This window comes from Haliotis cracherodii, unplaced genomic scaffold (genome assembly GCF_022045235.1).
Source record: "Haliotis cracherodii isolate W230 unplaced genomic scaffold, xgHalCrac1.p SCAF_3, whole genome shotgun sequence".
Taxonomy (NCBI): domain Eukaryota; kingdom Metazoa; phylum Mollusca; class Gastropoda; order Lepetellida; family Haliotidae; genus Haliotis; species Haliotis cracherodii.
Genome location: NW_027266286.1, coordinates 73,689,952 through 73,762,040, shown reverse-complemented (window position 1 = coordinate 73,762,040; position 72,089 = coordinate 73,689,952). Strand labels below are relative to the sequence as shown.

General features: G+C 40.8%; 4 protein-coding genes across 4 annotated transcripts in view; all 4 read left to right on the top strand.

The window, feature by feature from the left end:
- LOC139475774 (calcium-binding protein P-like) overlaps positions 1–5,881 on the top strand; it is a 7,271-nt gene extending 1,390 nt beyond the window's left edge. The window contains exon 2 of the mRNA XM_071258981.1: positions 5,147–5,881. Within this exon, the coding sequence (XP_071115082.1) occupies positions 5,147–5,701 (555 nt within the window). The 3' untranslated portion in view covers positions 5,702–5,881. The remainder of the gene's footprint in view (positions 1–5,146) is intronic.
- A 13,963-nt stretch (positions 5,882–19,844) lies between these two features.
- LOC139474944 (uncharacterized) lies at positions 19,845–36,776 on the top strand. The gene is made up of 6 exons (XM_071258137.1): positions 19,845–20,069; positions 31,395–31,531; positions 32,126–32,182; positions 33,468–33,610; positions 34,829–34,976; positions 35,982–36,776. Exons 1-6 carry the CDS (start codon positions 20,006–20,008, stop codon positions 36,060–36,062), a joined length of 630 nt encoding a protein of 209 aa, XP_071114238.1. The 5' UTR covers positions 19,845–20,005; the 3' UTR covers positions 36,063–36,776.
- A 3,680-nt stretch (positions 36,777–40,456) lies between these two features.
- LOC139474820 (uncharacterized) lies at positions 40,457–53,411 on the top strand. Its single transcript, XM_071257951.1, has 6 exons — positions 40,457–40,591; positions 45,867–45,973; positions 47,202–47,258; positions 50,103–50,212; positions 50,885–51,026; positions 51,665–53,411. The coding sequence occupies exons 1-6, from the start codon at positions 40,522–40,524 to the stop codon at positions 51,797–51,799; spliced, it is 621 nt and encodes a 206-aa protein (XP_071114052.1). The 5' UTR covers positions 40,457–40,521; the 3' UTR covers positions 51,800–53,411.
- A 12,453-nt stretch (positions 53,412–65,864) lies between these two features.
- The window catches only part of LOC139474273 (uncharacterized), a 13,607-nt gene continuing 7,382 nt past the window's right edge, over positions 65,865–72,089 (top strand). Inside the window, exons 1-2 of the mRNA XM_071257213.1 lie at positions 65,865–66,090; positions 70,627–70,733. Of these exons, the coding sequence (XP_071113314.1) occupies positions 66,021–66,090; positions 70,627–70,733 (177 nt within the window). The 5' untranslated portion in view covers positions 65,865–66,020. The remainder of the gene's footprint in view (positions 66,091–70,626; positions 70,734–72,089) is intronic.

Genomic DNA, 72,089 nt, shown 5'->3' with positions numbered 1-72,089 from the left:
ATATGTAACATTAGCATACCTGTCATTAACATATCTGAGATTACCATGCCTGTCATCATATATAATATTATCATAAGTCTTTGTCACAAAGTCATCTCCATAAACCACCTTGGTTGGTATGCTAATCGTAGATATGATGACCGGTATGCTAATCGTATATATGATGACCGATATGCTATTTGTAGATATGATGATAGGTATGCTATTGTTAGATGTGATAATGACATGTATGTTAATCGTAGATATGATGACCGGTATGCTAATCGTAGATATGATGACATGTATGCTATTCGTAGATATGATGACATGTATGCTAATGTTAGATATGATAATGACCAGTATGCTAATCGTAGATATGATGACCGATATGCTAATCGTAGATATGACCAATATGCTAATTGTAGATATGATGACATGTATGCTATTCGTAGATATGATGACGATATGCTAATCGTAGATATGATGACCGATATGCTAATCGTAGATATGATTACATGTATGCTATTCGTAGATATGATGACATGTATGGTATTCGTAGATATGATGACCGATATGCTAATCGTAGATATGATGACCGATATGCTAATCGTAGATATGATGACCGATATGCTAATCGTAGATATGATGACATGTATGCTATTCGTAGATATGATGACCGATATGCTAATCGTAGATATGATGACAGGTATGCTAATGTTAGATATGATGATGACAGGTTGGCTAATCGTAGATATGATGACCGGTATGCTAATTGTAGATTTTATGACATGTATGCTATTCGTAGAAATGATGACAGGTATGCTATTGTTAGATGTGATAATGACTGGTATGCTAATCGTAAATATGATGACATGTATGCTTATCGTAGATATGATGACCGGTATGCTATTCGTAGATATGATGACAGGTATGCTATTGTTAGATGTGATTATGACCGGTATGCTAATGGTAGATATGATGACCGGTATGCTAATGGTAGATATGATGACAGGTATGCTAATGGTAGATATGATGACAGGTATGCTAATGTTAGATATGATGATGACAGGTTGGCTAATGTTAGATATGATGATGACAGGTTGGCTAATGTTAGATATGATGATGACAGGTTGGCTAATGTTAGATATGATGATGACAGGTTGGCTAATGTTAGATATGATGATGACAGGCTGGCTAATGTTAGATATGATAACGACGGGTTGTGCAAAAGCACGTACAATGTAGCACGTGCAATAGCATGTACAATGTTGTAGATTGCTATATGACCAAGGTATGTTAATTGTGATGGATATATTTTATCAAAATCTAGCACATACAACATGTAACGGTAAACAAATACCCTCCTGCAAACATGCTGATGTCTTGTAGGTGTGCAAGCTACTATTTAAATGAGATATCGTTTACAATTTAATTAGATAATGTTTGGAAATTTATCGTAGAATATGTCGCAATTTCCTGTAGACCCGGTTCCTCCAGTTACAATATCTGTTACACTTACGGGACGTCAACCCTGTGACTAAACAATACAGTCCACTATGCAGATTGTCGTCTTGTAGGCTTACAAGAAACCTATCGTCGCTGGTTCGAATCCCGGTTCGCCCTTATTATGTTTCTAAGTCTGGTAGCGCCATATCCAGGTATATGGGTTTCACCGAAGAGATAATCGTCGAAGATTTCAGGATTTCAGCTCCAAGATGTATCACATCTATGATGTAACTGAAATATTTGTCAAAGGGGCGATGAAATGCTTTAAACCAAGTCAGTGAGCCTGACCACCAGAGGCGACTAACGGGATCGGGTGGGCAGGCTCGCTGACTTCGTTTGAAGCATGTCATCGATCCAAATTACGCGGATCGATTCTCATGAAATCAATCACTGGATTGTCTGGTCCAGATTCGATTATTTACAGAGCACCGTCATATAGCTGGACTATTGCTGAGTGCGGCGTAAAACAGCCAAGCAACCAACCAATCAAAGGGGCGTTAAACCTAACCCACTCACTCACTCATTGTCATCGAGGTTCCCAGTACGTTATAAGCTTAAAACAACAAAGAAAAGAGAATTTCATCAGATCATGCATCTCAGACGATACATCCAAGGGAGACAACTCTTTCGTGCTTATTCCATTCAAAATCGGGTGCAGTGTAATGATGATTAATGATTAGCCGTATGGCAACGTTCCAAATATGACCTAACCCTGATTTCGTTCTGATAACACTTAAACGGCCAGTTTGTTTGTTTGTTGTTTAACGCCGCACTCAGTAATATTCCAGCTATATGACATCGGTAAATAATCGAGTCAGGACCAGACAATCCAGTGATTAAAATCATGAGCATCGATCTACGCCATTGGGATACAATTACATACATGAGCCAAGTCAGCGAGCCTGACCACCCGATCCCCTTAGTCGCCTCTTACGACAAGCATGGGTTGCTGAAGACCACTTCTAACCCGGGATCTTCACGGGACTTCAACGGCCAGGAACGTCATGAGTCGAAACATACACTTGAATAAAATACAACACCTCTCTTTCTTCATTTCCATATTTATATTCAATCTCCATTTTATGGAAATATCTACATATGAGCAGAACAGAGTTGCGTCCCTTGGGCACGCCAGAAACCCATGATTGTGTCTTCGAATCCCGGTTCGCCCCAATTGTTTCTGGCTGTGCCAACCCGCCTTCGTGGGTTTCACCAAAGTGGTAAACGTCTGAGACCTGCATCAGTTCGGGCTTTCCTCCCACAGTAAGCTGACATGCCGTGATATAACTGGAATACTGTTCACAGCGGCGTTAAACCCAACTCACTCACTCACTCACTCTACACATGACGTGGATCTCGTTTTGACAAATATGCAAGATACCACCGACACTTCATTGGCAGATCTGCCAGATGGTCGCATGTGCTTGGCTTAGTTTAAGTATATTTTATTCACATGGAAAGGCGAAGTTACGCCTTCTACCATACATTAGTATGGTATGTCTGGTATTAGTATGTCTATTTACAACTAACACTGTAAATCACAGTGAGGAGAGAAGAGAAATAGAGAAACGTAACACTGAAACATGTTTGATTGTTTATGTGTGCATGTACATCCCTAAAGATGTTTCAGTTTACATGATTAGGTAAAGCTGCATTTTTTGTCAACTTGCATCAGGGCGAAATTAACATCACAGGTATTGAACTGGTTTATAGACAATTATTAAAAGTTTAGGGATGACGAAGTAGACACAATATAAGGACAACTTATTTGACTGTAACAGTAATATTTCGGTACAGATACTTTCACTGTTGTTAACAACACCCCCCCCCCCCCCCCCCCCACCCCCCCCACCCCCAACACACACACACCAAAAAAAAAGAAAAAAAAAGAAAAAAGAAAAGCGGAAAAAAAGGAAAAAGAATAAAAACAGAAAAAAAAGAAAAAAAGTAACAACAACAAAAATAAAGAAGTTGTTTCTACTCTATCACATGTATCTTACATAACTAACAATAGTGTTCCCTGGTTCCCATAATATGTTATATAGAGGCAGGGAAGCATAGCGGTTACAAAACACGTAATTGGATAATTGATCTCCGTTTCTGCATTTCAATATGGTTATGTCATTTTGTAAACAAATACAAAAATGGAAATATACTGCCGGGCAAAAGAAAGTATACACCCATGACTGAAAGTGGCTAAAATGAACAAAACAAGAAATGGGTATTCGATTGTGACGTATTTCATACGGGTGTCATTCTTGTGTTTTAGACCTGTTTTCAGTCTGATCACGTTTCGATAAATTTTGTAACTTGTTAGGTAAATCAAATGTGCAAGTGTATACTTTCTTTTGCACGGCATTTTATATGGAAAGCAGTCCTTGTCGTTTTGTTGCAGCTGCGGATTATAAGCGTTGATGCGACATAATGCCATAGCCTTCCTACTGACGCATATTTATGAAAAAGATCACATATTGCTTTCAACTGTGTGTATATATATATGCAGGAGGCAAGGGAGTTAACTCATTCTAAAAGTTCAGTTTCCACTTTTAGGATCAGTTAACTCCCTTGCCTGGGGAAGGTGGCCAACTTACAATATACGTCGTGAAGCCATTCGGTCACTCGCTCACAATGCAAAGTAAGCACAGACGGATCACCGTATACAGGGAAATCGTTCCCAATGAAATAATTCGATTTAACAGATTTCCGGATTATCGAATCACGGACCCACTGCTATTATGTGCACATTATTGTTGCGAGACTTTCCAAACAATAGTCATCAGGAGAACAGGTTTTTCGCATTGACATTGGCACAACTAATTGACATAATGGCGAAGCTTTTGTCAATAAAAACGTAGTTTTGTGTACTACCTCACAATCATCCTGAATTCTTACAGCAAAAGTCGTAACACCAGGGGCTTGAAATAAGCATATTTAACACAACTTTTAAAAGCTGGGGAGCTAAAGAAACTATAACACTCACTTGATTTTATCATATGTTTGATTTTCAATTGAAAATAGCTTACGTTAGCGATATTATAACAAAACACGAGCCTCACTGGCGCCTTGTCAGCACTTAGAATACTTTTATTTGGTTCTACTTTTAAGAATATAAATTGATATAAATTCGCATAGTACACAATTGCTGATGGGTATCTTAGACATATTATCTTTTAAAGTCAACAAATTTGCTCTTTTTCGGGGTCATATGGTTGAGAATTGGTCTTCATTATTTGCACACAACATTACCAAGCCACAGATGACTTTTGGCCAACTGCTGCGGGGATGTGTGATGGAGAGATATAACTAACAACTGATCTGTCACTTTTCAAAAACAAACTCGGTATACTTTCTTTTGCCCTTCAATTTATGCCGGAAGAAGAACGAAAGGGAATAAAGGAATAAAAGGAAAAGGAACAAAGAACAAATTTCGTTGTGCTATTGAATCAGAGGAATGAAACCTGTACTCACCTTGCAGTGTATGGACGGACGAGGAACAGTTGTTTGTGAATATATGATGGGATAACGTCAACTTTATTTAGAAAAATTTTGATACTCTTGGTGAGGGCAGGAACGTTTGCCAAAAAAACCCCTTTTTTCAAGTTTATTGTAATACCGAAAAAATAGAGTTTATTAAGTTCTTGTCCCAACATTTACCTTTCAGGAAAGCCCACCTGTGTTCATGCAACAAGTGCCCCAGACCACTGTCGTGCAACGGAACTCCACCGGACACGCCCCACCCCAGTACATGCCACCCCAGGACACCTACATGCCACCCAAAGGCACCTTCATGACACCCCAGGGCGCCTACATGACATCCCAGGGCGCGTACATGACACCCCAGGGCGACTACATGACACCCCAGGGCGCCTACACGACACCCCAGGGCGCCCACACGACACCCCAGGGCGACTACACGACTGCCCAGGGCGCCTACACGACACCCCAGGGCGACTACATGACACCCCAGGGCGCCTACATGACACCTGAGCTCGCCTACATGACACCCCAGGGCGCCTACATGACACCCCAGGGCGCCTCCATGACACCCCAGTGCGGCTACATGACACCCCAGGGCGGCTACATGACACCCCAGGGCACCTACATGACACCCCAGGGCGACTACATGACACCCCAGGGCGCCTACATGACACCCCAGGGCCCACCTCCGCCCAAGCACCACGACACTGCAGAGCTCGTCAACAACGTGGAGTACTAGACAGGAGTTAAGGGGACGGCCATCATTTGGTTTTAAACTGCGGATATCCTCGCCTGGAGAATAATAATGATACTAACTTTGGCGACGTTTAAACTACTAACAAAATCGTGCGTTGTATTCTATTTAATTCATATTATGTTAACAGTAGTAGATTATTAACATCGTTTTCAATCAGATTTTGTTAGTAGATATCTGCTGCACATTCTAGTTTCACAATAACCTAGTGAAAACATGTAACGTTACTTCATTTGATATTACAAACTAATAATGTCCATGGTGATGCAGGCCGGTCCTGATTTTAATGTTTTAAGATTCTACATGTGCCACATCGAAAACAGAAAACGTCTCGTTCCAGTAAACACCTTCTCTTCTTAGACACATTATCTTGGCATACATACTTTTGTTGTATTTAATGAAAACAGAAACATTTAGCTTTAATTTTGGCTACAACAAAAACAAACAAACATCACAATGACATACAAGCATGACTATTCTTGATAGAATGCGCCTTAAACATTATCTGTTTACTTTGTAAGCATTAAGTCAGGAGCAAAATAACCTATACTTCTCAATCGATTTTATCATATATTTGATCTTCAGTTGAAAATATATTAAGTGAGCTGTATTATGTTTAAAAATGAACTGTACTGGTAAGTCAACACTGAATGAATATTCGACATGAAATGGTGTTTAATATAAGATGATAAAAACCTTTTAAAAATTAACAAATGTATTCGCATAATAAACACCTGCTGAAGGGTATCTTAGACATCTTATTTTCGAAAATCAATTCGTTTGCTTTTTTTTGCACAAATTGACAACTTTTCAAACATGTTAGACGTTATGTAGATTCACATTTATGTTTTATCTCTGTCTTCGTAGTCGGTATACCTTTACCTTCAGCTTCTGTTTCCAGTAGGTTTAGTTTGCTACACGGAATGATTCGCTTTATTGTTTATAAATACTGGTTGTACCATACTTCTGTGGTTTTCTCAAAGACAATAAACTAAACTGACGTCCCATGATTGCCTGTCTCATTACCCTTTCCGCGAACACCTAATTTTCGATGATCTATTTATATAATTTTCACCGCTTATTTGTCATTTACGCCTATGGAACATGTTTCATAATGGAAACTGGTTCTTCTCCGCTGTTGGCGTTCTCTATTCCAGTTCTGTTAACGTTCAAGTTCTCAATGTTAGTTTTGTTTGAAAATAAACATCTTTGCCAATGTCTGTGTTTCCCCGCTTTGTTGTTTAACGCCGCACTCAGCAATATTCCAGCTCTTTGGTGGCGGCCTGGACCAGAAAATCCAGTGATTGATAACATGAGCATCGATCTACGAAATTAGGATACGACGACATGCACCATCAAAGTCAGCGACCCCGACCACCCGATCCCGTTAGTCGCCTCTTGCGACAAGCATAATCGCCTGTTACGACAAGCATGGGTTGCTGAATACCTTTTCTACCCCGGATCGTAAATTTGAGAAACGTATCTACTGTCGCAAATCGTTATCTATGTGTTACAAGCATCCACCGGTCCCGTGCAGTGTTTATTATGACCCCCAACTCCAGCTGTAACAAACGCGATGAGCGTTGTCCCTTGGCCAGCTGCTTGAAGTAGGACGCCACCATTGATGGTACCCAACAGGGTGTTAGTAATATATTTACAGTCCATCGTCATATAGCTGGATTGGCTAACAGCGGTGTTACACAACATTCACTCACTTGTTGGTTAACGCCGCCCTCAGCAATATTCCAACTACATGACGGAGGTCTCTAAATAATCGGGTCTTGACTAGACAATCCAGTGATTGAAATGGGATACGATAAGACTGGACATGCACATTGACCTTTTACGCAGGTAATAATCTCACGCGGTTAAAGTATATCCCTACATTTCGCCATCAACGTCATCGTGAGTAATGTATCACTGATAACCTAACTGGGTCATAGGCTATTCAGTCCTGTGCAATGTGAAAATACCCGAAATCCAACCCCACCCCACCCACCTACTTAGTCAGTCAGTAGATGTACACATCAGGTACACTTCAGGTACAAGGATGCCCCACCCACCCACCTACTCACTCACTCACTCAGTAGATGTACACATCAGGTACACTTCAGTCACAAGGATGCCCCACCCATCCACCTACTCACTCACTCACTCAGTAGATGTACACATCATGTAAATTTCAGTCACAAGGATGCCCCACCCACCCACCTACTCACTCACTCACTCAGTAGATGTACACATCATGTAAATTTCAGTCACAAGGATGCCCCACCCACACACCTACTCACTCACTCACTCAGTAGATGTATACATCAGGTAGATTTCAGTCACAAGGATGCCCCACCCACCCACCTACTCACTCACTCACTCAGTAGATGTACACATCAGGTACACTTCAGTCACAAGGATGCCCCACCCACCCACCTACTCACTCACTCACTCAGTAGATGTACACATCAGGTACACTTCAGGTACAAGGATGCCCCACCCACCCACCTCCATACTCACTCACTCAGTCAGTAGATGTACACATCAGGTACACTTCAGGTACAAGGATGCCCCACCCACCCACCTACCCACTCACTCAGTCAGTAGATGTACACATCAGGTACACTTCAGTCACAAGGATGCCCCACCCACCCATCCACCTACTCATTCACTCAGTCAGTAGATTTACACATCAGGTACACTTCAGTCACAAGGATGCCCCACCCACCCACCTACCTACTCACTCACTCAGTAGATGTACACATCAGGTACACTTCAGTCACAAGGATGCCCCACCCACCCACCTACTCACTCACTCAGTAGATGTACACATCAGGTACACTTCAGTCACAAGGATGCCCCACCCATCCACCTACTCACTCACTCACTCAGTAGATGTACACATCAGGTACACTTCAGTCACAAGGATGCCCCACCTACCTACTCACTCACTCACTCAGTAGATGTACACATCAGGTACACTTCAGTCACAAGGATGCCCCACCCACCCACCTACTCACTCACTCAGTAGATGTACACATCAGGTACACTTCAGTCACAAGGAAGCCCCACCCATCCACCTACTCACTCACTCACTCAGTAGATGTACACATCAGGTACACTTCAGTCACAAGGATGCCCCACCCACCTACCTACTCACTCACTCACTCAGTAGATGTACACATCAGGTACACTTCAGTCACAAGGATGCCCCACCCACCTACCTACTCACTCACTCACTCAGTAGATGTACACATCAGGTACACTTCAGTCACAAGGATGCCCCACCCACCTACCTACTCACTCACTCACTCAGTAGATGTACACATCAGGTACACTTCAGTCACAAGGATGCCCCACCCACCCACCTACTCACTCACTCAGTAGATGTACACATCAGGTACACTTCAGTCACAAGGATGCCCCACCCACCTACCTACTCACTCACTCACTCAGTAGATGTACACATCAGGTACACTTCAGTCACAAGGATGCCCCACCCACCTACCTACTCACTCACTCACTCAGTAGATGTACACATCAGGTACACTTCAGTCACAAGGATGCCCCACCCACCTACCTACTCACTCACTCACTCAGTAGATGTACACATCAGGTACACTTCAGTCACAAGGATGCCCCACCCACCCACCTACTCACTCACTCAGTAGATGTACACATCAGGTACACTTCAGTCACAAGGAAGCCCCACCCATCCACCCACCCACCTACTCACTCACTCACTCAGTAGATGTACACATCAGGTACACTTCAGTCACAAGGATGCCCCACCCACCTACCTACTCACTCACTCACTCAGTAGATGTACACATCAGGTACACTTCAGTCACAAGGATGCCCCACCCACCTACCTACTCACTCACTCACTCAGTAGATGTACACATCAGGTACACTTCAGTCACAAGGAAGCCCCACCCATCCACCCACCCACCTACTCACTCACTCAGTAGATGTACACATCAGGTACACTTCAGTCACAAGGAAGCCCCACCCATCCACCCACCCACCTACTCACTCACTCACTCAGTAGATGTACACATCAGGTACACTTCAGTCACAAGGATGCCCCACCCACCTACCTACTCACTCACTCACTCAGTAGATGTACACATCAGGTACACTTCAGTCACAAGGATGCCCCACCCACCTACCTACTCACTCACTCACTCAGTAGATGTACACATCAGGTACACTTCAGTCACAAGGATGCCCCACCCACCCACCTACTCACTCACTCAGTAGATGTACACATCAGGTACACTTCAGTCACAAGGAAGCCCCACCCATCCACCCACCCACCTACTCACTCACTCACTCAGTAGATGTACACATCAGGTACACTTCAGTCACAAGGATGCCCCACCCACCTACCTACTCACTCACTCACTCAGTAGATGTACACATCAGGTACACTTCAGTCACAAGGATGCCCCACCCACCTACCTACTCACTCACTCACTCAGTAGATGTACACATCAGGTACACTTCAGTCACAAGGATGCCCCACCCACCCACCTACTCACTCACTCAGTAGATGTACACATCAGGTACACTTCAGTCACAAGGAAGCCCCACCCATCCACCCACCCACCTACTCACTCACTCACTCAGTAGATGTACACATCAGGTACACTTCAGTCACAAGGATGCCCCACCCACCTACCTACTCACTCACTCACTCAGTAGATGTACACATCAGGTACACTTCAGTCACAAGGATGCCCCACCCACCTACCTACTCACTCACTCACTCAGTAGATGTACACATCAGGTACACTTCAGTCACAAGGAAGCCCCACCCATCCACCTACTCACTCACTCACTCAGTAGATGTACACATCAGGTACACTTCAGTCACAAGGATGCCCCACCCACCCACCTACTCACTCACTCAGTAGATGTACACATCAGGTACACTTCAGTCACAAGGAAGCCCCACCCATCCACCTACTCACTCACTCACTCAGTAGATGTACACATCAGGTACACTTCAGTCACAAGGATGCCCCACCCACCTACCTACTCACTCACTCACTCAGTAGATGTACACATCAGGTACACTTCAGTCACAAGGATGCCCCACCCACCCACCTACTCACTCAGTCAGTAGATGTACACATCAGGTACACTTCAGTCACAAGGATGCCCCACCCATCCACCCACCCACCTACTCACTCAGTCAGTAGATGTACACATCAGGTACACTTCAGTCACAAGGAAGCCCCACCCATCCACCCACCCACCTACTCACTCAGTCAGTAGATGTACACATCAGGTACACTTCAGTCACAAGGATGCCCCACCCACCTACCTACTCACTCACTCAGTAGATGTACACATCAGGTACACTTCAGTCACAAGGATGCCCCACCCATCCACCCACCCACCTACTCACTCAGTAGATGTATACATCAGGTACACTTCAGTCACAAGGATGCCCCACCCATCCACCTACTCACTCACTCACTCAGTAGATGTACACATCAGGTACACTTCAGTCACAAGGAAGCCCCACCCACCTGAAATATTGACACTGTTGTCACTACAGTCTTCTGACACACATTGCAGCGTCGTGATGTCTCAAAACACGACTTCATGTCACTTTGGTAATATAGCATCAGTAAATAAAAGGTTTGAAGCCAAAGTACGCTTTGGATCCCAATGATAGCTCAATCACACTTGGCCTTTTGCTGCCATAATTCTTAAAGACAAGAGGTACCTTCAACCCTGAAATGAGTCGCCAGCTATTCCAGGAAGCGTTTCCCTGTATTTAAAACCATAAGTTCGCGCATTAGCCTCCTTTCTAAAGGGACATAGTGGGAGCTTGGTGGTTAAAGCGTTCGCTCGTCACGCTGAAGGCCTGGGTTCGATTCCCCACATTCCCATTTCTGGTGTCCCCCGACGTGATATTGCTGGAATTTTGCTAAAATCGGCGTGAATCCACATTCATTCAAACACTCACTTGGTTTCTTTCAATATGACCAGTCGACGTCTTTATGTGAATAATATTATTTCTCCGACAGTACCGACACATCTACTCCGCTCTCGTTTCCTGACAAGCAACGTCTTGACATACGTAACAAATGTTATATTTGGGATAACACTTTCTCAGTAAAGTAGAGATTCTAGTACTTGTTTTTGGTTGACTCCCATCCGAGATTCGAACCCACATTGCCAGAGTGAGGCACCTATCGCCAGCACACAAAGTCAGCGATCTAACCCAGCCGACGAGGCTTCCACAAATATGAGAATCCGACATCTGGTAGGCTTAAGTCTGGAACACGTACTTTGTGTACCCCTCTGACAAGTGTCTTGACATACGTTTGTACGATTCCGACTGTATCATCAGCATGTGCTTATGAATCACCATCAAACAATGATGATACCACGTGTTCGCAAAACACAAAACGTATCCTGCCCACCAGTGGCAACCGTCACACAAGCAAAAACATAAGTAATGCTACTTCACCCACACATCGCTACAGATTACCAAATATTCTGCTGAAAGTATTTTGACGTCAGATGCCCCAGTTTCTAACAGTCCTGTCAGACAAGCCCTGGTATGGGTCGACATGATAACGCCAGATAACGTGGATAGCAACGGTAGCTCGCACGAAGGGTTTATCTGGCGCTGGGTTATTGTGAAATATTCCAAGTATAACCAAATATATACGGGCGACAGAAGCTGAGCAAGTAAATCATTCCCCCCAACTGTAAGGAGCCCACGGGACACATAACGGAGACCCCACAGTCCCACAATGTTTGTTCGAAGTCGACACAGTGTTGCCAATGGGATAATCTCGGCTCTTGTTCTTGGATGCGGTGAGTGGAATATCGATCTCTGGTCAAGTGAAAACCTCAAAGAAATACTTAATAACTGCTAACAATTTACAAAAATTCAACCCTTATAAGAGCAGTATAAATATCTTTGAAATTCTGAATGTAATAGAAATGGCGGTGAAATATTCATTTTCCTTCACTATAGTAACGTATGAACACGTGATACCTTTGGAAACTCCACAACAATAATTGATATGTATGAAGTCACAACACTTATTTGTTTCCTCCGAATTCTATATATCTATAACATCACCTCCGAGGGATGAACTCCGCCAGCCACATTTCTAGGCATTAAACGACACCATATCAACATGTTTTATCTTCGTAAGTTTACAAACAAACAAACAAACAGTCGACATGTGCAATTCTGGTCAACCGAAGTATGACGTATCTGTTAATACGTCTGTTTGATTGTTTGTTGTTTAACGCCGCACTCAGCAATATTCCACCTATATTACAACGATCTGCATATAATCGAGTCTGGACCAAACAACCCAGTGATTGACATCATGAGCATCGATCCACTCAATTGGAATACGATGACATGCACCAACCAAGTCAGCAAGCCTGACCACCCGATCCCGTTAGTCGTCTCTTACGAGTTAACATGTGCTAACATTGGTCTACTAAGGTTATGACAATGGTATTAATTATATGAACAATTTCGGGTTACAAAAGGCTGATCCTGTATCCGACTATGACGTCATATCTCACACTCCGGCGCAGTTTCTGCCACAGGCTAATTTGCATATCACGTGACCCGACTTATCAGAACAGACTGACTTGATGTAAGCCTTTCGGTGCGCTTTACAGTGCGATTTCCATAGTTATATCGATATATTACTACAACTGCGATAGGGGGGGACATGGCAATTCACGTATATCTTTATCCATCGCTGCCTCTACGTTGGGCTTCGATGACAGCACGTGGGGCTAAACAACAAATGTAAACCACCTAAAAGTTGTTTTCACGTTTTAGGATATTTTCTCAATGAAAGTTAATCATTCTATGACATATATTTATTTAAATGTGCAGTCTCGTCAAACATAAATTAGATGAAAAACATGCAACGTCTTGAATGTACTGTGTAAGATGTGACCAATCGTCATGTAGTATATGTCAGGGGTGCTATTCTGGTCGCGGGGAACTCTGGGTAGGAGGGTGCTAATCATATCTTTTGCGTCACGATGAGTGGTGTGACGTCACAGTGGTGACGCCCGGTTTGGAACCGAACCTCGCACTGCTTACTTAATTATATGGAGGGGAAACTAAGATTACTACCTCTGCTACACTCGTTCAACGCGACTAAAGTATAATTAGGATCTAGAACGTCATGTTTTGTTAACATGTATCATCGGTGTTTCCTTATTCGATATCGACAACCCAATCAAAATATGGACCCAATCATGATCAATGCCGCTTTATTCAATATCTGCGATGACACTAAAGAGTTTAATTTTATCACTTTAGAATGGAGATAAAAAATGTTTTCAATGTTTGTGTCCTAATTAATTTTTAGAATGTTTATTTTCATGGCCTTATTGATAACAGTGTTCATGACAGGTATTCTCTAGACTTGCTAGGTTTATCGCTGATTGTATACGTGTATTATACATAACCTTTCTGTAAACGATAAGAAATTTATCTCATCGAACCTTTGCCGTTCTCGTGACGCTGACGCGGCTCAATATAACTTGATTACTGTTCACACTGTGTTACAACAATTCCACTACACTCGCTTCTGATAACTAGGCAGCTTGCCATTTTAAACAACATTCAACCAATAAACAACAACATCAACAACAGTGCCTTCGGTTTGGTACCTCCAAATATGTTGACTTACATTGGAAAAGTACCCGGGTATGCTGCCAGGAGTTTATGTGCAGTGTGTTGAGAAGACCGGCAACACTGCAGAGTCCTTCTTTAGATGAAGTCTGCTGGCCTGAAAAGTGAAACAGAGGGCTTTCTGTTTGCTGCTCAGGGCCAGTCACTTCCCATTCGAAACCGTCAATGTGTGATTTTGCATCCAAATGTAGATATGAAATGTAGATTATGTAAAGAATTTAATGAGACTGTCCAACACATTGGCAGTGGATGCCCAGCTTTGGCACAAACCCAGTATCTAAAGCGACATGATGGAGTGGCTCGATCATTTTATTACCGCCTACTCGATGTTTGTTGTTTTGACGAAGATGTCCATCCATGGTACGACCCGGAATATGTAGAGGGCGTCATGGAAAATGATAAATGCAAAGTTCTTTGAAATAGGCCGTCATACCTATCCAGGCCATCTTGTCCTTTTTGATAAATCCAATGAAATCATTAATATCATTGAATTTTCTCTCCCTTTTGACACTAATGTGATTGACAAGGTTCCGGAAAAATTGTTTTTTTGTGACAGTATTATCCCCTTGTTGTCAACACCTTACCTATGTTATCCCACTCTTATATGCAATAATTATTGTTGTTAGTGTTAATCCTCTACTGTTAATCCTCCACCTACTATATATAGTCTGTACTAAGTCCCTCATTCAGTCTTACTTAACAACGGTATAAGGATCTATACGGAAACGTAGCTTTTTACAGTATTAAAGAAGTTTGTTATCCATAAAAATTGTGCCTACCATGTCTACGTTGTTCGGGAAAAACATGGTAAATATCTCACAGACCTCGCTTTCCGTAAAAGGCGACTATGCTTGTCGTAAGTGGCGACTAACGGGATCTGGTGGTCAGACTCGTTGCCTGGGTCGATGCACATGATGTCAATCACTGGATTGTCTGTTTCAGACTCGATTATTTACAAACTGCCGTCATATAGCTGTAATAATGCTGAGTGCGGCGTTAAACAACAAATATATAAAACAAAGAAGGCTGTAGTGTTGGCAATTCACCACATCACCTAATTTGTCATTCGACCCCGACTCGACATCTACACAATTAGGCCTACCATCGACAACGTGGTAAGAATAACACTTTGATGTGTGTATACCTAAATAACCTATATGCTCATTATTACGTTTTCAGTGGCGGACACGTAATATTCTAAGAGATTTTTATCACGCCTTGTGACCCGCATGCTTCGTCAGCAGGCCTATTCGTGCTGTCGCACCCTGTTACGACCCTATCCCCGGTATCGGCATTGTCGTCAATCTGAGTTTGTATGTATTAGGTGTAACTATTCCCACCACCTATAGGCTACAGATTGCTACTTGCCAATATCAAGAAACAAATACGATCTGTCGCCAAACGTTGTCCCAACAAGATTACACATTAGGCCTACCAACTGATGACGAGACCATATGCTTAGAGGGCAATAATGCAGTTTACCGGGCGCAGCCCGAGCTCTACCATCCGCTCAATTACCGCGCTATAGTGCCACCGCTGTCTCGTTATACGCTCTGGTGACTCTCGCTTCACGATCCAACACCCGGTTTTTCGGTCTTAGGGAAACTTACACGTCTTTACGATCCAACGGCCGATCCAACACCCGTTTTCGGTCTTAGGGAAACTTACACGTCTTTACGATCCAACGGCCGATCCAACACCCGTTTTCGGTCTTAGGGAAACTTACACGTCTTTACGATCCAAAACCCCTTTTCGGTCATTAGGGTCAGCTGGCTTTGAGCAAGGGTTAGCCATAAATTCTTACCTTTTCAAGCGTTAATCCAGTTAATCCCATTGGTCGGTCATGTTGACATAAACAATTGCGGGTGTGGTTTCAAGAAAAGATGAATGGGATTGCGGGCAGTGACGTCACACGCATGCGCAATTCATTGTTTACTGAATTACGCATGCATGTCAATTGGGATTCTAATGACCTGTTAAACGAGCACTGATTAATTAATTAGCGGAGCCGGTGAGCCGGCGAAGCGCGTTCGAGCCCCCACAGATCTGAAATCTGGATCTGAAAAAGTGCGCCCGGTAAAGTGCACTACTCCCATTAACACTTGAAATAAAGTTTAGAAAACATATGATATGATTTACTTTCATCAATTTATTTAATTATGCATTTTAAGATCTATCATGCACAACAAACAAATCTGACAAGTAAAATAAGAGAATCGAGTACCATAAATGTTTATTTACCAGCAAGTTGTGAAAGCATATTTCTCCCATAACAGGGCTTGATCTTCAATCGCCAGCAGTGGTTTATTCGCAGTGGTTTATTTTTTTTCACCTAATCTGATTGGCTGCCTGAGAGTGGAGAGTTGTGTCATCGTGTTTTGATTGGCTGGCTAAGAATAATTGACGGCACTATTTTCGGATCGGGGATACCCGAGGTCGTCTAGTACAGGAAATCCCCAGCAGGCAAAACATTACCGTAGTGACAATGTTTCCATTGCCGAAAGTTGATGACCGAAGGAAAGTTTGTGGGGGAAGAAGGGGTATGATATATGGAGATATACCACAGAATTTCGGCTTCCCAATGTACCAGATTCAGTTGCAGAATGAGAAGACGGTAACCGAAGCGAGATACCGCATCGATATTACGGGACCAGGGGAGCAACTCCGGTACATTCTTTACTGGGCGTTTTCAAGGCTAATAACAAAGCTCATGAAACAGTTCATTAATTCATGTAAAAATACCGATGAAATAGTGAAACAAACCATATTGTTTGGTATTTTTAAAAAACAACAACTGTCAACCACATAAGAAATGTCACGTTCCAAAAAAGTTTTGATCTAGAGCCGATCGATCAAAAACATATTTCATAGATCTATTAAATTAATCGAGACTTAAATTTCATATTTTAAGAAAATTAACACTCAGATAATTTGGATCTAGAGCAATACTCAATTTTAATGCAGGAAACGATCAATCTTTGCTGGACGGACCGTACATCTCACGACCAAGATGTTTTGCAACAAAAGCAGTTGTTTCCCCTTTCAACAGGTGGAGTTTACCAAGATCAATATAATTAATGTATTTTGGCCTATAATTATTTGGTATTTTTTAAACATTAAGACTTCAATTATTTAAACATACTATCTCAGGACAATTAAGAAACTCATTATGAAAACAACAACATTACCCCGTTAAAACTTGAATATATTAAGTCATACCTAAATCTAAATAAACTCCAGAAAGTAATATATGTATTTATATTTTTTCTTAACTATTTTGATTTATTATAGGGAGCAGACAAAATGATGAAGTTCAAGATGGTGGGCACCAATCAACCTTTTTTAGGTATTTTTTTCAAAAGCAATATTCTTTTTTTTTTCAACAATGATGTACATTTATGCATCTTAAAATATATTGTGTTTTTTAGATAGGATGAAATTATCTCAAAATTAATTTCTTATTATAAGTTTTAGGTAGAAACTCAATATCACAGTCAATAATTTTCAGAATTTACAGACAATACAGAGTATTAAGACATGTAGAATTAGGTTTGTCTCAAGTATATTCTTTAAACCAAAGATTTATTATATACCATATGCATGATTACTGAAAAAAACCACTTCTTTAGAAATGCATTAGGAATGTCTAATTTTAATTTAAATACTTTTTGCCCCCCAAAAATCACATATGAACAGGTCACTCAAATACATATTTATTATTATGTCTTGTTTTCATGAAGATAAAAAGAATGTTTAAGAACATGTTAATTTTAAACTACCTTATCAGTAAGTCTTAAATCTAATCTGATAAAATAACAAAAGAATAAAGTTTGGAGGTAACTGTTGCAGTAAAATTACAATGTAAAATTACAAGGGTATTAAAATGCAAATATTTGTAGAACTACTGAAATGATAATTTATTGTTTACATACTATCCTATGTATTTATGTTTCACACACAAAAAAATATTGTGCTTGTCAAATTCACATTGTTTCTTGTCATTCACAAATATGGGGAAATTAGATAACTCATTTAGTAACATTTGGTGTCATGATGTTAAATATTATGTTCAAAAGAAAAACTGTCAACTGAAAAGGGTTTTTTTATATCATAAAAACACATGGGCTCACAATGTTCAGGAACAAAAAAAATTGTAAAAAAGATGACATGAAATATTCATCATTTTACACATTAAATTATTTACTGTAAAACTAGTTTTAAAGAGGTAAATTCGTCCCAAAAATTTACAAGCCATTGAAGGATTTGAGAAGATGTAATCAGCTGATCAGTTGCCTGAGTTGGTAAATAAAATCTTGCCTGATCAATCCTGCTGACAGTTCCTTTGGGCACTTGTTTTTCGTTAACAATAGTTCACAATATATAAGACAATATTTAATTTCCTCTTAATTGGGTTTATAACATTTGTTTCTAGCGACCAAATAAACGAATAACGTATTTACATACACTAAAAAGGTGGGCCTATTTAGTGTTGCGCATTGAAAATGATAGTCACGGCGAGACGAATGCAAATAAAGTTATGGGCCGAGAAATCCAAAACCATTAACAAATATCAAATCACATTACTAATTCTCAAAACGTTACCCCCATCAGCTTTTAATAGTTAACAAAAAACATAACACGAATGCTAACAAGTGGCTTGCCTGTCACGGAAACTTCGTGTGAGTTGTCTTCGCTAGAACCTTTTTACCTGTTTATGTTACAGTTGTCTTACTGAGCATATTCGAAAACGAGGCTGGGGGGAATCCCGAGTGGTTACTAAACACGGGAAATCTTCAACTACGAGCTCGACTTTTTATGGCATATTGTTATGGGAGAAAAAGGATTAACCACTGTGTTCGGTTGTTACCAAAAAATCTACACACTCGTGTAGCCTCGTTCTAATCGTGACAGATTAATCACTCGTGTGTAGATTTTTCGGTAACAACCGAACACAGTGGTTAATCCTCTATGTAACTTGTAAGGTTATTAAATTACGTCAGTGATGTTGAAACATGCCCAATATATTTCAAGAAGTATTCAAACCTACAGTAATAAACACATCATGTCAACATGATAGAACTATAAACTGTTTTGGTATTTATTGAATTATTAACATGTAATTTGTGTACCCCTCTGACAAGTGTCTTGACATACGTTTGTACGATTCCGACTGTATCATCAGCATGTGCTTATGAATCACCATCAAACAATGATGATACCACGTGTTCGCAAAACACAAAACGTATCCTGCCCACCAGTAGCAACCGTCACACAAGCAAAAAACATAAGTAATGCTACTTCACCCACACATCGCTACAGATTACCAAATATTCTGCTGAAAGTATTTTGACGTCAGATGCCCCAGTTTCTAACAATCCTGTCAGACAAGCCCTGATGTGGGTCGACATGATAACGCCAGATAACGTGGATAGCAACGGTAGCTCGCAAGAAGGGTTTATCTGGCGCTGGGTTATTGTGAAATATTCCAAGTATAACCAAATATATACGGGCGACAGAAGCTGAGCAAGTAAATCATTCCCCCAACTGTAAGGAGCCCACGGGACACATAACGGAGACCCCACAGTCCCACGATGTTCGTTCGAAGTCGACACAGTGTTGCCAATGGGATAATCTCGGCTCTTGTTCTTGGATGCGGTGAGTGGAATATCGATCTCTGGTCAAGTGAAAACCTCAAAGAAATACTTAATTACTGCTAACAATTTACAAAAATTCAACCCTTATAAGAGCAGTATAAATATCTTTGAAATTCTGAATGTAATAGAAATGGCTGTGAAATATTCATTTTCCTTCACTATAGTAACGTATGAACACGTGATACCTTTGGAAACTCCACAACAATAATTGATATATATGAAGTCACAACACTTATTTGTTTCCTCCGAATTCTATATATCTAAAACATCACCTCCGAGGGATGAACTCCGCCAGCCACATTTCTAGGCATTAAACGACACCATATCAACATGTTTTATCTTCGTAAGTTTACAAACAAACAAACAAACAGTCGACATGTGCAATTCTGGTCAACCGAAGTATGACGTATCTGTTAATACGTCTGTTTGATTGTTTGTTGTTTAACGCCGCACACAGCAATATTCCACCTATATTACAACGATCTGCATATAATCGAGTCTGGACCAAACAACCCAGTGATTGACATCATGAGCATCGATCCACTCAATTGGAATACGATGACATGCACCAACAAAGTCAGCAAGCCTGACCACCCGATCCCGTTAGTCGTCTCTTACGAGTTAACATGTGCTAACATTGGTCTACTAAGGTTATGACAATGGTATTAATTATATGAACAATTTCGGGTTACAAAATGCTGATCCTGTATCCGACTATGACGTCATATCTCACACTCCGGCGCAGTTTCTGCCACAGGCTAATTTGCATATCACGTGACCCGACTTATCAGAACAGACTGACTTGATGTAAGCCTTTCGGTGCGCTTTACAGTGCGATTTCCATAGTTATATCGATATATTACTACAACTGCGATAGGGGGGGACATGGCAATTCACGTATATCTGTATCCATCGCTGCCTCTACGTTGGGCTTCGATGACAGCACGTGGAGCTAAACAACAAATGTAAACCACCTAAAAGTTGTTTTCACGTTTTAGGATATTTTCTCAATGAAAGTTAATCATTCTATGACATATATTTATTTAAATGTGCAGTCTCGTCAAACATAAATTAGATGAAAAACATATGCAACGTCTTGAATGTACTGTGTAAGATGTGACCAATCGTCATGTAGTATATGTCAGGGGTGCTATTCTGGTCGCGGGGAACTCTGGGTAGGAGGGTGCTAATCATATCTTTTGCGTCACGATGAGTGGTGTGACGTCACAGTGGTGACGCCCGGTTTGGAACCGAACCTCGCAATGCTTACTTAATTATATGGAGGGGGGAAACTAAGATTACTACCTCTGCTACACTCGTTCAACGCGACTAAAGTATAATTAGGATCTAGAACGTCATGTTTTGTTAACATGTATCATCGGTGTTTCCTTATTCGATATCGACAACCCAATCAAAATATGGACCCAATCATGATCAATGCCGCTTTATTCAATATCTGCGATGACACTAAAGAGTTTAATTTTATCACTTTAGAATGGAGATAAACAATGTTTTCAATGTTTGTCTCCTAATTAATTTTTAGAATGTTTATTTTCATGGCCTTATTGATAACAGTGTTCATGACAGGTATTCTCTAGACTTGCTAGGTTTATCGCTGATTGTATACGTGTATTATACATAACCTTTCTGTAAACGATAAGAAATTTATCTCATCCACCTTTGCCGTTCTCGTGAAGCTGACGCGGCTCAATATAACTTGATTACTGTTCACACTGTGTTACAACAATTCCACTACCCTCGCTTCTGATAACTAGGCAGAACAGAACAGAACAGAACTTTATTACGCTCAGGCCGAGATCCTCGGCATATGAGGTACAAAATGACAGCAGAATACACATTATAATAGCGGATATGTGGTGAGCCGGAAGATTTTACAATTTGCATTACATATTTACAGAATTTCCTAAGGTTTTTTAATACAGATATCTCTGTACAAGTGAAACGTCTTTGAAATTTAATCATATTAGGTCTTTTAGAATATGTAGGTGGGATATACAAAATTCTTTCTTTAGTAAAATATTGACATTTAAAAATATAGTGAAATTCATCTCCAATATCATCAATAAAACACAGTTTACATTTTCTTTCACAAATAGGTATCCCATTCCATCTTCCTTTTTCAACTGGTAAGTGGTGGCATGAAGTACGAAATAAAAGTAGAGGGATAGCTGTTTTTAGGGGTAGGGACGTCAGATAATTTTCTAATTCAAATTGTGGTTTCAAGAGAGAATAGACTACACTTTTTTTTGAATTTTCCACCTCAGAGCTCCAGGTTTGTTTAGCATGATCAGTTAAAATAGAGTGAGCTGTTGCTTTGAGCCAGGAAGATGAAACAGGAGACTGTGACAACCATACATAACTTAAACCAATATTGTTTAGAACATTTTGAATACATGAAATCCAGTTATAATTGTAAACACCTGTATTATGGATGTTATATACAATAGAGTAAATGATTGAAGATATTTTGCTGGATTTATCTGTAAGTAATTTCGACCAAAAGGTTAACATACGGGTTTTAACATCAACAGATAACGGAACTCTACCTAGTTCACCGTAAAGCATGCATAAAGGGGTACTCTTTTAAACAGGTAATAATTTTCTCATGAAACAAATATGTACATTTTCAATTTGTTTTAGATTAACAAAACCCCATAATTCACAATCATATAATAAGATTGGTTTTACCATTGTGTCAAAAAGATATAATTGGCATTGAATTGATAAATTAAGGTTTCGGCTTTTACGTAGTACGAAATACATGGATTTTGTAGCCTGTTGACATAGATTAGCAATGGATGCTTTAAAAGAACACTTTTTATCAAATATAACACCAAGATATTTGTATTCAGTGACATATTCTAAGGGAACACCATGGAGATAAATATTTTTACTCATATCATTTTTTTACCACCAAATATTAGAATTTTAGTTTTATCAATATTGATAGTTAATTTCCGAATTTTGCAATATGATTCAAAATGCTTGATAGCTTTTTGGAGATTCGTTTTTGAGGAAGCGAGAAGGACAGTGTCATCGGCATATAAAAAGGCAAACAATTTAATAGATAAATCTAGCATGGAATGTGTTATTTCTGAGTTAATTAACAGACCTGGAGAGTCTTTGGACATTAAGAATGTTTCCAAGTCATTTAGAAACAAAGAAAATTGAACAGGTGATAAGTTTTCTCCTTGTCTAACGCCTACAAGGCAAGGGATTCAATGCTATGTACCTTTACACACGATCTTATACCACTATACATGGATTTCAAAATTCTGAAACATTTGCCATCTATACCTTGGCTGAACAGTTTACTCCACAAAGCAGTCCTTCTTACATTATCGAAAGCCTTTTTAAAACCAATAAAACAACAAAATAATTTCTTTTTTCTTGATTTAAATAAATCTACAAGGCATTTAAGGGTGAATATGTGATCAGTTGTAGAATATTTTTTACGGAAACCAGTCTGCGCTTCGGATAAAATATTTTGGCCTTCTATAAAATTTTGGATTCTATTACTAATAATGCTTGTAAAGAGTTTGCCAAAACAACTTAAAAGACTGATTGGTCTATAATTTTCTGGATCATATTTGTCACCTTTACCTTTATAAATAGGAAGAATTATACCACTGAGCCACTGCTCTGGATAAACACCATCATCTAAAATTTAATAACCTTACATATACAGGTAGCATAATGACTTGAGTGGTTTTAATATATTCATTAATAATTTTATCAGGGCCACATGCTTTATTATTTTTCAAATTTGCTGTGGCAATCACAATTTCATCACGTGAAATGGCACCATTCAAAACAGAGTTACAATCTTTAATGTTTATATCAAATTGATCAGTGAGATCATCAGACTCTTCATCAGGTGCATCATTTAATTTCTGAAAATATGTAAAAACTTCCTCGAGTGGTGGTAAATCTTTATCTTTATTACCATTCCGCAACAGTTTCCAAAATAATTTAGAGTCCTCTTTACGTAATTTAAATAATTTGTCCTGTATGTCAGATCTATGAAGGTTATGATATTTTGCCAAAGTGTTTTTGTAAGCCTTGCTAGCATTGATTAGCCTTCTTTTGTTTTGGACACTTTTATGTTTTTGAAATATTGATTTAGCCTGATGATATTTACCTCTACTGATCTTACAATCACAACCAAACCAAGGCTTTTTCTGTCGCCTTTTATGTTCAAACATAGCATTGGTAGGTTGTCTAAAACCAAACACAGATTTGGCACTTTCAATAAATACATTGTTAATATTGTTTACTAGATTGTTTAGAGCTTCTTGGTCCTCGGTTGCACAGTTATCAATGTCCGAAACAATGTTATCGATTTCACCCTGGCGAGAATGAATTTCATCATGAAATTGAGAAGCATGTCGTTTGTCCCAGCGTCGGTAGGTGCACGTGGAGTCCGTGCTGCTGTCAGCTTCTGTCCTTGATTGACAGTTCATTTTGACGTCACACATGTTGATACTCAATGTCAAAGCACAATGGGCATCAGACAGAATAGGGTCAAAATCTAGGACACTAAAATCACATATTCTTTCAGTAAATTCAATGAACAAATACTATAATCAACTAAGCTACAACCTTTACAAGTTGCTTTACCAATGTGTTTGTCATCACCAAAACGACCATTTATGATAAACAGATGATTATTTCTACAAATATCAATCAATCTGTAGCCATGGATGTTTGCCCTACCCACATCTGATGAGTGTCTACTGATGTCTATTCCAAGTGAAGAGAACAAAGATAGTACACCAGTTTCATCAAAAACATCATCAGGAATTCCAATGTAATCACAAACCGTCTGTGACATTTCAATAAAATCTAATACAGTTCTTGTTCTAGCATTGAAGTCTCCCAGCTGTACAATTTCACAGTCATTTGCATATTTATTTAAATCACTATCAATGTCAACAAATAAGGAGATATTGAAATATGGGGAATTTTGTGGGGGAATATATACTGCTCCAATAAGCAAGTCTTTATCTGTTTGAGTATATATCTTTTGAAACTTTTATCCAAAGGACACACTCTGTATTAGTGTGTATACATTTTCTATATTTATTCAAGAATTTCTTAGCTAAAATTGCAATACCTCCTGATCTGACTCTAGAGTCTCTGTTTCTAACATACACATCATAGCCAGGTATATCGATAGTATCAACATCATCCAGTTTAGTCTCTGCGAGTAAGATAAAGTCATAGTTGTTGATATAGGTATGAAAATCAGGATTTATGAGTTTGCTTAAGAGTCCACAGACATTAATGAAGAAGAATGTTAGGGTATTCATGTTTGTACAACTTCCTTGACTTCCCTAGTCAAAGGTTTGTCTGTCAGAATTGTACCTGGCTTACTTCTCTGGTCTCTTGTGGGTAGGTGAGGGATGAGGGGGGCTCTCTGTCAGAGTGCAGGGCGGGGAAGTCCACATTAGGGTCTATGTCAGGGGTTGAGTCAGGGTAGATTCTCTTCCCATCAATGTACAGTCTATCTCTGACAAATGAAGTTTTGTGGCCATTACTCTTAGCTTGTTTATATCTGTGCCACGGCTGTTTTCCCCTTTGTTGTATTTCATAAGGGAAATGTTCATTTATCCCCACTGATGAGCCCTTAAGTTTGTCACCTTGACTTTTAACAACGTCCCTGTCCCTCTTGGATGTGAAGGCAACTAGAATAGGTCTAGGTTTAGTTTGATCACTCCTCTTCTTTCCCAACCTGTGTACTTTTTCAAATTCAATGGACTTTGCTATTTTCAAATTGTTTTCTATCACTTCTACATTCTCCTCCTCTGTCTCATCAATCCCGGTGAAAATAAGATTATTTTCCAGACTTTTACACTGAACTGTAAGTAACTGTTCCTTCAGCTCATAATTCTGGTCGCTTACCTGATGTAGTCTACCATGTAGATAGTCTAGCTCATCATGGCATTCATCTTGTTTACCCTCTAGTCTGTCTATTACACAGACATTCTCTTCTCCTGTAGATTTAGTCTTATCTACTTTCATGGAAAGTTTGGTCAGGGCTGTTTCCATATTTGACACTGTATGCACAGTATGTTGTACAGACTGGTTGAGGGTAAGTATGTTAATATCTATGTTTTTAACTCTTTCTTGAATTTTATTACTCTGCTCGGATCTTTTATCTATGACAGACACTTTAGCTTCAATATCCGAGGTTCTAGATGCAATCCCATGCGTAATCTGTGAAAGGTTCTTTATTTCTGAGATCAGGTGACTGGCCCAGGCCGGGGGATGATTGCCTTCAAGGAGGGGTAACGAGGCAGAGTTTTGTGACGATACCTATATTGCTTGTTGTTGTTCTGAGTGAAGTTGTTGCTGTAGCTGTCGGTGGTGTTGCTGTAGATATTGTAGATCAGGCTGATAGTCGCGATATCTGTCACTCGGGTTGTAGTCACTGTGGGTCGCCGACGCCATTGTCTGTTGTGAGAGCTGTGCAGTGGGTGTAGTCAGTAAACATCGAGGAAATCCAGATATCGGGGGTAGATAAACACAGTAGAGTCTTCTGGATGCATTTGCGATACTTATACTGTGTTTTTTGAGCAATCGCAGGGTTCTGGTTCTGGTTCTGATAACAAAAATTATTCAGGAGCGTTTTTCACCCTACTCACTATCCGCCATCTTGCCATTTCAGACAACAATCAACCAATAAACAACAACATCAACAACAGTGCCTTAGGTTTGGTACCTCCCAATATGTTCCATTTCATCATGATAAAAAAGTTAGTCACTTATAAGGTTACCACGTTGAAAATGGAAACGATCGTTAACAAAAACAACAAAATGTATTCTCTCATCACTCAGCCTAACAATGCAAATAAAACAATCAAGTGTGCTATTAAAGTATTACACATGGTGGGTGGAGGACCAGGGGCACTAAGAGTTGACAGGTGTCATCAACTGGTCAAGTAACATCACAGTTTGTATATTCACGTTGATTGGACAGTCTAGACTGGCGCCAACTAATGATGGCGGCGTCTTCAGAACAGAACAGAACAGAACTTTATTTCTCCCAGGTTAAGGCTTACGTGGATAACGGTAAATTTTGTTTTAGTGATAGCACATTTTTAATACGATCTAATATACTTTCCTTGATTGATTATATGACTTCGGTCTTAGATCCGGATGTATCTGAATATGCTCAGTAAATACACAGGATTTATTGTTATACTATTAGGATTAATAGATACAATTGAGTATTTATACCCTTGATCATTAAGTTAGTCACTACTTTTATTTTCACATGTTTGATTTGTATGATTTGGGTTATGAGTTATTGACAAAATAAGAAATCATTCCGTGTATATGTGTATTATATATTGTACCCCAATACGTAATTAAATTGTGTATAGATAAGGACACTAGGTTAATTACTGTAACTGATTATTTGATAAACATATTCACCTTTAGTCGCGTAATATGTCACGGAAGTAAAGCTCATTCATAACAACTAATTGTCCCATTTATTTGGCTTCTATCTTTTATATGAAACAAATGCTATAACATGGGGTGATAAACTTCATTGGCAATAGACGTAGCATATAATTGTCCGCATGAACAGTCTACTCTGTTCCAGATATGTTTATTCATTTTTTCAGCATTTAAATCGTTGCATTCCTGGCTCAATGATTCATTTGACGAAATCTTGTTCCCTGTTTTGAATTACCGTCAGATAGTTCCAGACCAATTATACAATTTCCCGCCCTATGTGTTGCGCAAAATTCCGAGATAATTCGAAGTTCATATTCTTGTACGAACACTTATCAAAATTCATTTATACCTAGTACTATTATGTAAATATGTATATTAGTTCAAATTATAATAATGAGGCCCTTTATTCTCGAAACGGCCTTTGTTCTACGACAACCGTAAGTCGATATGGGAAAACAAAATATTTGTTTAATTGTTCAAAGTTCATAGTCAATGTCATATGATTATAGACAAGGAAGATAAGAAATTAAATATAAAGAGTAGCCACTTTAAATGAAAGAAATTCATTTAGTTAAATTTGCTCATGATTTGGTCTTTTCTTGGTAAATAGTGCCAAAATACTCTTCATTATTTACTTTCATGTCATTACTAATCTCACATAAGGTCAAACGTTGTACAATGTTTAACAGATATGATTATGACATGTTGTATCCAAATATATCCAAACAAATCCAAACAAATCCAAGCTTGGAAATATGACCTTGATAAATTTTGGAATGGTCATATTTCCATTTGGAATGGTGGTATTTCCAAGTTTTGGATTGTTTGGAATGAATGATATTTTGTCCAGTGTTGATTGTTTGTTGTTTAACGCCACACTCAGCAATATTCCACCTATATTACAACGATCTGCATATAATCGAGTCTGGACCAAACAACCCAGTGATTGACATCATGAGCATCGATCCACTCAATTGGAGTACGATGACATGCACCAACCAAGTCAGCAAGCCTGACCACCCGATCCCGTTAGTCGTCTCTTACGAGTTAACATGTGCTAACATTGGTCTACTAAGGTTATGACAATGGTATTAATTATATGAACAATTTCGGGTTACAAAAGGCTGATCCTGTATCCGACTATGACGTCATATCTCACACTCCGGCGCAGTTTCTGCCACAGGCTAATTTGCATATCACGTGACCCGACTTATCAGAACAGACTGACTTGATGTAAGCCTTTCGGTGCGCTTTACAGTGCGATTTCCATAGTTATATCGATATATTACTACAACTGCGATAGGGGGGGACATGGCAATTCACGTATATCTTTATCCATCGCTGCCTCTACGTTGGGCTTCGATGACAGCACGTGGAGCTAAACAACAAATGTAAACCACCTAAAAGTTGTTTTCACGTTTTAGGATATTTCCTCAATGAAAGTTAATCATTCTATGACATATATTTATTTAAATGTGCAGTCTCGTCAAACATAAATTAGATGAAAAACATATGCAACATCTTGAATGTACTGTGTAAGATGTGACCAATCGTCATGTAGTATATGTCAGGGGTGCTATTCTGGTCGCGGGGAACTCTGGGTAGGAGAGTGCTAATCATATCTTTTGCGTCACGATGAGTGGTGTGACGTCACAGTGGTGACGCCCGGTTTGGAACCGAACCTCGCAATGCTTACTTAATTATATGAAGGGGGGAAACTAAGATTACTACCTCTGCTACACTCGTTCAACGCGACTAAAGTATAATTAGGATCTAGAACGTCATGTTTTGTTAACATGTATCATCGGTGTTTCCTTATTCGATATCGACAACCCAATCAAAATATGGACCCAGTCATGATCAATGCCGCTTTATTCAATATCTGCGATGACACTAAAGAGTTTAATTTTATCACTTTAGAATGGAGATAAACAATGTTTTCAATGTTTGTCTCCTAATTAATTTTTAGAATGTTTATTTTCATGGCCTTATTGATAACAGTGTTTCATGACAGGTATTCTCTAGACTTGCTAGGTTTATCGCTGATTGTATACGTGTATTATACATAACCTTTCTGTAAACGATAAGAAATTTATCTCATCGAACCTTTGCCGTTCTCGTGACGCTGACGCGGCTCAAAATAAATTGATGACTGTTCACACTGTGTTACAACAATTCCACTACCCTCGCTTCTGATAACTAGGCAGCTTGCCATTTTAAACAACATTCAACCAATTAACAACAACATCAACAACAGTGCCTTAGGTTTGGTACCTCCCAATATGTTGACTGACATTGGAAAAGTACCCGGGTATGCTGCCAGGAGTTTATGTGCAGTGTGTTGAGAAGACCGGCAACACTGCAGAGTCCTTCTTTAGATGAAGTCTGCCGGCCTGAAAAGTGAAACAGAGGGCTTTCTGTTTGCTGCTCAGGGCCAGTCACTTCCCATTCGAAACCGTCAATGTGTGATTTTGCATCCAAATGTAGATACGAAATGTAGATTATGTAAAGAATTTAATGAGACTGTCCAACACATTGGCAGTGGATGCCCAGCTTTGGCACAAACCCAGTATCTAAAGCGACATGATGGAGTGACTCGATCATTTTATTACCGCCTACTCGATGTTTGTTGTTTTGACGCAGATGTCCATCCATGGTACGACCCGGAATATGTAAAGGGCGTCATGGAAAATGATGACTACAAAGTTCTTTGAAATAAGCCGTCAGACCTATCCAGGCTATCTTGTCCTTTTTGATAAATCCAATGAAATCATTAATATCATTGAATTTTCTCTCCCTTTTGACACTAATGTGATTGACAAGGTTCCGGAAAACTGTTTCTTTTGTGACAGTATTATCCCCTTGTTGTCAACACCTTACCTATGTTATCCCACTCTTATATGCAATAATTATTGTTGTTAGTGTTAATCCTCTACTGTTAATCCTCTACCTACTATATATATTCTGTACTAAGTCCCTCATTCAGTCTTGCTTGACAACGGTATAAGGATCTATACGGAAACGTAGCTTTTTACAGTATTAAAGAAGTTTGTTATCCATAAGAATTGTGTCTACCTTGTCTACGTTGTTCGGGAAAAACATGGTAAATATCTCACAGACCTCGCTTTCCGTAAAAGGCGACTATGCTTGCCGTAAGAGGCGACTAACGGGATCTGGTGGTCAGACTCGTTGCCTGGGTCGATGCACATGATGTCAATCACTGGATTGTCTGTTTCAGACTCGATTATTTACAAACCGCCGTCATATAGCTGTAATAATGCTGAGTGCGGCGTTAAAAAACAAATATATAAAACATAGCAGGGTGTTGTGTTGGCAATTCTTCACATTCTCCGAAAAGTTCTGGGAGGGTTTGACTAGGCAGCGCTTCCTGGGAGAAGTCCCATTCGCTGTCTGGGCTGTGTGTAGAGGGGGCAAGGGCCCTGAGCTGATGATGAGCCTAACCAGCCTGACTGAGCCAGGATCACCCAAACCCTCTTTGCTTCATTTTTATTTTAATCTGTAAATAATAATGATATTGACAACAACAACAACCCTACTACTACTACTACTACTACTATTACTACTACTACTACTACTACTACTACTACTATTACTACTACTTTTGTTATTACTACTTCTAATCAATCCAAACTTCAAGGTTCAAGGCTGCACAGGTCAGAGGTAATGCTTCAAGGGCATGACATTATTATACATATATTTTAGTTGCATTTCAAGCTTCCTCGGGAATATACATACAACACCAGTTCATCCTACCAGGTACCCATTCACAGCATGTCTGTCAAATGGCAATTACATATATATTCTTTTTCCCTTTCAGGCATAGCGCTCAGTGTTCTGATTGGTGTGTTGTTCAAGAGGGAGATGGACATCTATAACAGCATACTAAGTCAGATGGATATGAGCTACGCCAGACCTGGTTTCGGCTCGACACCAGTGTGGCTTCTCGGCTTCGCAGTGAGTCTCAACTCCCAGTTATCTCTCTAAACAAAATACCCTCTTAACGAAATGAAATAAAAATGTTCAAATGCCCGACGTATCAGTGACTATACGTGTTAGAATTTATCGTCAGCAACTCATGCTTGTCGTTAGAGGCAACTGACGGAATACGGTAGTCAGTCTGGCTGACTTGGTTGATACAAGTCTTCAATTGCCTAGATCAACGCTCATGATGTCAATCACATGATTGTCTGGTCCTGACTCAATTCTTTACAGTGCAACGTTGAATAACAAACAAACAAACAAAACTCGCATTACAACAGTCGTTGCATTCCCTACAACATGTATCGGTAGGGAGAACGAACCTGTACGTACATGTCAAAAGGACAAAGTATTGCACGGGCCACTTTTCGCCACAGGATCTGAATACTTTATGAAATTAGCAAATCTTTTAGGAATCGTTATGGAAGTTATCAGGTGTGTATATGAATGAGAACCAGAATTTGTTCACTTCACCACTTTCGTCTCAGAGATTGATTTAAGAGGTTTCCAGGAAGCAATATATTAATATTGCAGCTTGAGCAAACATAAACAACACAAAATCTTTTGCAGTACATTGTCCCTGGTCTGCTTGGAGCCATTTCCGGATGCGCCAGATTCAAATGTTTGGTAAGTGATTTAGGTCAAGGGATGAAAACTCTGTTTGTCCATTATGACAACACTTTCAGATAGTTTGGCATAAACGCTTAGCAGTTGAGAAATTCAGGAAACGATGTTTGCAAACTTAATTACCCAGCACAGAGTAAACAGTTACCTTCCCCAGTGGAAAGATCGCCTGCCGTGCACAGCCTTCTTCATACACGATCCTTGTCCTTGTGATAGCATCCATTGGCATCTTGATGACATACTTCATAAATCCATATCCTGGAGTAAATCCACATATTTTGTTCAGTGGGAGGGACATATGCGTGTGCCAGTAATCGCTCGTATCAAAACCCGAAACACTGCGATATGTTGAGTGCTGCATGTAACATATCCTTGCAGCCAGCAATTCTACAATTGACTTGCCTTTATATGTATTTGTGACGAGTGCCACCGGTTGGACAGGATACGCTCACCTGGTGTCAACACTATTTGATTGCGATTCATACACTCAGGCTCATAAAAAAGTCAGAATCGTACTGCTTATTTCGAGGCTATGGAATGGTTTTGTCGCTTCTATTCAATTTCAAGCATTGGTTGGATTCGCACAAAATTCATGCACGTAGTAGGGCTCATTTGACTTTCGTGAGTGGTGCATTGTCTCCTTCCATTGGCTGTCTCGAAACAGACACACGTTATCACTCCACGGCTGAGCGTATGTATTTGCAGCTTATACATAAAGTCATCTTCCCTAGGCAAGGGAGTTTACTGACTTAAAAGTCCAGTTTCCACCCTTGCCGAACTAGGCTGGAATGTCTTGGCTCGATTGTAGCGCAAGCAGTAGCTATTACGAGTTATGTCCCTTTTATGTCCTTCCTATTGACCAATCAGATTCCACCTATCACATGGCTTGCGTTTGCTTCAAACAGGATGGTGGCGCCCAGTCGAGACGATCTGTTTATCAAAATCTATATTGTTATAATCTAAAGGTTATAAAAGCACCTTGATTTAAAAAATGAAAAGGTTTTGAAAAAATCCGTCGATGCCCATATGCTTTGCATATACTGCAATCGACCTAAATCTGCACGACTGTTTACGACTCGAGTGTCGATTTCGTAACGCGATTTTGATTGGACTATGCATATGACTCCTTAATTGTAGCCTCGTTCGGCAAGGGTGGAAACTGAACTTTTATAAGATGACATAACGTGTAAAGTACTGGCGATGGGTAATGCTGGATTAGAGTGGATACTGCAGAGTTATGAAACACGTCACCCACACCTAGTACAGTGGACACTGTTCTTCTCCTCAGTACATCGTACACATGGTGTTTTCTATCCTCACCCTCCTCGTCATGGGCATCTTCGTCATCCTTGGTATCATTGCCATTGGGGCCCTGGTGACCACGCCTCCAAGTTCCTGTATTACAGAAGGCAATCTCTGCACTTGTACCAGGTAGGTAGAGTTGTGTCATGGTGGTGTCTGTCTGTCTGTTACGCTGCAATCCAGCTATATGACGGCGTCTGTATGTATGTATGTATGTATGTATGTATGTATGTATGTATGTATGTATGTGTGTGTGCGTGTGCGTGTGCGTGTGTGTGTGTGTGTATGTATGTATGTATGCAGGTAGGTAGGCAGGCAGGTAGGTAGGTAGGTACATGTAGATCATCATATCATGAACACACAATGCCATTTATAAAGTGATCTAATGTAACGGATGTTATATTTGGGATAACACTTTCTCAGTAAAGTACGGATTCCAGTACTTTTATCGGTTGAGTCCCATCTGGGATTCGAACTCACACTTCCAGTGTGGGGCAACTAATCGCGATCATACAAAGTCAGCGATCTATCTCACTCCGCCCGCGAGGCTTCCACAAAACTGAAAGTCCGACAAGCCCCTCTCATGGCCATTTTAGAGACCGGGATCCGTCTTAGCGCAAACGGGCATACCAAAAATAATTGTCAACTCGTTGCGTAATCGTTCACATATATTTCCCCATATATTATAGATATTTCAGATGCAATTTAAAGCACATCGGGACATTCGGAATTATACAGTATGATTGAACACATTAAACTGTGTCTTGGGTATATTTTTAGATGCAAGACATAAGTAAAATCAAAAATTATTTCTGAGGGATTCTTTGACGAAGAACTTGAAATCATACGCGCATTCTGATTGGTTTGTCTTATTTTCGCACATAACATTCAACGATAGGGGGACGAGTCATCTTGCAGGTTACGGAAAGGGGCGAGTGGTGACGAATGTCACAGAAAGGATGTGACGTACGAATGTACACATTTCTGAATGAGAAGTCAGTAGATACATGTTTTTTCTCATCTACAGCACGTTTCACTCATTGGATAAAACGATTAGCGCATTTATCCATAAAGAGTGAACTACGGTTATAACGAACTAAAATTAATTTTAGTTCGTTATAACCGTAGTTCGTTATAGGAACATATATAGCCTATATGCAGGAAATAGACGGGACCCAAAAACAGTTCGCTATATCCGTCAATTCGGTATAAGCGGTTTCGTTATAAACGTATGTTTACAGCGGACAAGTGTAACAGGGTGAACATTGTGAAATGTTTTTATTTCCTTTCTTGTCAGTAATAATGATTTATTTCATTTATAAAACTGTTTTGCTTTGCTTACTTCAGTGGATCCTCGAATACAATCACGTTCGACTGTGACTATGTCACAAGCGTGGCCGGTTTAGGGGTGGGCGCTGTTGTGATGATCGTCCTTGGCTGGATCTTCACCCTCGTCAGCACCATCTTGTCTGGCATCCTCGCCTGCAGAAGCGAGGTAATAATTTGTTTGTTTGTTTGTTCTTTAACGCCACACTCAGCAATATTCCAGCTATATTATGGCGGTCTGTAAATAATCGAGTCTGGACCAGACAATCCAGTGATTGACATCATGCGCATCGATCCACGCAATAACGATACAATGACATCAACCAAGTCAGTGAGCCTGACCAGCCGATCCCGTTAGTCGCCTTTTACGGCAAGCATGGGTTGCTGAAGACCTATTGTGACCCGGATGTTCACGGGTGTGCGAGGTAATGAACTACAGTCACACTGGAATAGATGTCCCACTGGTCCATGCCAAGAGGAAGCAATGTTTATGTATAAATGTTCTGGCGAAAGGTAGGAGACAAGGACACGAGGTATTCGTGTAACCGCTTCTGTCAATCAAGTGATTGCATCATGAACACCTACCCATGCAATTGGGATACGATGGCATGCATCAACCTAGTCACCGAGGAAGACCACCCGTTCCATTTTGTCGAAGTTTACGACAAAGGTATTTTTGCCTGGATTGCCCCTGGTTTCCAAAATAGTCTTTCATGTTACACCCACGTGGTAAAACTATGCACGTTACAATGTGATAGGTTGAAAAGTATTGTTAACTTTTCTGAACTTCTCACTGCTTGTGAACTCATTCATTTTCTTCTCAGTCCAATTTTTACAAACAAAACTCCTATTAACCAGAACGATTTCGCTTTGAGTTGACACCTACAGTGACGCCATACTGTGCATCGTGTCACGTCAACATTGCATCCATGACTACTGTCACACACGGACTGTAATATTTAAGAACCCGTATGGCGCCATAATTTCCGAATGATATTTTAAATGTATCGAATGCTCAGTTGCAATGTGAATGTGAAAACCTATGGCGATACAAGCATGACTCTTAACATGAATATTCCTATTGTATGTATACTGAAAATAATATGTTAAGTACCTTAAAATCCACGATGGCTGCCAAATTGTGCGTACACCTGTAATAACTCTTCGATTTCAGATTCCCCAGGCAGTTGTCATGCATGCCATGCCCACACAGGCCTACGCGGTAAACAACCAAGGCTACAGCGTAAAGTACTGATGTCCCTGTCATCTGTCTCTCACACAGCATCACCGTTAACCGACCGCTAACACCCTAAGGAGCCTGTAAATTATGGATCTGTAAATAAATCAAAACTGTATAAAATGCCAACTGATTAATATCAGCATCGGTTTTGAGAAGTCGCCTCAAGGAATAACATTCCGATTTTATATTTAGTCCAAAGGGTAGTTTTCTTATTCGATATTACCAAAGAAAACCAATATCATTTTAAAAAGACAACTTGAATTTACTGAATCTTAACAAAAGTTTTATTGTATATAGTAGATTGTCCCCAAATGAGAACTACAAGGCTTTTGCTTATTTCAAAGAGATACTAAAGGAATTGTTCAACCTTCTTCAGTTGTATTATTAGAAAGTTAAAAGTATATAAATACTAACAGGCCATATAACAATACCTTCAACAATTGTTCCTTTTAGACATGCAGCGGGTTCTGTGCCCCTTAATATAACAGCTGTTGAGACAGACCTATTTTATGATCATGAATATTCTCACTGACGTTTAAGTTGCGGATATACATAGTCTAGCTTTAAAATCGTTTCCACATGTAAAGAGTAAATATATATATATAAATTAATATTACATCAAACCCGATCATCATGAACACGTGTCCCCAAATATCAAATGACGCCCCCTCTTTCATTAAACCGATTTTCACTTTTCCGGGTTTTTTTCGATATGAGGGAATAAAATATTACTTTAACAGTTATGCGTTGTTTGGTACCGGAGGGGCAGGGCACGCTGACATTTTCGCGAACACATAATATCGTCACTACTTTATAGTGATTTATAAACACATGCTCATGATCTAGTCTTGAGTCGCACAATGAACTCAGCTTTTAGCATATATTTCTGAAGGAAATTACTTTTGTCGCTTGTATAACACTTTCAGCTTTGAATATTTATGCACTGAACAACTTTTAACACGCTATTGTCAAGAATCATTTGGCATTAATAACATGCTTCTCTTACATTCCACACGAGTCATTTCATTATTTGTTTTTGACAATTATTTTGTTGATACAATGTTTGATTGTAAACATATCATTAAAATTTTATATACATAAAATCTGCGTGCTTGTATTTCGTTGAATCTGTCCTCTTTTATAGTTGCATGTATTTGCGCATTGCGCAATATCGTCCTGTAATTCAGATTTTAGGAACCACCAACAATATCATTTTCCTCCTCGTTGCAAACCGTGGACGGGGCAACTCATGGTGCCAATGGCTCAACTTGTGGCTGTCCAGACACAAAGTACTTCTTCCAACCTCTTGGTCATATCATCACTAGGGGCGGTCGGATAGCCTAGTGGTTAAAGCGTTCTCTCGTCACGCCGAAGACCCGGGTTCGATTACCGACATGGGTACAATGTGTGAAGCCCATTTCTGGTGTGCCCCGCCGTGATATTGCTGGTACATTGCTAAAAGCGGCGTAAAACCATACTCACTCACTCACTCACTCATATCATCACTGGTTGATGACAATAACACCTTTCTTCAGTTACTGGTATTCGGATATGGCCCAAAACGTGTTTAACAGGCTGTAATAATAATTTATGGATTCCGTCGAAGCGTGTGCCAAACGTGGACCAACAGCGAAGATGTACATGTTGAATGTTGCATGATGTCCCCCTTGGTAGAATACACACACTGAAAAAGAGGAAACAGAATGGGGAAAACCCATTCTGTCTCAGCCAGCCTTCAGTCAAAGTCTGGCTGTCCTACATAAAAGGTTTGTATTTGTCCCCACTGGCAAGGCCTCAAATAACATAACCATTACATGAAAGCATCACTACATTAACTGTTTAATCAAACATCTTGGTACAAGTGACACATCAAATCATGCCGCTAGTTTGTTCACCGAGGACGAAATCTGCCCAAACCATGAATCTGCACTATCTTCGGTTCGACTTGACTCTAAAACCTGATGTCATGTCCATTCGTCTTTTTTACTGGATTCCAAAGCTCGATAAAAATCCGGACTGAGAGAGAAAATTGTCGGGTCCAACAGATGTACCACCAAACCCCTGTCTCAAAGACTAACCCCTACCCTTAGCACAATCAAGGAAGGACATTCTTTATATTCACAGAAAGTATTTGAGACAAGTGGAATTAATGCCATGTGGATCCTCACAAACTCAAAGGATTTGCTTGACGTTTTGCAATCGCAGAAAATAACCTAGGTCAATTCTGTGAAAACATTTGATTTTTCAATTTTGTACTATCCCAAATGACAAACTTAAGGAAACATTTCATTCCTTGATCCATGGGGCTTTTGTTACAAAACGTGGTGAACACAGATACAGTTACGTATCTATATTCAGAGGTTCAGGACAGTTTGTGAAAAATGAAAGCAAATGACATCTGAAGTTTACTGAGAAAACAATATGTGAAATGCTGGACTTCCTCACTGATAACATCCACGTAAACTTTGGGGTAAGACATGGACACCAATTGTGCCCCCCTTTTTGCGGATCTGTGTCTTTATGCATATGAATCGGAATTTCTGTTCGGATTGGCAAAGTCAAAACAAGGTAATTTGGCCTTAAGTTTAACTTATGCTTCTGGTATATCGATGATATGATATCTTTCAATAACAATCAAACAGCTCAGGTGAACAATTGACTTGCCTTTGCATGTGTTTGTGACGAGCGCCACCGGTGGATCAGGATATGCTCCCCTTTTCGCGAACACCTGGTATCATTACTATTTGATAGTGATTCATAAACACATTCTCATGATATAGTCGGAATTGTACAATCGACTCTGCTTCATGGTAAGGGTTCGTTTTTTGCTAAATAAAGGAAAAGTCTTTTGCGTTTTATTTATATCATAACTGTTTGTAGCAGACATTCCCAGACACTGAATAAGACATGCTCCTGTCGGAATGTACACACGTTTATCATATGATGGGTAGGTTTGTCGGTAGGGTAAAGCCAACGGAGTAAACGGTATCCATTGGGGTCATATACGGTTAAAGATGCAAATATAAAAGGTCAAGTAGGTACTACTTTCAGTGTTTACAAACAAACATGGCGTCGCCTTTCGCAATCAGCGATCGAGTCAGAATTAAACATCCGGAGTCTGGACTTTTGAGATAATTTTTATCTATATTATCAAAACGGCGGTGGAACGCTTGTGGTGTGGGGTGGGGTGGGGTGACTGAGCGAACTCCACTCCATATTGTACTGGGAGGGGTCACTGAACAGTACTATCGGGGCAACATGCTGACATCCTGTGGGTCGACTTTGTGACGTTTTTGACTTTCAGGACGCCCATGCTCACCGTGCACAAATCGTCAGTGCAGACCCCCAGCAGCACAACTACCACAGACAGCCATGACCAGTATCGAGCCCGACTCTCTCCTACATTAAACACGTCTGGCACATGATAGGAAGGCGTGTGCGTCAACGTCACGGGCCGTCGACCACGTTGGCTGAACTTGGCCAGGCGCTTCAAGAGGAGTGGGACAGACTCCCTTAAATCGGCAGTGGGAGACTCATTCGCAGTAGACCTCATCGAGTGAATGAATGTTTGACAAATTGTGGCGGTATCACGCACTACTGATCAAAAAGCGTCAACTTGACATTTCCCATCTTACCCCTACCGTCCTTGGAGATCGTTGACGTCATGACATCTACTGTCACACTTCACTACCGATTGTAATGTGTTCCCCATTCGCTCAATATTAACATACAATTATTTCGAGAAACTCATTTTGTTATTTCCGAAGTTTTCCACCTTTTTATAAGAGTATGCTATGCGCACATCCCAGGACAACATGCAATGTTTAGTTACCGTTTGTGAGAGATGAGGTTTTTCGATGAGAGAATTTAAGAATGACATTATACGATTAAGAGGTTATCAGGCTTGTGTGTTTTGGGATGGTAAATATATGTATTAGGAATAGACACTATGTACTAAGTTCAACAAGGCTTGCCAAATACAATGTTTATTCCTAATACAGAATATTTACCACCCCAAGACACACTCGCGTGATAACCTCCATATATTTGATTTTTTTTTCAATGAGTAAACAGTAATAAATCTAATAAATATAAATCTAATAAATATAAAGTATTCAGCATGCAATGAGCTAGGCACCCTTCATCTGTTAAAAGAAAATATAAGTGAGAGAGGGGACTTGGGCCATTAATTGAAAATTGCAACGAAAATACAAATGCGACATGGTCACAATTGAGATAAACGTAAAAATCTGACCTTGACCTTGATAACCGTCGAGAGAATCCGACATCACAAAGAAACTACATATAGCTTTTATATCATTGATATATATAGAGAGCAGTACATGCAAACATCACTGGTTGTAGTCAGCTGACAATCACTATGTAAATAGTTACGCGCTAGGGCGATCGTTTAGGGAGGGTGCTCAGTTGGTCATTTTCTCTCGACCGATTTCCTCGTCATAACGCAACAGACATGGCTGATCAAGAGAAGAGAGGAGTTTTTATTGCTAATGGGATTATTTCAGGATTGGTGCTGGCATGTGGTGAGTTTACTTTTTCATAAATTTTACTTCAGGTACTCACCGGCCCGCCCTTACGACAAGCATAAGGGACTGGGGTACTAGACAATCAATGGGTACTGGGTACTGGGGTACTTGGGTACTGGACAACCAATGGGTACCGGGGACTGGGGTACTGGACAATCAATGGGTATTGGGGTACTGGGGTACTGGACAACCAATGGGTATTGGGGGACTGGGGTACTGGAAAATAATGTGGGCAATGGGGGACTGAGGTACTGGATAATCAATGGGTATTGGGAACTTGGGTACTGGACAATCAATGGGGACTGGGGGACTGGGGTACTGGACAATCAATGGGTACTTGGGTACTGGGGTACTGGACAATCAATGGGTACTGGGTACTGGGGTACTGGACAGTCAATGGGTACTGGGTACTGGGGTACTGGACAATCAATGGGTACTGGGGGACTGGGGTACTGGACAATCAATGGGTATTGAAAACTGGGGTACTAGAAAATCAATGGGTACTGGGGAACTGGGGTACTGGACAATCAATGGGTACTGGGGGACTGGGGTACGGGACAATCAATGGGTACTGGGGGACTGGGTAACTTGACAATCAATGGGTATTGGGGGACTGGGGTACTGGACAATCAATGGGTACTAGGGACAGTGGTACTGGACAATCAGTGGGTACTGGGTACTGGGGTACTGGACAATCAATGGGTACTGGGGGACTTGGGTACTGGATAATCAATGGGTACTGGGGGACTGGGGTACTTGACAATCAATGGGTACTGGGGGGGCTGGGGTACTTGACAATCAATGGGTATTGGGGGACTGGGGAACTTGACAATCAATGGGTATGGGGTACTGGGGTACTGGACAATCAATGGGTATGGGGGACTGGGGTACTGGACAATCAATGGGTACTGAGGGCTTTGGTATTGGACAATCAATGTGTACTAGGTACTGGCGTAATGCGCAATCATTGGGTATTGGGGACTGTGGTACACGGCCGTCATTTGGGTACTGGGGACTGGGGACTGGGATACTGGACAATCTCAAGGAATTGGTGACCTTCGCACTGGGCAATCATTGGGTATTGAGGACAATCGATAAGTACTGAGGACTGGGGTACCAGACAAAAATGGGGAACTATGGACCTGGGGTAGCGGAATAGCATGGGGTACTGTTGACCTGGGGTAGCGGACAAGAATGGGGTACTGTGGACCTGGGGTAGCGGACAAAAATGGGGAACTATGGACCTGGGGTACCAGACAAGCAAGGGGTACTGTGGACCTGGGGTACCAGACAAGCATGGGGTACTGTTGACCTGGGGTAGCGGACAAAAATGGGGAACTATGGACCTGGGGTACCAGACAAGCATGGGGTACTGTGGACCTGGTGTAGCAGACAAGCATGGGGTACTGTGGACCTGGTGTAGCAGACAAGCAAGGGGTATTGTGGACCTGGGGTAGCGGAAAAGAATGGGATACTGTGGACCTGGGATTGCAGACAAGCATGGGGTACTGTGGGCCTGGGATTGCAGACAAGCATGGGGTACTGTGGACCTGGGATAGCGGAAAAGCATGGGGTACTGTGGATCTGGGGTACCAGACAAGCATGGGGTATTGTGGGCCTGGGATAGCGGAAAAGCATGGGGTACTGTGGACCTGGGGTAGCGGAAAAGCATGGGGTGTGTGGATCTGGGGTAACAGACAAGCATGGGGTACTGTGGACCTGGGATTGCAGACAAGCATTGGGTACTGTGGACCTGGGGTACCAGACAAGCATGGGGTACTGTTGGCCTGGGATAGCGGAAAAGCATGGGGTATTTGGGGTGACTGAGTGCCCGAGTGAGTTGTGTTTAACGCCAATTTGATTTACCTCTTTGGTGCCGGGCATGTGGCTGACAAACTGAGAAACGCAAGAAGGGCGAATCTTGAATTCGCAGCCTCGATCATAGCTGCTTGTCACTCCTAAGGGAGGCATTTGCACGTTACACAGTATAATGCGAAGCTTTAGAAAGCTAGACCACCCGTGACCCCATTTATGTCTTAACTTGCTGTAACCTAATTTACGAGAACCGGTTACCAGGCGCGTCTTTGGACCCAAGATGTATTTAGGTTTTGTTTGTTTATCGATTGAACTCGCCAATTCGTTGTTATCACCTACCTGAATAGTATCATTTGAGTAGGAGATAATAATATGTAGTGAAATGAAAACTGTGTACACAGTATAGTCGTATAGGAGCAATATCACGGCGGGGGACACCCGAAATAGGCTTCACACATTGTACCCATGTCGGGAATCGAACCCTGGTTTTCGGCGTCACGAGGGAACGCTTTAACCACTAGACTACTCGTATATTAGTGACATGTATGCTGGAGATTCACGCCCACAAAGCTCGCACTACAACCCAAAAGTATTTTACTTTATTTCGCTGACTTCCCTGGGAGCCTCAGCAGGAACTCTGGGGGAACTTTGTAAAATCTCTGCGAAGATACGTAAACACCACAGCGGGTTATCCGACAATATTCTTCAATGTTTTATGGAACTAATTAGTTTAAAGGTGCGCGGGCGTTGACACAATCATTATTAAGGATCACAAGTGACATCCCATAATGTTTACACATGGTGTATGATTAACTGTTGGATGGTTTTCGCTATTTCATAGATTACATTTTTCATAATATAGCCATTCTTATTTGAATCATATAACTAAAACTTTTAAAGGACTTCATATTATTAGTACAAATATTGAGCAAAACATGTTATGCATTGATAGTGACAAATGATTGTCAGTGTCAGCCACTGTATAATTTGTCGATCACCTTGCTGATATATTTAGACCTGACGCCGCATGCGTGCTCGTTCAAACTGGCAATGACAATTATAGTGATTACTATCAATGTGTAGTATGCAGATAAAAGTTGCATATACACTCTTATAGTTTCCCATTCAAACATACAAAAAGACTAGATAGTCTTCACCTTTAAGTCAAGCGTCATTAACTCGTAACCTCATGAACAATAGAAATAGTCCGGTACAATAGGTGAGGTTAAATGGGGTTTAACGTCGCGTCCAAGATTATTGCACTTACATAGCGACGTGCACGCGAGTTTGTGTGTGTGGCTGCTTGTACTAGTCCGGACTGATGCCGATTTTATAGTTCTAGCCCACTGAGATACCATGCCGCAGTTTGACATGAATACCTCATGATCACTCAGACACAATATACTGACTCCGAGCCGACCAGTCCTTGTTTTAGTCCCTTAATGTCGAGAGCCAGACAGGGTAACAACAAGAACCATCTTTTAACGTCTTTTGGATCAAATCCCGGACCTTCTGCTCTCCGGACGGACGCTCTACCACTAGACCACGGAGGCAATCTGTCCGATATAACAAAGAAGTAAAGAGTGCATAAGTCAATGTAGCCAATTACGTTTTTCGAATTGTTTCGTGTTTGTGAAATACAGTTGACGATATGACACTAAACCGGTTTTCCTGCCAGATGAAACGAGAGATGCAACCATTTGACCTTTTATGGGATATGTTCAAGCAGGATTATACAAGTGTTATGTAACACATATTTGTCTTTTTGTCCCGCGCCCTGAAGTAAATATCACCACGAATATATGTAGCGTTTTGGATACAGGTAAATATCGACCCATTAAGCTTCTGTTAATCTGTACCGGGTATTTGTGATGATATTGATTAACGTCTTTCATCAGCAAATACTTGATTGTCGTAAGAATCGAAACATTTGTAAAGTGTATGACTCCTCTTAGATTAATCAATGACAACAGCCAGTCTTTATAGAAGATTTCATTAACAGTGCTACTTCAAGACTTTAGAAATTGCTGAAAATTCAAAACAGCAAATATATAAATGAAAGCGACTACCAAATACTAATTAATCTACGTACTCAATAAACTGCCAATAGTATGTATTGGGGACACTCAAGCAACTTTGAGTAATCAAATTTTATACTACGGAAACCTTTTAGGGCCATTTCCTTTTTTATTCTTTTTTAAATTTCAAGATATTAAGTTGAAATTTGAAGATACAAAGGTTAAAATTCAAGTTAAAATCTGAAAATTTCAACTTATTACCTTGCAATTTCACGATCATTATCTTGAAATTTCAACTTAGTATGTTTGCAGTCGGAATCGTACAGAGATTTCTGATGAATATGGAAAGGGTTTTGTTGCTTTTATTACTGTCTAGAGAAGAAAACAACGGCTATTTATGTGACCTTTCTATACCGCTTAATAGACAATATGACATGGGATATGCACGATTTAGTCATAAGTACTATTTATAATTTACAGGGCAAGACCTCGCATCTGAAGCATCAGCCGATCAGGTGTCCTGGTTTCAAATTGCCTATGATTCATAATCCTGTCCTGAGCTGTGCATGGAATAAATTTAAAAATTCTATGTGATAAATTGTAATTCTGGGTCATCTGGTCATTTGAACGCAGTTCATGATATCGCAAGACAATCTTCAAAGATTTATTTGCATACGTACGTACATCAGGTATAAAATTGTGTTGGCTCACGTAACCAAACAGATAGTGAAAATGGCATGTCAAGATGTAGGAATTTATTTGGATGCACAGAGGACAAATGATGTTCATATATCACAGTACAGACTAACGCCAGATATTTAGCTGTCTTCCTGGCCGCCTGTCTTATTGAAATGTTGGTGACTGTAATCATATTTAACTGACTAACCACAGCAGGATTAGACAAAAGTTATCTATTTACGAGATGTTCTCCTTATTTGAAGACATTGACATCAATGAAATCTTATGGGTGACTGGATCGGTCCATTGTGTGTCGGATCGGTGTGGATCGGTGGATCGGTGTGTGTGTGTGTGTGTGTGTGTGTGTGTGTGTGTGGAGGGCCCGGGAAGGGGGATTCCATTTTTTACATGTATTTGAGAGTATGTGTTTGCAAATTATTTAAGAAAATATAACGATGGCCCACCGCGCTTTGACGTCGAGATGTGATAGTACTTAAAAACAAAAAATTGGCGTATAATTCGCGAATTAATCACAACGTCTCCATGGAATATTTGCAATTTCACAACAAAAATCGAAATCAAACCTGTAGTGTTTACGTTTCTGCCAAAACCCTTACACCCATGCACAAAATTAGTTAGCGGTGTCTAGTTTCATGTTTGACTCGATAGGAATACCTTGGCTTTAGGCTTTCAATGGTGAATGCCAGTGTCAAATTTATTCCTCGTTCGTTTACTTTACTAGTTATATTTTTATTCCACAGGTACTGTTTTCAGCGCCTTGATGGGCGTTTACTTTGACAGTCTCTTCAAGGAAGTGTCCAATTTCACAGGCTTTGCATATCTCCCAGTGTGGAGCTTAGGCTTCGGTGTAAGTTACGATACTGCTGTTGTGTCCACCATCAAGCTGACCACGTCATTTACATGTACCTGTAATTTTATAAAAGATTTTATTATTTTATACGACAATCCTTTAATTATGTCTTACGACAATGACAAGTACACTAAGGAGCAAACGAAACTGCACCTCTCAGCTGATTTTATCATGTTTGATTTTTGACTTAGCGATAATATATCCAAAACAGGAACAGTATTAGCTCTTAGTCAGCGCTCAAGAATACCTCTACGTGGTTTTAATTTTGAAAATATAATTCAATTTAAAACGTTTCAAAATTTAAAACATGCTTTGGCATAATGAACAGCTTCTGGTGGGTATCTTAGTCACCTTGTCTGTGAAAATCAATCAATTTGCTTTTATGATAGCAGATTCATTTCTAACCCAAGTCTTCATTGAACTAACAGATCTTTAATTTTCAAAAAGACAACTTGGCATATTTTCTTTTGCTCCTCAGTACATAATGAGACCGTCTCCGTGGTCTAGTGGTAGAGCGTCCGCCCGGAGAGCGGAAGGCCCGGGGTTCGATCCCCGAGCGCGTCATACCAAAAGACGTTAAAAGATGGTACTTGTTGTTACCCTGTCTGACGCTCGGCATTAAGGGGCTAAAGCAAGGACTGGTCGGCTCGGAGTCAGTATACTGTGTCTGAGTGGGATATTCATGTTAAACTGCGGCATGGTATCTCAGTGAGCTAGCACTATAAATCGGCATCAGTCCGGTCTAGTACAAGCAGCCACACACACACACACACACGTGCATGCACGTCGCTATATAAGTGCAATAATCTTGGACGCGACGTTAAACCCCATTTCACCTCACCTCACCCAGTACATACTGATTATGGTTTTGAATGTCAATTATCTGATCAAGTTTTTTTCGGCATGCATGTCAATTATTTGGTCAAGTTTGTTTTCGGTATGCGTGTCCATTATTTGATCAAGTTTGTTTTCGGCATACATATCAATTATTTGATCAAGTTTGTTTTCGGAATACATGTCAATTATTTGATCAAGTTTGTTTTCGGTATGCGTGTCAATTATCGTAACAGTAAACATGTCAATTATTTTATCAGCTTAGTTTCACATAGATACGCATACAATGCCAATTTACATTTTGTTTATATATAATACATTATATATATAATGCATAGAAGTCAATTATCGTGTCAGCATTGTTTGATTTGTCGTATCATTTTTTTTTCAGTACATAGTACCAGGCCTTATTGGGCTCCTAGCAACCTGCTGCCGGGCAAAAGGAGGCGTAAGGATAATTATATCCTTCTGAATCCCTAGAAACATGCATCTGACCTGTCCCAAGTGTATGTGCTCAGGGCCACAGTAAAGCTTTCAAAAAGGTTTATGGTAGACACGTGGAAGATATTTCCAAATTTGCCGCATAAGTGACCAAAATGATGTCGGATGCAATTCCCTGTTTTGACTCGTACCAAATGTTCCCATGTTGTTTCAGGTGACTTGCCCTTGCATGTGTTTGCGACGGGTGCCATCGGTGGGGCATGTACGCGAACGTTTTCGTGTCATCACTGTCTGATAATGATTCATAAACACATGGTCATGATGTGTTCGGGAGCATACGACCGAGTCTGTTTTTGTCAGAAATTTCTTATGTATGTGGAAAGGGTAGTGTCGATGTTGTTTACATGGAGTGAGTGAGTTGGGTTTAACGCCGCTTTTAACAGTATTACAGTTATATCACGGCGTGTCAGCTTAATATGGGAAGAAAGCCCGAAGTGATGCAGGTCTCAGACGTTTACCACTTCGGTTAAACCCACGAGCACGGGTATGGTGCTGACAAACCTATAAACATAATCGGGTCGAAACGGGATTCGAACCCACAATCATAGATTTCTGGCATGTTCAAGGGAGGCAACTTAGACGACTGGGCCATATTTACATGGAGGCTTGATAGTGGGGTTGTGGGTGATGATATAAATAAACCCTTTCAATCCCAGCTATTTTATTTACAAGAATAACACAAAACAATTCCTAGGATAATTGCATTCACTGGTATTCACACACTCCACACGCACACGCACACGCACACGCACACGCACAGACACACGCATTCGTGACCAACTCGTGTTATTCCGGGACAAGCCGAATAGTGACTCGTGCCCCTCTCGTGGCCATTTTTGCAACCAGGTTCCGTCTTAGCGCAAACGGGCATATCTAAAACAATTGTCAACTCGTTGCGCAATGGTTCACATATATTTCCCCTATATTACTTATATTTCAGATGCAATTTAAAGCACATCAGGAGATACGAAATTATACAGTAAGATTGAACACATTTAACTGTGTCTTGTGTATATTTTTAGATGCCAGACATATGTAAAAACAGAAATTATTTCTGAGGGATTCTTTGACGAAGAACTTGAAATCATACGCGTATTCTGATTGGTTTGTCGTATTTTCGCACATAACATTTATCGATAGGGGGTCTTCTTGCAGGTTACGGAAAAGGGCGAGTGGTGACGAATGAGACACACGAACACAGGGAGGCACACACGCACGCACACAGACAGAGAAAGACACACACGCACGCACACAGACAGAGAGAGACACACGCACGCACACAGACAGAGACACACGCGCACGCACACAGACAGAGAGAGAGACACACACACGCACACAGACAGAGAGACACACACACGTACACGCACAAGCACATGCCCACACGCAAACACACACACAGACACGCGCGCAAAATGCAAACACCAATATTTCTCTACACCCACATCTACCGCGTCTAAGGGCAGACATATGTGGTAATATGTATACTCACATTATTTGATAGTCTCCGTGGCCTAGTGGATAGAGCGTCTGTCCGTCATACTAAGAGACGTTAAAAAATTACCCTGCCGAGATGCTACTTGTTACCCTGCCGAGATGGTACTTGTTACCCTGCCAAGATGGTAGTTGTTACCCTGCCAAGATGGTAGTTGTTACCCTGCCAAGATGGTAGTTGTTACCCTGCCAAGATGGTACTTGTTACCCTGCCAAGATGGTACTTGTTACCCTGCCAAGATGATACTTGTTACCCTGCCAAGATGGTAGTTGTTACCCTGCCAAGATGGTAGTTGTTACCCTGCCAAGATGGTAGTTGTTACCCTGCCAAGATGATACTTGTTACCCTGCCAAGATGGTACTTGTTACCCTGCCAAGATGATACTTGTTACCCTGCCAAGATGGTACTTGTTACCCTGCCAAAATGGTAATTGTTACCCTGCAAAGATGGTACTTGTTACCCTGCCAAGATGGTACTTGTTACCCTGCCAAGATGATACTTGTTACCCTGCCAAGATGGTACTTGTTACCCTGCCCGGGTGCCGTTGTACAAAACGACCTTAGCGCTACGACTGTCATAAGTCTATGTTAAGATATGGGAATTACGATCAACTTAGCGCTAAGATCGCTTTGTACAATGGCACCCTGGCGCTCGGCATTAAAGGGATAAAACAAGGACTGCTCGGCTCGGAGTCAGTATACAGTGTCTGAGTGGGGTATTCATCTTAAACTGCGCCATGGTATCTCAGTGGGCTGGCGATATATAATCAGGAGACCGAACTAGCAGCCACAGGTATACACATCACTCGGTTACCGCAAATTTATGAATTTTATAAGAATCATATTTGAAATTTGATCAAAGAGCCTGGACCCTGTTGTTATCATTTGGTTATTTGTATCTTTGGCAGATTAAGACGAGGCCGTTTTGAAATCCAAAATGGACGCCGAAAAGGCCGGCGAAAAATAAAGGGACCTATGGATTTCTTAAACCTTGTGTCAAAGAGAATGAGCAAAACTTCTCACAAACTTAAAAACATTACATTTCGCTATATACTTAGTCTATAAGACCTGCGGCCTTCCACCCACACCAAGCCGACACACCCGTATGTACACGTAACGACAATACTGTTCAGAGTGGCGAACGTGAAACATGCCCACTCACTAGATGTGTTCACAGTGGTGAAGTGCAGTTGTCAAGGTATTTCTATACACCACCATGTATGCATCCCTGTATCAATTGCAGTGCTTGTACATACGATGACTGAGTGCAACAAACTGATTCTCTCTTCTTCTTCTGCAGTACATCACCCAGATGGTGTTCTGCATCCTTACTCTACTGGCCATGGGGATCTTCGTCGTCATCGCCGGACTAGCATTAACTGGTATCAGTTATGCCAACGCTTCCTGCGAGTAAGACTATTTCGTTCTCTCTCAGGTCACTGCACATAAACCCGTACCATATTCAGCGAATGCTTAGGAATCCCTGTATAATGTAGTATTGGTAACTGACTTAACGCCATCCATATAACCACCACAAGACTGACCAAACCCGAGACCCGTGATATCCGGGGTGGAACAGATCTTCAACAACCCATTCTTGCCGTAAAAAGTAACTATGCTTGTCGTAAGAGGCGACTAACAAGATCGGGTGGTCAGGCTCGCTGACTTGGTTGATGCATGTCATCGATCCCAATTGCGTGGATCGATGCTCATGATGTTAATCACTGGATTGTCTGGTCCAGATTCGATTATTTACAGACCGCCGTCATATAGCTAGAATATTGCTGAGTGCGGCGTTAAACAACAAACCAACCAACCAACCAACCAACCAACCAACCCAATTGTCTGGATCAATGCTCATGATATTAATCACTGGATTATCTGGTTCTGACTGGATTATTTACAGACTGCCGTCTTATGGCTGGAATATTACTGAGTGCGGCGTTAAATAACAAACAACCAAAAATGTGCACGAAGTCGTGATATAGAAAAATGCTGAAATATTTCCATAACCAGCGGAAACTCAACTTACTCAGTCAGTCACTCACTCACTCTGGCATTGTGTACGTATTGTCTGTCCAGCTCCTCGTTTGATGATGTCTGTACTGACATTGCCGGGAGATTCTTCGCTGTTCTCTACAGCATCATGGTCAGCATGATCCTTGGCTGGGTCCTCACACTGGTCATCACAATACTCGGCGGCGTGCTGGCCTGCCGACCACAGGTCAGTCTGATATAGGTGAAATGGGGTTTATAGTGCTAACCCACTGAGATACAATGCCGCAGTTTAACATCCCACTCAGACACAGTATACGGACTCCGAGGAAACCAGTCCTTGTTTTAGCCCTTTAATGCCGAGCACCGAGCAGGGTAACAACAAGTACCATCTTTTAACATATTTTGGTATGACGCGACCGGGGATCGAACCCCGGACCTTCCGTTCTCCGGGCGGAAACTCTACCACTAGACTGCGGAGGCCGTTTAGATGCACCTGCGGGTCGGGACTAATGTAAGATATCATGCTGAAGTTTTGCATTGATCCCTCATAGACACAAACTAATGCCAATCATTCCCAGCTTTAACTGCTTAACGCCGAGCGCCAGGCGAATCCCGGTTCGCCCCGATTATGTTTCTAGGTCTCTCAGCACCATACCCATTGTCGTGGGTTTCACCGAAGTGGTAAACGTCTGAGACCTGCATCACTTCTGGCGTTCCCACATTAAGCTGACACGCCGATATATAACTGGAATATTGTTAAAAGCGGAATTAAACCCAACTCATTCACTATCCCCTAGACCACGGGGTAATGTAATGGAGCCCTATGTTATATTTACTTCAGTGTGACACATCAATACATTTCAGACCACCCCGGGAATGGTGATGGTGCCCATGGCCCAAGTCTCCGTCTTAAGCGGCAGTCATTCGCAGTACACCGGTGTCGCACCCTACATGGTAACACCAGCTACAAACGAAGGATTTCACGCCGAAAAATACTAGCTCTTCTGCTTTAGGTACATGAGCCTACTAGGGACTGAGCTATATCTCCAAACGATCTTCACCAATTTATGAAATGAATGACGGGTTTAACATTACCCATGGAAGTTATCCAGAATGAACGTCTAGCAGTAATTGCTGGAGATAGCTGTAACAAACATTGAAAAATATACCATGACACATTAGTCTCCTGTATTCTGATAGGTCCGTCAGAGGTATCAAATCTACTTTAGACCATGATCTTACCATGAAAGAGAATATTACTAGTTCGCAAATCCGCCCGTTTGACAATTACCTTATTTCTTTGACGTTGCTTAATAACGCGTTGAAGTTCCTACAATATTTGCAGAAAAATGTGGCGGCATATTTCAGGTTAAAAACATAACAACAAAATAATTAGAGTGTATTATAATATTCGGTAAGAGCAACGTGGATTTAATTTTTTGGCGCTACCCTGTCACGTACTGTCACGTCATGTTAACCGCGTCACAATACTTAGACTTCCCATTTGAAGAACTTTATGACGTCATAATAGTGATGTGCACTTTAGAACAAAACAGTACTAAGATCGCTCCTTTTATCCCAAGGATGTCAGTTTGAATAATGCCAAAATTATGTTTTGTGTCTTATTGAAGTATAAAATAGTCTAAAATATTTGGTTTGGGTACATAAAGCACATCTTTGTGCAGACGCTGAATTCGCCTTTTCATCCAACTGAAAATATTAGTCTCAACTGATGTCACATCACTTATCCGCTATGACCGAAGAGTTTGAGTCTGTTTTGACATTGTGCTGTGGTAGAATGGAGATAAACCAAATGTGTTTTCAATGTTGGGGTTTGGACCTTAAATTCAAATGTCTTTCAAATGACTCCCATGCTTGTCGTAGGAGGCGACTAATGGGATCGGGCTGTCAGGCTCGCTGACTTGAATCGATGCTCATGATATCAATCATTGGATTGTCTGGTCCAGACTCGATTATTTACAGAATGCCGTCATATAACTGGAATATTTATGAGTGTGGCGTTAAACAACAAACAAACAAATCAAATGAAATTTCCGGATACATGTATCGAGTCTGCGTTCGAAAGCTCCAGCTTATATATGGGAGTGGCTGGGAGTGGCTGATGTGATCCAATTACTTGAAACCGTTGTCAAATAAGTAATTACTTCTCAATCCCAAATACTGATAACATTTGTATTTTACAATGTCGTTAACACGATGTGTTTTCAGATTTACGGGTGTTATTGAGTGTTCGATGCCGACACTATTGACATTTATACCCACTCGGAAACGCGGTGGATTCAAAATGATATTTCCGAACATCGAATACTCAAGAACATCCACAAATCAGGAGATTGCTTTTGTCTTAGACAAATGGATTTCAGGGTCAGGATATGTCAACCACACCACAAGTTTGTCACAAAGGGCGCCCAAACTGAGGATGATGTTATTATTCTCAGGTTGTAATATTCTTGACAATAAACAAAACCCAATCACCGATGTCTGTATACACCAAAGTCTATGTGTTATAATCTGTGTTAGAGTGAGTGAGTGAGTATGGTTTTACGCCGCTTTTAGCAATATTCAAGCAATATCACGGCAGGGGACACCAGAAATGGGCTTCACACATTGTACCCATGTGAGGAATGGAACCCGGGTCTTCGGCGTGACGAGCAAACGCTTTAACCACTAGGCTACCCGACCGCCCTAGTGAGAGAGAGAACATTAGAGATGTCACTTCCTCTGTGACCAGACCGCCTCCGTGGTCTTGTGGTAGAGCGTCCGCCCGGAGAGCGGAAGGTCCGGGGATCGATCCCGGGCCGCGTCATACAAAAAGACGTTAAAAGATTGTACTTGTTGTTACCCTGTCTGGCGCTCGGCATTAAGGGGCTAAAACAAGGACTGGTCGGCTCGGAGTCAGTATACTGTGTCTGAGTGGGGTATTCATGTTAAACTGCGGCATGGTATCTCAGTGAGCTAGCACTATAAATCGGCATCAGTCCGGACTAGTACAAGCAGCCACACACACACATACACGTGCATGCACGTCGCTATATAAGTGCAATAATCTTGGACGCGACGTTAAACCCCATTTCACCTCACCTCACCTCACCTCCTCTGTGACCACATTTGGAACTGAAACCTGGATTCTATTACAAGTTCCAAGGGTATGGATGGAACACTAGTGTAAATTTATGTCAAACAAAGATCTCAAAAACGTATTTTCGTGATTCATCATTCTTCAAACGACCAGATGCTTCAATACAAATATCATCTTGAGTAAATGACGTCTTTTCAAGTGTTTGTGACGGGTGCCAGTGGTGGGGCAGGATATGCTCAACGTTTCTCGACCACCATGTGACATCTCTAGTTCACAGAGATTCATGAACAGATGCTCGTGATACAGTCGGATTCCTACAACTGACACTGATTTCAGCCGATATTCCTTATGACTGTGGACTGATGCGTCAATGTGGCAGTGCCCTTCATGTGGCCACCTTGTATGTGTTGTATCGGGGGCACGGGTGGCCCAGTCGTCTTAGGCGCCGCGATTCGCTGTGCAGAGTTGCGTCCCTTGGGCACGTCAGAAACCTATGATTGTGGGTTCGAATCCCGGTTCGCCCCGATTATGTTTCTAGGTTTGTCAGCACATACCAGTGCTCGTGGCTTTATCAAAGTGGTAAACGTCTGCGATCTGCATCACTTCGGGCTTTCCTCCTACATCAAGCTGACACGCCGTGATATAACTGTAATACTGTTAAAAGCGGCGTAAAACCCAACGCACTCACTCACTCACTATGTCTTGTATATGTTACAGTTAATTTGTACATTCAGTCATTGTGTAAACTGACTGGAACTTTACTAAGGTAATTTACAAAATATTTCAGTCATTGTCCAATTATTTTTCCCATTTTGTATAATGAATCCCAAGCATCTTGATTCTCCATTTCACAACCCAGTGACTGAATACGATAGGATTAAAAGAAAAAAAGTCAATGTGTATTTGTAAAGAAATTGGGCTTCTAATCCTATCATAATGATAATAAATGCGATGCATTGCGTACTGACCATTTTGGTTTTGTCAACATTCTATACTTTGGGGCCTTGGAATGTGTCCATATTGTCATGTTCCGTCTTACTTTTACAGTTCGTGAGTGTTATTCAGATAGATTATTGAACCTCTCAAAGCCTCACTGCCATTCCTACTGTAATATTTCTTTTTACATTTTACATTAACGATGCCGGTTGGTAGTGTTCAGTACAAGATGTGGGTGCTTATGAAATTATTTTACTTGCAATCCATATGCGGAATATGATATACATTACTCGCTTCTGTGGAACGCTCTGCCAATATTCTGCCCGGTTCTCTTTCTGTTTATTAGCTTACCTATTTTGTTGTGGTGGTGTTTGTATGCTATCATTTGTATAACGGAAACCTGGTTACATTCCGGAATCTTCGATAGTGATATTAGCCTCCATAGTTACCATTTACCTCTTAAGAAAGATAGGACCACAAGAGGTGGGGGTGTTGCTATATGTGTAAAAGATCATTTTCATGTCGAGTCTCTTGGCCAGCTACATTCAAATGAGCACGAGGTGATATGGTTACACGTTAAATGTAAATAAAGTTCTTATTTGATCGCATATGTTATACATCTGACGCAAGGGCGACGCTTAATTTGTATTTATTAAACAGCCTATTAGAGATGATATTGATCGGAACATGGTACCTTTCACTGTTGGGGATTTTAACATCGATTATCTGAGCACAAATTGTCGACAGAAGAGAAACCCTTTTTGGACAAATCATACCTGAACTAACTGGAATCACACAAACATTCAGCCCATTAATTGATGTAATCTTGGTGTGTAACGTTGATTCGGTACGTGAATCAGGTGTGCTGGCTCCCATATGTGGTGATCACTGCCCTGTACGTGTTAAAATCAAAGCAAATATTCCCCCTACATTATCATATGAAAGAAAAATATATTACAATGCTCAGCCAAAGTTGAAAGAATGAATAGAGGTGTTTATAATATACACTGGACCCACAGGTTTTTCTTCTAGTGTTAATGGCATTGTAAATGATATAGTAGAGGCTTTAGTTAATATAGGTGCTACTTTCATACCTACAAAACTGTAAACATTAGATCAGTCGATGAAGCATGGATTACTTCCAACATTCATGCATATTCGGCATTGAAATCGCCAACATAAAAAAGTTAAAAGCATAAGTTTAACCACAGACACAGTTCCGATTACTAATAAACAGAGTTACTGTAGCAGTAACAAAGGCAAACAGGGATTTTTAATTTCATCAAGGATAGGTGCACAAAAAAATAACAACTGTAATCCCAAAACATGGTGGCGGCTTGTTACAAATCATATGAAAACTAACACTTGCCTCACTCTCGCAAGTGTGGGTTCGAATCCCGCACTGGACTCAACCCCAAAAAGAACGAGAATCTGTACTTTACTAAGAAAGTGTTATCCCAAATATACCATTTGTTACATTTGACCACTTTCTAAATTGCATTGTGTATTCAAAACTAAAACAACTGCAAATCGCACCACTGTCCACTTATATATCACAATGGCATATTTTATAATGAAGTTGTATCAATTGATTGTACTTAGTGACTATTTTACAGAACAATACAAGTTCTTAATCCAGACAAAGAGTTACCTCACTATGTTGCCCATGATGACGTTACTCAAAGTTTTACCGAATTTACTAGAAAGGAAGTCAAAGATGTTCTCATGTCACTTGGTACTTCTAAAGCTACGGGACCTAAATGCTCGTCGATGTGAACGACACATTTCTGATAATGCAGCTAGTTCTTGTGGCTATATGCATGGAAATGTATTTGTTTTTTTGTCCCATTTATAACGATATAAGACATGATTCATTCTTCTACTCTTAAGGAGATGATCTTACTACAAAATTGAATGGTAATGGTAATTTTAAAAAACACAGTAATTTTAATGTTACACATACGTCATTCGAAAAGGTTTACACTAACTTGAAACTATAAATCCCGCATATATCTTCTACAAGTCTTCTCATTACACCACACTGTTGCTCATGACCTCTTTCAATTCCTTCAATTATCACTATCCATTGTTTTTTAGGCCCGTGACGATCCGGGGTAGAATAGGTCTTCAGCAACCCATGCTTGCCGTAAAGGCAACTATGCTTGTCGACTAACGGGATCGGGTTGTCAGTGAGGTGGGTGAGTATGGTTTTACGGCGCTTATAGTAATATTCCAGCAATATCACGGCGAGGGACACCAGAAATGGCTTCACACATTGTACCTATGTCGGGGATCGAACCCGGGTCTTCGGCGTGACGAGCGAACGCTTTAACCACTAGGCTACCCGACCGCCCCTCGGGTTCTTAGGTTCGCTGACTTGGTTGTTGCATGTCATCGATCCCAATTGCGTGGGTCGATGCTCATGATATTAATCTTCCCATGTACGTCTACAAGATTCTTGCTGACCAAGGTTTCTTTTAGTGAGCCACCACTTCTATCATACATGATGTCGTAGAAACGATATCTTCATTTTGAATAACTGGACATGGGCCTTGATGTGCTCCAACGTCATGTGGAATTTCATTTGTGTTTGACCTTGGTACGTGTAGGTTCTGTGTGTCAAACAGGATATCAGGCACCGTGAGTAAGCTGCTGTAGAGCTGTAGACTTGAATGATGGCGTTGGATAAGGTGATATTTCTGTCTGCATGAACACAGGACTAGGAATCACACAGAGAGCACGGGTGGCTCAGTCGTCTAAGGCGCCGTGATTCGCTGTACAGAGTTGCGTTCCTTGGGCATGCCAGAAACCTATGATTGTGGGTTCGAATCCCGTTTCGACCCGAATATGTTTCTAGGTTTGTCAGCACCATACCCGTGCTCGTGGGTTTCACCGAAGTGGTAAAAGTCTGAAACCTGCATCACTTCGGGTTTTCCTCCCACATTAAGCTGACATAACTGGAATACTGTTAAAAGCGGCGTTAAACCCAACTCACTCACCCACTCAGAATCACACAATTCAGAGAGCTTGATATCGAGATTGGATATTTTTCAGGTATAGCTACAAAACCTCTTTTAATTTATTTAAAACGATGAGGGAGATTTTTTAAAAAGAAAAATACCTTGAAACATTGTCTTTTTGTGGCAGGCACTATTTCTTTTTTCCAACAGTGTGAAGGACAATTATATTTTTCAAGAATATTTGGAGACAATTTACCTTTTTCGATAAAATCCCATCCACATGGGCACCATTCTAACTCTCCTCCCCGTGCTGATCTGTTTCTTTATGCACATGAATCGAAATTTCTACTTGAATTGACAAAATCAAAACAAGGGAATGTGGTCAAGAACTTAACCAGAGGTTATCCATAATCGTTCAATAATGGACAGCTTGCCAATTCTCTTCCACAGAATTACCCACCTGAACTAGACATAAAAGAGACCAGTGATACCACCTCATCTGTTTCATTTAAAGATCTCACGATTCAGAGTAACAAAATGTTCAAGACTTGTGACAAGAGGAATGACTTGAACTGTTCACGTGGCAACGCTTCCCTTTCTGTGGGACAGTATTCCAGCAGCTCCATACTTTGGTGTCTACTCATCACAACGTTTGAGGCTCTGTCGAGCATGCTTATTCTACCCGGATTTAAAAAAAATGTCACACGTCTGTTACTCCCAGGTTGTTGCTAATGGTTACAACATTCAAGGTCTCAGTAAAGCTTTCCCCAAAAAAATGTTTGTAGACATATCCAAATGCGACCCATCAGTGACCGAAATGATGTCTCATGTACTTACATACAGATGGACAGATGAACCAGGTCCGACTGTTACATGTAGACAAAATACCCATTCCCTTTTATGGCATTTATTACAAATGAGGGAGTTGGGTATAACCATGCTTGTGATTTATTTCATTTAAACTTGTTACAGTGCAAGGAAAGCACATGAAGACATCCGCAAGTTTCTTAAAACCAGTGTTTACTCTCTCTCAGGGAAAAGGTTCAACTCACCACGCACCAAAATCAACCCTGAGATGACTCCATTAGCAATATAAACTCCTTTATACTTATCTTCAGTCCTGGCGGATGGTAAATGTTTAGTCTTTGGTCTACTTTAAACCGTGTCAGAAAACCCCTTTCTCTTCCAGTCACCCTTCTCCCATAAATATCAACTCGCGAGACGGCAAGCCAGGGAAATAGTAGACCTGTGCTATGCAGGGCCCTATGCCCACCAATTACTGACGGACATGCATACGGCAGCTCTGTGAAGTGGATAGGTCGGTATCGCCTGAACCGCAATCAAGATGGTTAAAGGAGATACAAAGTGATATGTTTACGACATGTTGCATACTGATATATGATATCTGTACTGCTAATAACATTGGAGGCCACATGGCGCTTGAGTAGTAAAGACGATGACGGTGACACCGGCTGCCGTGTAAGACTTCATTTATGTGCTTGTCATGTATTATGGAGTGGGGGTAGGGGTGGGGATGGAGGGATTGGACGTCATAGTTTGCCGATCCCTCTCCCCCCATTTTATGTAACATTTTATATTTTTTTTCATTTGAGGTCATTCAGTTGCATAAATTATTCAACACTGACAATGTGATCAAATAATACTCAGTCAGAACAATAGAGTGACGTGACAAGAATTTATAAATTTGCACGAAAGCCCAAAGTAATGCAGGTAGCATGCCCTAAACTAAATGTAGCTCTGTGTATATATTAACTTAATTAATTGAATAAACCAAAATCGCTTACTACTAGTATACATAACTATATATATAACTATATAATGATACTTATATTTATAAGGAAACGACCTCGGGACAGACACACATGTCTCAGCACACAAGGCAGTTGACCAGCCTTTGGAGAAAACTTCAGATGAAATAAACAACTGAAAAACATTCCTTGCTTGCAAAGGTACATTAATCAAGTTTAAATATTGATAGCGGAACAGATAGAGCGTGTCTATTCAGCCAACATACACTGGTACAGAGCCTTCCGGGTGGGACACAGGAAGACAAACAACCACAACTGAGACTGTCAACAGAATTTAAGATAGGACACTGAGGATGAGTGACATATTCAGCTAAAAGCTACAAATACAATGACGTCAGAATGGGATACTGAAGAACAGAGATTCATCCAATTGTCGACGTAACAGACATATGTTTGTCAAACAACATCATCACTACAGATACAATGGGCAGCAAGAACAATCAACTTCAGAAAGTGCAATGAAAGCAGAAAACCATCAACAACATAAAAAAGCTTCATCCAGAGTGATTCAGACGCAGAGCATGAGGATCGTGATTCGGATATTTCTGGAGGCAGCAGGAAGAGATTATGATGAACTACAATTGTGAAGCTGCAGTGTCAGATTTTGCCTGGAGAAACCCGTTCTCTTCAATGAGGAAGAAGCCATTCAGTGGACCATCACCAGTGGCAGCATTCACCTCTGGGGAAACAGCATGTGCTGGACTGTGTCTTCGGCTTCGTTCTGAAAGACATGTTCTAAACCATGGCTGATGCATCAAATACATATGTCCCAATCCAAGAAACCTTCAGACGAATCAGAAAACCTGGATTGACTAACACTTGCAACATGGAACTGTTGATATTTTAAGCATACAGGTTGTCATGGGAGAATATGTGCTGCCTTCAAGTGATGACACCTGGAGCATGACTCGACTTTTACAAAATGAAGTCATCAGTCAAACAATATCACGGTCGAAGTATGGTTCCATAAAAAAGGTATTTTCACATCCAAGATTGACCTGAGAAGATCCAGGAAAGAATACGTCTTCAGCAACACAGCCTTGCCGTAAAAGGTGACTATGCTTGTCGTAAGAGGCAACTGACGGGATCGGGTGATCAGGTTCGCTGACTTGTTTGATGGATGTCATCATATCACAATTGCGTGGATCGATGCTCATGATGTCAGTCACCAGATTTTTGGCCAGACACGATTATTTACAGACCGCCATCACATATCTGGAATATTGCTGAGTGCGACGTTAAACAACAAATAAACAAACAAACAAACAAACATCCAAGATCCCGTACAAGGTCAATCTGACATTGAAGAAGCTGTCAAAAGGAAAGTAAATCATCAAAGAATCCTTTGTACAAAATTAAACCTTTGGTTGAATATTTTAGAGTGAAGTACCAAGAAAACTACAATCTGCCTGAGCAGCTTAGTGTTGACGAGGCCATGACAAAATTCCATGGCTGGCACTGGGGAGTTGTTGGGGCTCCCAACAAGCCAGATAAGAGACGATCAAAGATCCTCACTCTTGGTGATGGCGTGACAGGACGGTCTGACTTCGATATGTACCTTGGTTGTGAGAAGCAAGTGACAAGTGACAAGGCGTGTCCTGAGTTTAAATCATGTTGTATACGTGGACTATACTACACAACAATTCGTCTTGCACTAACACTCCTGCCAAATAGTGTTTACTTCGTGGATCATTCAATCACACAAGGAAAGGATGGTTAGTTATCGATAAGTGTGTAGTCGGGTGTACATGCCTCTATTTACAACCTTGTGGTAGTATTTCGACGACGATAACACCATAAAAAGCCAAACTGTGAAATGGTTTATCTGTGGAGGCATGGAGGTCGGGAATCGGTACTTTTGTCATCCACAGAGGACACAGGCATGTGGAAAAGTTGTACCCTACACACCGATGTTGGACAGGACCTCAGGTACGGCCATGACTTGCATACAGAACATTATTTACATAGCGGAAATTGGGTAATACACACGCCACAGAGAGTCAGCCGTTTGTGAAACTCCTAAATCTAGCGGGAGACATTGAACTCAACCAAGGACCCCCAGGGGTAGACATTGCGGACTTATAATCCGCTATAATACAAGAAATCAAGGACTCTGAGGATACACTCTCCAAGGATATTAGCTCATTAGATACAGTCTATGAAGAAAGAGTTACGTGGTGTGATGTGAACAGTAGCAAAGAAGAGCAGGCTACATTAAGACTTGATATCAATACTTTATCTGACAGAGTGGATAGTGAAGGCTATCTAACCTGCATCGATGACTTACAGTCCTGAGTTAAAAATCAAGAAAAACGAAGCAGAAGAAACAATGTTATACTATATAGCGTTCCAGAGGGAGACAATGAATCATACAATGTCTGCAAAGGAAAGGCATTAGATGTATTGAACAGGGCTAGGGATAAGGAGCAGGGACTACCTTCATTGGGACCCAGGGAAAACCAAAACCCTGATCTTGAAAATAAATGTCACACTGGAAAGACAAGATCCAGACAGTTGGACTGCAGGATACCTTAAGAGATATGGAGTTGGGTGTCGCTAATGACTTTACTTACTCTCAACGGCAAGAGCTTAATAAACTGCATTCGGAAAATCCAGACAAAAGATTTGGAGATAACGTATTTCAAACACTGGAGGCGGGAGTTGACACGGCAATTACTAACATCGACGAAAGCGTTAGATATATCACAGATGCCTTAGGCACTGCGGCTTCATGTATGAAAAAACGTAAATGCAAAAAGATACCACATCACCAAATGTTTGATGATGAATGCCAGTTCCTAAAGAAAGAACTATGTAGATGTTTGAAAAAGTTTAGACATTATTAAATCATTAAATAACAATAAACTTGCTAGGAATGAATACAATGGTATGTGTAGGAAAAAGAAAAATGAATATTAGAAACCGGAAATTTTGGAGGAGAATATAACATTTCTAAACAGTTTTGGTCTTCTGTAAAAAGTCTCCGTTCAAATCGACAGCCTCGGAACAAGATTAAAATCGAAGACTGCTTCCTACATTTTCAAGAATTATTCTCTAATCCTATTGATAGGAACGAAGATGATTTTGGGATGTTTAATGTCGATGATAATCATTCTAACGAGGTGACAACACACATGCTCGATCTCCAATTACCAAGAAAGAACTTTTTGACAGTATTAATCACTTAAAGAATAAGAACACATCAGGTGCTGATAAAGTTATTTCAGAATTTTGCAAAACTTCAACAGACACATTGGTTCTTTATCTCGAACTGATCTTCAATATCATGTTAGAAAATTCTTTCTTTCCTGGTTCATTTGGCATTATTTTTCCGTTTCACAAACAAGGAACTCTGACTGATACCCCCCAAAAAATGTAGAGCTATTGTGATCTTAAGTGTATTCAATAAAGTGTATATACAAATATCATAAATATACGTTTGGCGCTTTGGGCAGATACTTTTAAAAAGTCAACGAGGCACAATCTGGAAAGACAGGGAGATAGCACAATTGATAACGTTTTTATTTTACAGTCAATTATAAAAGATATCTTACAACTAAGGGTGGCAAATTATATGGCTTATTTGTAGATTTTGTAAAAAGCATTGGACTCTGTTGATTTGGAGCTATTTAAAACGCATGGACTTGGTAGCAAAATGGGGAAATTTTTTTGCTTCATTTACCAAAATGTAAAGGTTTGAGTGCTCAATAACAATAGTGCATCAGACACGTTATATTACACGTAATATTGGTGTTCGCCAAGGATGTATTTTAAGTCGTTTTCTCTTTCAGTTGTTTATAAATGAATTAGGAGAGCAAAGCAATGCAAATTGCACAGATGGTATACAGATACACCCTGAAACATTACTTTACTTCTTTTGTTGTTCGCTGATGACATTGTAATATTTTCAAGTACCTAACCTTGATTACAAAACCAAATATTTGAACTTGAATTCTACTGTGATAAATGGAAACTCTCTGTGAAAGTTAACAAAACAAAAGTAGCTGTATTACAACATAGTGGCAGATTATCTTACTGGTCTTACAGAGGGCAACCTCGAGATGTCGTTACTTTTATTAATACTTTTTATAAAATGGTGTCTGTTTTACGAACAGATTGTCATGGTCTGTGCATGGTAATAAGGCTGCTTTACAAGCTAAGAAAATTTCGATTGGCATTTTTCGAAACATTAAGCAACTTGGAAATGTAACTTATAATATATTTTTCAAAATCTTCACACTAAAGACACTAGCCCAATTTTGTTGTATAGGGCCGAAATGTTGGATTCAGAAAAATAGATGCTGTGGAAAAAAATAATTATATGTTTGTAAGAACTATATTGGTGTTAAACCTAGCACTCCAAATGATGTGGTACATGGTGAATGTGGAAGATGCCATTGTACATAGACGCTCTTATAAAGGTTATCAAATACTTGTTAGAATAACTACAGATGCCAAATTCAAGACTTCCAAAGATATGTTACAGTATGATGTTACTCGATTATCGTCAAAAATGGTAAATCTAACTGGTCACCGTATGGCCAGTCAATTAATTCAGCTGCGTAAGGTTTGTGTGTGGACTGAACAAAATGTAGCTATGTCAGAACGATTTATTATGGATGTAACACAGACTTTGTACTTCCAAAAATGGTAATCTTCTCTAAGTGTGTACAATAAATTAAATCACTATTCGGATATCAAGACAAATTTAAATAGAGAGCACTATTTGTTTGAATTATATTTAAAGACATTCTGAGTGACGTTAGTCCGATTTAGATGTAGCTCTCTCGACCTCCTTATTGAATCAGGTAGACACTACCGAAGTCAAAGAGAAGACATCTTGTGTGATGCCGTTTAGCAAATGCATTATTTGTTTCTTATTTGACGACGCACTCAGCAATATTCCAGCTATATGACGGCGGTCTGTAGACAATTCAGTGATTTACATCATGATCATCGATCCACGCAATTGGGATATGATTACATGCGTCAATCAAATCAGCGATCCTGAACACCCGTTCCCGTTAGTCGCCTCTTACACGCATGGGTTCTGAAGACCCATTCTACCCCGGATCTTCACGGTTCAGGCAATGCATTAACAAAACATACTTGGATAATATGGATAACATTCACTGCACGCAATGACCTCAGTTTGTGAAAATTGAGTGAATGAGTTGGGTAGAACGCCGGTTTTTACAGTATTCCAGTTATATCACGGCGTGTGAGCTTGATGTGGGAGGAAAGCCCGAAGTGATGCAGGTCTCAGACGTTTATCCCTTTGGTGAAACCAACGACCACGGGTACGGAGCTGACAAACCTAGAAACATAATCGGGTCGAAACGGGATTCGAACCCACAGTCATAGGTTTCTGGCATGCCCAAGGAACGCAACTCTGTACAGCGAATCACGGCGCCTTAGAGGACTGAGCCACCCGTGCCCCCTGTGTGATTCCTAGTCCTGTGTTCATGCAGACAGAAATATCACCTTATCCAACGCCATCATTCTAGTCTTCAGCTCTACAGCAGCTTACTCACGGTGCCTGATATCCTGTTTGACACACAGAACCTACACGTACCACGGTCAAACACAAATGAAATTCCACATGACGTTGGAGCACATCAAGGCCCATGTCCAGTTATTCAAAATGAACCAACAGTCATAGGTTTCTGGCGTGGGAGCCAACCCTGCACAGCGAATTGCAGCGCCTTAGACGACTCTGCCACCCGTGCCCACCAGTTTGTGAAGAGTGCACACACAGCGATTAAATGAGGGCGTAAGTGATCCAATTCGGGTTACAGAGTTGTGTCCCTTTGGCGAGCCTGAAACCTATGATTGTGGGTTTGAATCCCGGATTTAGTTCTTGGTTTGTCAGCATCTTGCCCGTGCTCGTGATTTTCACCACAATCTAAGACCTGCATCAAATTAGGCTCACATCAAGCTGACAGGTTGTGCTATAACTGAAATACTGTTCAAAGCAGCGTTAAACTAAACTCACTCGCTCATTCAGTGACTGAAAGGTGTCTTTGTCTGGTGGATTAAACTTGAGTACTTGAGACCAATGCGCGCATGGCCCTGCTATTCATTCTTTACAGATTATCAATGGCGTACTTTTTCACTTCGGCGACACTCATATCTTGTCCTTGTGAACAGTATCCGTCAATATAACCTAGTACATCCCAAGACTCGGATCTAAATAATACCGTCATCCAGCCGAAGGTACTTGAGAACATGTCATTCAACAAAACTTGAACCTCTGCAAACTTAACCTAATGTTTACCTGCATATCACGCAACAGTAAACACCAGTAAGGACATTGATAAAACGACAAAAAAAGCGGCCCACTTAGTGTCTGAACTAGGATGTGATTTATAAGACACTGTCACCACTTCAGCAACATGGCGGATCAAGAGAAGAATGGAGTTAACATTGCTAATGGAGTCACATCAGGACTAGTGTTGGCATGTGGTGAGTACGCATGGGTTTGTCTGGTTGTCGATATAAGGAATTCACTAGGCCATGGGATATGTGGGTTGTATAACTAGGGGACTTGTTATTCTGCGTTCAATTACAGCCCGATCTTGACAAAGGCATAAACCATGACCTCGTTCGTATTAGGTAAAGCAATTTGATATTTATATCTGGTACAACACCACGCTGTTCTATAGTTCAACGATATGTGGTTAGTATATATCACACTACAGATCTCGTTATTTTGTGGCATAGCAATACGATTCGTATATGACAAAGACACATCACTAATCCGTCCTAACACTTTTTATTGTTTGTTGATTGTATGTAAGTATATAGTGTTAGAAGGGTGCACATTTCTAAACCAACATTGCAGTACACCTCGACCACGTTAGTAGGTTGTTCAGGGGTGCAGTGTTAGTCTGTAGTACAGCACGACCACGTTAGTAGGTTGTTCAGGGGTGCAGTGTTAGTCTGTAGTACAGCAAGACCACGTTAGTAGGTTGTTCAGGGGTGCAGTGTTAGTCTGTAGTACAGCAAGACCACGTTAGTAGGTTGTTCAGGGGTGCAGTGTTAAACTGTAGTACAGCACGACCACGTTAGTAGGTTGTTCAGGGGTGCAGTGTTAGTCTGTAGTACAGTTCGACCACGTTAGTAGGTTGTTCAGGGGTGCAGTGTTAGTCTGTAGTACAGCACGACCACGTTAGTAGGTTGTTCCGGGGTGCAGTGTTCGTCTGTAGTACAGCACGACCACGTTAGTAGGTTGTTCAGGGGTGCAGTGTTAGTCTGTAGTACAGCAAGACCACGTTAGTAGGTTGTTCAGGGGTGCAGTGTTAAACTGTAGTACAGCACGACCACGTTAGTAGGTTGTTCAGGGGTGCAGTGTTAGTCTGTAGTACAGTTCGACCACGTTAGTAGGTTGTTCAGGGGTGCAGTGTTAGTCTGTAGTACAGCACGACCACGTTAGTAGGTTGTTCCGGGGTGCAGTGTTCGTCTGTAGTACAGCACGACCACGTTAGTAGGTTGTACAGGGGTGCAGTGTTAGTTTGTAGTACAGCACGACCACGTTAGTAGGTTGTTCCGGGGTGCAGTGTTAGTTTTTAGTACAGCACGACCACGTTAGTAGGTTGTTCAGGGGTGCAGTGTTAAACTGTAGTACAGCACGACCACGTTAGTAGGTTGTTCAGGGGTGCAGTGTTAGTCTGTAGTACAGCAAGACCACGTTAGTAGGTTGTTCAGGGGTGCAGTGTTAGTCTGTAGTACAGCACGATCACGTTAGTAGGTTGTTCAGGGGTGCAGTGTTAAACTGTAGTACAGCAAGACCACGTTAGTAGGTTGTTCAGGGGTGCAGTGTTAGTCTGTAGTACAGCACGACCACGTTAGTAGGTTGTTCAGGGGTGCAGTGTTAGTCTGTAGTACAGCACGACCACGTTAGTAGGTTGTTCAGGGGTGCAGTGTTAGTCTGTAGTACAGCAAGACCACGTTAGTAGGTTGTTCAGGGGTGCAGTGTTAGTCTGTAGTACAGCAAGACCACGTTAGTAGGTTGTACAGGGGTGCAGTGTTAGTCTGTAGTACAGCTTGACCTCGTTAGTAGGTTGTTCAGGGGTGCAGTGTTAGTCTGTAGTACAGCAAGACCACGTTAGTAGGTTGTTCAGGGGTGCAGTGTTAGTCTGTAGTACAGCAAGACCACGTTAGTAGGTTGTTCAGGGGTGCAGTGTTAGTCTGTAGTACAGCTTGACCTCGTTAGTAGGTTGTTCAGGGGTGCAGTGTTAGTCTGTAGTACAGCACGACCACGTTAGTAGGTTGTTCAGGGGTGCAGTGTTAGTCTGTAGTACAGCAAGACCACGTTAGTAGGTTGTTCAGGGGTGCAGTGTTAGTCTGTAGTACAGCTTGACCTCGTTAGTAGGTTGTTCAGGGGTGCAGTGTTAGTCTGTAGTACAGCAAGACCACGTTAGTAGGTTGTTCAGGGGTGCAGCGTTAAACTGTAGTACAGCTTGACCTCGTTAGTAGGTTTACAGCCAGCAGTGCAGTGTTAGTCTGTAGTACAGCTTGACCTCGTTAGTAGGTTTACAGCCAGCAGTGCAGTGTTAGTCAAAATTGCGCAATCGTTCATTTGTAAGAAAATACCGTAGATAATTAATAAAAACATTTGGAGAGTAATAATTTTATCATACACACCATTTGGGGCCATTTCCGAAACATGTCCATACAAATAATGTGAACCAGACCGTGTCAGTAACGCATGACAGAATAGTTATGCTGTTAACAGAAAGATGTATTGCAAGTGGTTAGGCTCTAACGTATGCGGGAGGACACGTTATGCGTTATATATTACATTAATGCCGTGCAGGTATTCAAGTGGCCATGTCTGTGAAATGTATACATTCAACTATGTACATTTTACGTATGTTGCCGCAAACATATTCGACGGTGGTGTGGGCCATTTAGTAGGACCCCTTATTGTGGCCGGCCATTAACTTGGAAGGTGATTGAAGATTGAAGTTTTCAATAAGTGCTTACGGCGATCTAAAAATATATAAGTATGAAGGATTGCCCCCTTGTCTGAAGAGGGGCATTTCTCTGTGCAGAGTTGCGCCTTTTGCGTAACTATAATCGTTGGTGTCAGAAGCATTGGTTTCTAGCGTGTGTATGTGAAGCATGTGTATGTAGAAAATGTATGTAGCATGTGTATGTAGCATGTGTGTGTAGCGTGTGTATGTAGCATGTGTATGTAGCATTTGTATGTAGCATGTGTATGTAGCGTGTATATGTAGCGTGTATATGTACATGTGTATTTAGCAGGTGTAGGCAGCCTGTTTATGCAGCGTGTGTTTATAGCGTGTGTATGTAGCATGTGTATGTAGCATGTGTATGTAGCATGTGTATGTAGCGTGTGTATGTAGCATGTGTATGTAGCATGTGTATGTAGCATGTGTGTGTAGCATTTGTATATAGCATGTGTATTCAACGTGTGTTTATAGCTTGTGTATGTTGAATATGTAGGTAGCGTGTGTATGTAGCGTGTGTATGTAGAATATGCATGCAGCGTGTGTATGTAGCGTGTGTATGTAGCATGTGTATGTAGCATGTGTATGTAGCATGTGTATTCATCGTGTGTTTATAACGTGTGTATGTAGAATATGCATGCAGCGTGTGTATGTAGCGTGTGTATGTAGCATGTGTTTGTAGCATCTGTTTGCAGCATGTGTAATATATGTAATATGCTTTTGGGAACACAAAGTGTACACTTGAAAATTGGGTTTGACAAAAACATTACAAAGTTATCAAGACGTTACCAGGCTGGAAACAATCGCCGAAGCATTGCAAACTCGAGGTTCAAAACAACAAGATGATACCCGTATCAAATACATCACCATCGAGTAACAGCTTCCTGCTTGTATTATTTACACCATCTATCAGCATCATTTTGCCCTGCTGTTTATGTTAAACGTTAATACGTCGTCTCGAAATGTCTTCGAGTCAAAGCTTGGAATGTAATCTCTCCGCAGACATGTAAAGTCACGTACAAAGGTAAAATAGTGCCTTGACGTCATACAACTGTTGAATTGGAATTGGTCTTCAGCAACCCGTGCTTGTAAGTGGCGACTAACGGGATCGGGTGTCAGGACATGGTTCATGCATGTCAATGAATCTCATTTGCGTTGATCGAAGCTGTTGATATCAGTCACTTGATTGTCTCGATTATTTACAGACCGCCGTCATAGCTGGAATATTGCTGCGTGTGGCGTTATACAGCAATTATACAACACAGAGTCTAATGCGTGTAGGTTTTCCCTGTTTACCTAATGGTTCCTGAATATGTGCAAATTTCACGCATCCGTGATTAAATGTTGTTATTTCTAAAATATGTCGCACATGACCAAGTGTATCAGGTATCACAGGCTTCGAGAAGGATGGAGCCCACCCATGACTCTTACACATTACACTGATCGTTCACTCGACATGTTTGTTATGTCCTGTGAAGACCCGGAGTAGAGTTAGTCTTCAGCAACCAATGCTTGTCGTAAGAGGCGTCTTACAGGATCGGGTGGTCAGGCTAGGTTGATGGCTGATGCATGTCATCGTACCCATCGATTGCGTGGATCGATGATGTCAATCACTGGATTGTCTGGTCCAGACACGATTATTGTCAGACCGCCGTCATATAGATGAAATTTTGCTGAGTGCGGCGTTAAACAACAAACCAACATTTTTATTATGTAAGCATGCTAGGATGTTTTTGGCGGAGAACATTTTAATCCAAATACAGAAATTTTGACATTAGATTTCTTAAAGGCGTTGGAATTCTGGAGCAACAAAAGAATCGACTAAGAGTAAAAGGTTTAATTCACTTCTAGAAGAATAAGACGCCTCAAAGGTCTTATTATATTTCATTTGTGAACAGCTGTGCCGAGCTTTGATATCGATTACTGCAAAACGCGAAATATGCTTGTAACCGAGCCATGATTAGAGGACATTTCCCTCGTACATTCAGAACTGTTCTACCAGAAATAATCCTATGTTGATCGATAGGTGCCATCTACAGCGCATTGTCGGGAATCTACATTGACAGCGTCCTTGCTAGTGTCGGCGGCATATTGGGCATTACATTCATTCCTTTGTGGAGCATCGGGTTTGCTGTAAGTAATAATAATAATAATAATAATAATAATAATCATCATCATCATCATCCATTTATTTGCGTTTTCCATGTTGTATAGCATGCTCAAAACTCACATTACCCTTGTGAGTGAATGAATGTGCACACGAAGTTCATTCTCAGCTCCATGGGGAGTATAGAACCCCAGTTGCCTATGAGGCAATAGAAGGTTGACAGTCAATGAGGATACACCACCTGTAGAATACAGGACAGGACCGAAGTACATACATACATACATACATACATACATACATACATACATACATACATACATACATACATACATACATACATACATACATACATACATACATACATACATACATACATACATACATACATACATACATACATACATACATACATACATACATACATACATACATACATCTCGTTAATCCGACACAGTGATCAGCGTACTCCGTGGTCATCTGCCTGCGAGTACACAGCCCGTGTTTTGATGCGAGGCGAGTCAACTGGTAGCTGCATATTACAACGGCTGCAGCGATAAACATGCTTAACAATAAACAATTAATGCTTTAAATAAAGAAAACAGGATAATTCACATGCTTAGATTACCTCAATCTTATTAAAATCAGATACAAGTTCTCGCTATCGACGAGGACATCCCATTACAAGTCACGTCAGAACAACCTTTCGCGAACTATGACCTACCAATGAAATGACCAACAGGAAGTCGACGTTAGCCACTTAGAAAGCAGCTTTCTTAAGCTTTGGGTACCAGTTTCAAAGTTGCGACTTCCATTTCAGACTATGCTTTTTAAAGTATTTTGAATCTGTCAAACAGTCCGTAACAGTTGTTTTGTGTAAAACTTTAGAGGTTGAATGATTAGAAAACATATTTCGCCAATAATTTAACATAACAATATGAATATATATTTCATATTTTTTATAACGTGTTTGAATCATTATCTATCGTGTAGTTGTTTGATTTTCGATCACGAACGTTGATACTACTAAATTTCGTTTATCCGACATACTCGTTAATCCGACACAATCATATGCAACCATCGATGTCGGATTAACGGGACTTGACTGTACATACACACACACACACACACACACACACACACACACACACACACACACACACACACACACACACACACACACACACACACACACACACACACACACACACACACACACACACACACACACACACACACATACACACACACACACACACACATACATACATACGTACATACATACATACATACATACATACATACATACATACATACATGAAATATTATAGGAATAGTATACTTTTGGAAAACACCAATACAGAGTAAGGACGGTTATTCTTATT

What these genes read in the sequence shown, in the direction of transcription:
- LOC139474820 (XM_071257951.1), top strand. Translation starts at nt 40,522, where the DNA reads ATGGCTGATCAAGAGAAGAGAGGAGTTTTTATTGCTAATGGGATTATT. An exon ending in AGGATTGGTGCTGGCATGTG is followed by an intron (nt 40,592 to 45,866) that starts GTGAGTTTACTT and finishes TTTATTCCACAG; the next exon opens with GTACTGTTTTCAGCGCCTTG. An exon ending in TGCTGGCCTGCCGACCACAG is followed by an intron (nt 51,027 to 51,664) that starts GTCAGTCTGATA and finishes AATACATTTCAG; the next exon opens with ACCACCCCGGGAATGGTGAT.
- LOC139474944 (XM_071258137.1), top strand. Translation starts at nt 20,006, where the DNA reads ATGTTCGTTCGAAGTCGACACAGTGTTGCCAATGGGATAATCTCGGCT. An exon ending in GGCTCTTGTTCTTGGATGCG is followed by an intron (nt 20,070 to 31,394) that starts GTGAGTGGAATA and finishes TTTCCCTTTCAG; the next exon opens with GCATAGCGCTCAGTGTTCTG. An exon ending in TGTGGCTTCTCGGCTTCGCA is followed by an intron (nt 31,532 to 32,125) that starts GTGAGTCTCAAC and finishes AATCTTTTGCAG; the next exon opens with TACATTGTCCCTGGTCTGCT.